We start from the raw sequence: 72,089 nt of genomic DNA, 5'->3' as shown, positions 1-72,089 counted from the left end.
AAGAAATTGTAGCTCACAGTTGCCAGGTGACTTGATGAAGGTGTTGGGCCATGCTCTCTTTGCTCAGGAGTGTTTTCTCCTCCATTTCTGTTCATTGCCTTAAATTATGCTGCATCTTAGCTAAGTCCATCAGCAGTCTTCACTTTGAAGACTTTCCAGCTTTGTAGGACCTACTGGAACTTGCATCCCATTAAAATTTTGATGATCCAGAGTCACTTCCATATTATAATGAAACATTAGAGTAGGACTTTAGTGGAGATTCTATGCAGAGTTGGCGTTTAATCAATGCTTGTCAAGTGGGATTGAGTTGAATTGAGCTAAAAAAAGAAAAGACACAGTAAGCAATTTGGTTTGGGTTGTGTGTTACTTATTAGAGATGCAATCTCACCCTGCTTTGGGGCCCAGGAGTCCCACTACTGTGGAACAGAGCCTGATGTTTAAAAGTTGAGGATGAAGCAGAGCCCAAGACTAAAATGAATGATTGTTATAGGCCATATAAATGGATTTGATCTCTTGTTAGCGGTCTGGATTCTCTTGGTAGAAGTTGTGAGGCCAACTTATTATCAATAAAAAAGAATAAAAACTTTATAGCAAGCTATTCTTTCTGTCACCAAACATTTTATACATCTGCCAATAATTGCAGCTGTTAAATATGACATATCCATGAATAGTATGGGATGAAAGGATTGGTTTTTTTCTCATTAGGATGAAAAGCTTTTATAGTGTTTTTTTATGAGTGGAAATAATCCAACCCACAAAACTCAGCCATCTATAATCTCAGACTGGGAGGCTTAAAAAAAAGACAGAGTGTTTAAAGGGGCTCTGTTAGCAAGCTAGTATTCAGTTCTCTAGGCCTTTCCTCTCAATGCTCCCAAGCTTTCACTACTATTATGGCTGCATGCAGGAGGGCTGGTCTATGGGCTCCAAGGACCATTCCAACAATCACTTTTGGTCTGGCTACCTCTGCTGTAACAATCCCAGCTCTGTACCAATTATCTGCTACACATGGGTTGCCAGACACTCTTGTTTCCTGTAATGAGTCTGTATTTACCTCAGTTAAGTTTAAGGAATTTGTGGACAGGAAGCTTATGTAAGCTGTCACCATCACACTTCATCACTCTCGAGCAAATGATCAGACCAAAAGGATGCTGTATGCTACTAAAGTTGCCATGAAATGGATTTTAGAGGACATTGGCCAACAAGATTTGCCAAGTTTCTCATTGCTCAACATGTTCCTACAACAGGAGTTTGTTCTGCTGAATTACCATCTTGAGATTTGCTTTTACTGTGTCCATCCAGATTTATTAAAGTACTTATAATGCACAAAACTATGTGTCACAGTGCTGGTTGCTATGCTGAGCTGGTAAGTAAGTAGAAAGGGTTATCAGCCACTTTGATTTGCCCCTTTTTTGTGGGCCAACCTACTGCTTCCCTTGGTGTGACTTTAACTTCTCTGGCTCTTCTCCTCTAGAATAATGGTTTTCCTTTCAAACCTATGAAACTGCTGATGTAGATTGAAGCCCAGCCAGTCATTGCATAGCCACCATTACTGACTCAATTTGCCTAGAGAAAGCCAGGTAAAAAAATATTCTGTTTGTCCTGAGAAGTTAAAAAAAAAGAATCAATAATTCTCTCTTAGATGCTAAATCTCGGATGGTACTCTGGTAAAATAACACTCTCTCCTCTTCTAGGTGCTCCCAATTGTCCCTCTTGGCGTTGCATTCAAATCAACTTGAGTGGTTGACATTTGGTGGGTGGGTTATGACATTTGCTGGCTTTCCTAACTAGCCGTGTTCATGACTTGCCCACACTCCCTTGGATCTAGAGTCAGGCTATTGGCTTCTCTTCCCAACAAATCCAAAGCTGAGAAGGTACAGGCCTGAATCACAATCAATTCTTTTTGCCAGGCTCAGGGTTAAGGCAAAACACATGGGGAAAGGGTTAGTTAAGAAGGATTATGGGAGAGGTCTGCCTGAAATCAGCCCAGACTTATCTCTATTGCTTTAATCTACTTGGTGATTCCTGGAGAAGGTGTGGCCATGACCATGTTAAATTTATATCCTACATATTCCCCTGTTCATATTTAGTTTTCTCATTCATTTACCCCCATAACAAATTTTTATATTCTTATAGCACTTTAGAGTTTATAAAATGTGTGTTTTATAATAATTCAGTGAAGTAGGTGTTATAGAAATTCCCATGTTACACAAGGAAAAGTGAGTTTAGAGAGTTTAAGTGACTTTCCCATAGTCACAAAGTTGATAAGTTGTAGAGTGAAATCTTGAACCAAGCATGAAAATATCCACAAGCTAAATTTGTTGAGTGGGTAGGAGGAGGGAACACTAGGAGCTGAAAGAACAGGAAACTTCATCATGTGGAAGGTACCGTTGGCATGGAGTTTTGAACAATTGAAAAAGAGGTAAATTAGGAATGTATTCAATTGGGTCAAAGTGGATTGCTGGCCTTACAATGAAGTCTCAGTGCCTGGGTCATAAAATATCCAGAATACAGATGGGCTGGTGTCACATTACCATGATAACCAACTTGGGAGAAGGCAAGACATTAATGGAACAGAATAGTCCAATCTGGTTGGAAGTTGCTGTGCCGGGTCTTGGGGTATAAAAAAAAAAGACAAAAGATAGCTCCTACCCTCTATGAGCTCATGTTCAAATAGTGTGCTCATGTGAGGAAGATGTGCTGGGAGTCCCTGTAGAGCTTCAAGCAGAGGTTGGATGACCCCTTGGTCACCTTTTAGATAATGGTCATATGTATTGGACTGCATGAGATTAAATGACCTCTGAACTCCCATTCAACTCTGAGAATCTCTGATTCTATGATAATAAGAGCTAGCATTTATATAGCATTTTTAAGGAGTTTTGCATATATTATCTCATTTGATGCTAACCATGACCATGTAAGGGTCAGCTAAGTGGTGCAATGAATAGAACACTGGATCTAAAGTCAGAAAGATCTGAGTTCAAATTTGGCCTCAGACACTAACTAGCTGTGTGACCCTGGGTAAGTCACTTAATGCCTGTAAAATGAGCTGGAGAAGGAAATGGCAAACTTTTACCAAGAAAACTCTGAATGGGGTCACAAAAGAGTGGGGCAGGACTGAAAAACAACAAAATGGCCTTGTAAAGTAGGTACTTTTATCCTTCTGGAAGCTAAGGCTGAGTTGTCAAAGGACTTGCCCAGGGTCCCAGAAATAGTCAGTGTCTGAAGCTGGATTTGACATCTGGTGTTCCTAATGCCAAGTCAAGCACTCTGTCCAATGCACCACTTAACTGCCAAGATTATCACAAGGTTACTAGGCTACTAGAGTAACCATCAGACAAGCTGAAGAGACTACAGGTAGGAAATAAGAAGATAAGTTAAGAGGCTGTTATAGCAGTTGAAGCAAGAAGGGATGAGAGTGAAATAAGGTGGCTGCAAAGGATGTGGAAACGAGTTAGAAGATGCAAGAGCTAAAGTAGAGGTACAATTAATAAGACTTAACAACTGGGTAGATGTGGGGATGAGGGAGAGGAAAGGATTAAATATGTCTATAAACTTCCAAGTTTGGACAACTAGGAGAGTGATAGTGTCATAAAAAGAAATATAGAGTTTAAGAGAGGGTACAGACTTTGGCAGAGAAGATGATGGGTGACATTTTAGACTTTGAATTTAAGGTGCCACTAGTAGGCAACTAGAACAACTTTTTCTTGGATGCCCACTGCAAGTGCTGGAGTCAAATATTCTCAGCCCTCACCAGTGTGGTGCAATCATGTTATTTCTGCCCTCACCAATGTAACTCGGATAATAGCCTTGGTTCTCTCATATTTAAGATGCTTTTTCTCACCTACCTCACTAGAATTCTGGGAAGAAAAGTGGAAAGGAATTAATGATAAATCAAGGAAGCAGAAATATTCTGACTAAACAGTGATCGTGTGTGAAATTATGTTTTATAGCATTCTTCAATTTGATGACCCATTTAATAATAAATTTAAATAACTTTTTTCCAAAATTCTGTAATTATAACTGAAGTGTGGTCGATGCTTTCAGCTCCAGGGGAGAGAAAAGTGATATAAATTCAAATGTGGTCATTATCAGATGCTTGGAGAGATTTGGGGTCTTATTGGATTCCTCAACCATTGCCAACTCAACTTCTCCCCATCCTCTCATCTTGTGTGATTCTTCTGTCCTTTTCTACATCCTCCATAGAGGATACACCTATAATTCTTCTCATTCTTTTACTATCAAATAAGTATTAATGTAGCACTCAGATGACTGATCTCTTGCTACAAGACCAGCCCACATGCTTTCTGGATCATCTATGCCTTGGATGATGTACTTTATTCCACTTCTCACATGACTCACCATCATGTCTCTCTGTTACTCTCTAGGTTATTTGAAATATATGGTTCGATTAGTACTGACATTTAGCTTGATAAGTAAATTCCTTTTTGGTTCAAAAATAAATATATACAGTAGTTAATCTTAGAATCAATAATAATAAGAGCTAGCATTCATATAGATTTGCAATGCATCTTACAAATGTCTCACTTTATTCCCACAAAGAAGATCTGGAGATAGATAGTACTCCTACCTCCCATTTTTAATATCGCTATTTTACAGATGAGGAAAGTGAGACCGAGAAAACTTAAGTGACTTGTCCAGGGTCACACAGTCAGTAAGCATCTGAGACTGATTTGGAACTCAGATATTCCTGACTCCATGTTCAGAACCCTATCTTCTTATTCCGAAGAAGGGGTCAACCTTCTTGATTTTACAAGGAAAATTTAGAGGACAGAGTTTTCATGGGAACCAGGAGGATTGAGAAACATTTAAATCAATGGCACACAGACCAAAAAACATTTTGGAGTCAGATCTTTTTTCATTCATTCATTCAACAAATATTTGTAGCATCTGGGAGCACATTTCCAAGTCATATAACAGGTCCCTCAGGCTATCCCAAGTTCAAGGTTCTTTCTGTGGAATCTCATCTCCTCAGAATCATAGCTCATAGTCATCCCCTGATGTCTTCACTTTTCCTAATCCACCAGAAGACATAGTTCAAAGCAAAGACATTTAATGAAATAACACAGTAAAAAAAAAATAGCAATAAAACATTTTCTCCACAAACTTGGAACACACACACAGTATTAGCAGGGAGAGTGGGAAGATGTAGGGAACAGTCCTGAAGAGGCATATGGAGCCAAGGCAGATACATACAGAGAACAAGCAGCTAGGTACACATTGGGAAGGGCAGTTCATGTAGCCGCTGGGGCTACAAGGCCTTTGATGTAAGTAAGCGGCTCTTGGTAGGCCTCCTCAGCCTTTTCCATGCAGCAAGTTTCATGCGGCAGGTAGTGTCTGTTGGACATAGATATTCCTCTGGCTGTGTAGACTCGGGTGGGCATGTTGGCAGAGTGAATGTCTCTGTAGTCATGATTCTGCTGGGGCGTGAGCTGGAATCCTGAGCTGCTCCCTCCTCCTCCTAAACAGAAGAGTGGACTCTGCCACTGCTGTTTTAGCTTAAAGCCTAGAGACTTTTTTCCTATAGATTTTTTTTTCTTTTTTAGAAAAGCAAAACCCTAATGCAATGACTTACAGGACTAGGGGGAAAACTTTTAGTGGCTTTTCTCCCATAATTAGAAGAGAGGGGATGTGTTTGTCTCTTTCACTAAGCTTTGACTAGAATGGGTGTTTCCTCTCTAGGAGAGTCCTTACTCTAGGCACCAAACATTTTGGAACTTAGACCTCCTGGAGCTATCTAGTGATGTCAGACTCAGGTTTACTTTTTAACATCAATTTCAATCCCAGGGCTTTACCAAGTGCAGCTTCTTTGTCAGAAGCCTCCCTCTGACTTAGAGTTAGAACTCTGAGCTAGCTCCTCGCTTAATTTCCCATCTGGACCTTGTACCCTCCAAAGCCATTTCAAGAGACTCTCCCAAAGAACGCTCACAGAACTGTGTGGATCTGATTCATAGCAGGGCTTCCCCCACCCCCCCTTCTTCTTAGGGGACCCATAATGCTTTGAGTCTGTTTTTCAAATGAATTTGAACAAGCACAAAAACCAAGCCCAGAGGGCAAGGTCATTGTCTTCCTCTTGCCTAGCCACATTCCAGACTTTAATATGCATATGTGGCTGGCATAAAGTCTGTCTTTAATATGTATATGTGGCTGGCTTGCTGCCCTACATATTTATTAAATGCCGAGTATGCATCTGCTGGACACTTAGGGAGAAACAAAGATGAATAAGACATGGTCAAAGAATGCACTGTCTAGTGGAAGGGGGGAGGGGAGGTTAGATATGTATGCAAGTAACTATAATAAAAAATAGAACATGTTAAATGTGGGACCAGAGTGCCCACACCCTGAATTAGACATAGCCTAGGGGTAGGGGAATGGTTCAGAGAAAGTATGTCTTCTCTGCTGGCAATCTCCCTGCCTTATATTCAATATCCCTCTGGGGTGTAAATGGCAACTCCCCTAAAGGTGTTCCTCGGGGGTGGGCAACCAGAAAACCACAGAGAATGCCACATTATCTGTGAGTGGGACGCATCTAGGGCCCAGGCCCATCTGGAAACTCATCTGGTTCTTGACCGGTCTCTTCATTCATTTTTCTGCTTGTTGATATCTATATCTGAATATATTTTCAGTTTCTGTCTTTATCCACACCTATACATATATGCACACATGCATATATATGTACACATGTCATGTTCATGTGTACATACACATACATACCCACATGTACGTAATATATATATATACCATTTTAGTCAATGCTTAGTGAAAGAGACAAACATATCCCCTCTCTCCTAGTTATGATAGAAAAGCCACTAAAGGTTTTCCCCCAGTCCTATAAGTGGCTGTATTAGGGTTTTGTTTTTCTAAAAGAGAAAACAAAATCTGTAGGAAAAAAGTCTCTGGCATGTATGTGCCAGATTGATCAATAATAGACCAGCTCCGCTCCCTTTCTCTGATTCCCCTAAATGTCTTAAATGTTCACCGAAAGGAAAGAGCTAATCCATCCATGGATACATCACCTCCATTGTGCCCGAAGCCTCAATAGGGCAGAAGCAGCTTGGAAGGACCTCCAGCTTCTGCTGGGCCCAATCCTTCCTGGGCTCTCCTCCACAACCGAGCCCAGCTGCTCTTGTTTCCAGCGTGACAGTTCCAAGTATATGAAGGACTGGCCAGTGAGGGCTAAGTCCTGGGCTTGCTTCTGAAATGGAAATGCCTGATGACATGGAACAGAATGGGTTGGCTCTTCATAGAAGAACGTGATCATTTCTTTTACATTTATTGTGTGATGAAGAAAGGACTTTGGGTTGACTTCTGAACTGGAACTAGGTATGAATAAAAAGACTCTCCAGAGGGAAAAATCAGCTTTCTACTCCAGTTGCATTTGAGTGAGGAGTAAAGCTGCTGTAACCTCAGAATGGGAGAGAGGCCAAGAGCCCTTGAATACCCAGAAACCAAGAAGCCAGGAGCCAAGCCCCTGTTGTTGCTTCTGTCCATGTTGTATATGTTTTATCCTATCTTAGGTGAAGGAATGTTGGAGATAGAAGAGATGAGCTTGAGATCTGGGGAGGTGTGAAGGGTCAGGAGAACCAACAGAGGCCCAGGAATTAGAGTCTATATGAAGATTTGTGGACAGTTAAGTCTGGTGAGGAAACCCTGGGTGATTTGCTTGCTACATGCAGCAGTGGACTGACTCCTGTGGCAACAAAGGAGTGACTTGTTCAATAGCTGTGTGGAACTTGGGAGCGAACTTGGTTGTTACCAGGGAATGCCAGGTAACAAAAGCTTTAAGTTGGAGCCCATTCTCCTTAGGGACCAAAGTGCCCTAGAGCAAGAGTGTGCCATTGATTTAGGGGTATGTTTTGAATTTCTATTCTTGCTATATCGTTTTAGTAGATATCCTTTTGCAAAAGCTAATTGATGTCAATTGCTTAAAGGACAGTGGAGGGCTAATAAGTGATATAAATGATAAGGCAGAGTAATAGTTAGCTACTGGACAGAATACATTGGAATGGGGACTTGTACCCCATTAGGGATATTAGAAAAATAGTCCCACCTCTTCAGAGATATCTCTAGAACCCTGAGGGGAAGAGTAGTCTTGCAGTCGGCACTCGGATTGCCAATGAGAATGAGAATTGGGTTTTGAACCCTCATAGCTTTTAGCTAACTGACCTCTGGAAACTTGACTTGCTACTGAGAATGGGAGTTAGGATAAGAACTCCCAATTGATCCGACAGACAAAAGGAAACAGGCTATGGAAATAATTCATTTGGTACATAAAGTGTGCAGAAGAAGGGCAATTTAAAGCCTTAAGGATTCTGATCAATGGAATGAAAAATCATGATTCCAGAGTATCAATGATGAAGAATGCAACCCACCTCCAGATAAAAATGTGCTGGACTCAAGGTATGGAATAAGACACAATGTGTCTTTCAGAAATGACCAAAGTGGAAATTATTTTACTTGACTATGCTTTTAAAAACAAAGCAAAACCAAAGGTTTTTCTTTTCTTTTCTCCTTTACTCTCCCCTCTCCTTTTCTCCTCTCCCCTCCCCTCCTTTCTTCTCCCCTTCCCTTCTTTCCTCTCCCCTCCTCTCCCCTCTCCTTCTTTCCTCTCCCTTCCCCTCCCCTCCCCTCCCCTCTCGTTCTTTCCCCTCCCCTCCCTTCCCCTCTCATTCTTTCCTCTCCCCTCCCCTCCCCTCTCCTTCTTTCCTCTCCCCTCCCCTCCCCTCCCCTTCTCTCCCCTTCCCTTCTCTCCCCTCCCCTCCCCTCCCCTCCCTTCCCCTCCCTTCCTCTCCTCTCCTATCCTTTTCCTTTCTCCTTTCCCAATGTGGAGAGAAAGGACAGGTTAGGAGAGAGAAAAATAACTGTTAGTTGCCAAAAAATTAAAAGGTAATGCGAGATATTGTTGAATATATAGAGACTGGAGCCAGCATGAATGGATCTTTTGCTGTCAGGCTAAAGGATTTACATTTTATTCATTAGGTAATGAGGACCATTCTATGTCTATCAGTAGAAAAGCAATGTAGTTAGAGTTACATATTAAAAGAATTAATTTGACAGGTATGTAGGATAGTTAGTAGACTACGAAATAGTTCCGAAATAGGAAGGATGAAAGCGGAATTTCAAAGGCTTTACCTACTTCATCATTTAGCCTAGCTATAGCTGTCTGTCCCCAGAAGTCCAAAGTATGATAACCTATAAAATCCATGTGGTCGGAATCACTGACATTGCTCTGACCTTCTGGCTGGAGCCAGTTTGAGTCTAGCTGGCATGGAAGCTAAAGTATCTGGGTGAAAGTGGAAAGTTAGAAAAGTTAGAAAAAAACTCTACTGCTTTGTATGTGTTCTTAAAGTGTTTGGTTCCGACTCCCCTTCTTGACCACAACATAATATGTCATTAACTTCAATTCAGGTTAATTCTTACCATTCTAATGCTTACTTTCTAGCTTCAGAGCTAGGTACTGAGTGGGATATGAAGATAAATGGAACATGATCCCTGCCTCCACAGGCTTACAGTCTAGTAAAGGAGTACAAATCAATAGACGAAGCAGGGTATTAAAAGGGTATTAAAGGCACAGAGGAGCTACAAAGGAAATTCAGAGGAGAAAAACAGCCATCACTCCTGACTGGAGAATCCTGAGGAAGTTTTACAGGTGAGTGGCATTTGAGTTAGGCCTGAAAAGATGAGTAGGATTTCAACAGTGGGGAGACAGTGGGAAGTAGTGGAAAGAACATTGGACTGGGAGTTATAAGACCTGAGTTTGAATCCCTGCTCTGTCACTCATTCCCAGTGTGATCATGGTCAAGTCACTTAGACCCTCTGGGATAACCTCTCAGTTTCCTCATTTATAAGAAGAGAGAAATTGGAATGGATGACAAACTTTAGATCTGTGATCCTATAGCCATACAAACATGGGACATTGCTGGACTGGAGAATGACGTACACAAAGGCACAAAAATAGTAGAGCATTTGACATATTTGGGGGTGGTGGTGTTCCTAGCTAAGGCATAGGGCATATAAAGGAGAATGAAGCAAAGGTGAGAGGGAAAGAGATTATGGAGGTCCTTGAATGCCATCATGTAGTGTTTGTAATTCACTTAATAGACAGTAGGGAGCCACAGAAAGTATTTGAACAGAGGAGTGACATGGTCAGAGAGATACTCTAGGAGAGAAGTATTAAACATACAGCCTTAGGGTTGCATGTAACCCAATACACTCCTGAGTCTGACCCAAACCTGATTAAGATATAGTTATTATCTGATTTTAATGTGCTTATATATTACTTATATATATATATAAACATATGTGATTTTCTAAGTCAGTATCCCCCCCCCCCACACACACACATGGATCCTTATGGATAATTTAGTGGTTCATGTTTCTATTTGAGTTTGGTAACACTGCTCTGGAAGACTGATCTGGTGATTTCAGAAAAAACATACATGAACTGATGCAAAGTGAAGTCAGCAGAACCAGAAGAACATTGTACATAGTAACAGCAGCATTGTGCGATGAAGAACTGTGAATGACTTGGCTATTCTCAACAGTACAAGTATCCAAGACAATTCCAAAGGACTCAGGATGAAAAATGCTATCTGCCTCCAGAAAAAGAACTGATCTTGTCTGAATACAGACTGAAGCACATGATTTCCTTCCTTCCTTCCTTCCTTCCTTCCTTCCTTCCTTCCTTCCTTCCTTCCTTCCTTCCTTCCTTCCTTCCTTCCTTCCTTCCTTCCTACCTATTTTTCTTGTTTTCTTGCACAAAATGATGAATATGGAAATGTTTTATGTGATTGTACATGTATACCCTATGTCAGATTGCTTCCCATCTCAAGAAGTGAAGAGGGAGAGATAGAATTTGGAACTCAAAACAAAAAAAAAAACAACCCACTAATGTTAAAAATTATTTTTATGTGTAATTAGGAGAAATTTTTTTTTTTTTTAAATATTAATCTCACAGCAAGGATGGATTGGAAGGGCAAGGAACTGATGACAAGGATATTGCTTAATGGTACGAGTGAGATGTAACGAGGATCTGAAGAAACAAGAGTGGTCACTAACTTACCTCCAGCCTCTATTGGTCAGTCTTTTAGGGACAAGGAAGTAGTATCAGAAGGTAGGATCGAATATGAGCCAATCTCCTAATCTGAGACATGGAATCATGGACTCACTAGTCCCTGGAGTGCCAGCATCCCCAGCTCTAGGATGTCAAAAGAGCATGATCACAGGTCAACAAAAAGCTCAAGGGACACAGACCCTATACACCCACCCTGACTGCTGTTTCCAGAGGACGAGATTCTCAATAGAAAACTCAGACATAGAGAGAACATGATGGGGAACCTGAGACACAGGAACCACATTGTTTATTTGTGCCAAGTGTCTTTTCTGGTTTGTGTTTTATACTTTTCTTTAAATCAAAGCTCTCTGAAGCAGCAGGTTGTGTGGTCAATTTTTGCAGAGCACGTCAGCAATGTTTGCATGATTTCCTTCCTTTAAATACCCTGCTACCAATGCAACCCAGGGTGGAAATGAGGGTGCAGTTATTAGATACCCCTCCCCAGCTGCTTTTGGCTCTTCTGTGGTCCTGCACATTTCATCACATACTTCCACGATGGCACAGTGGGTATGAAGACAAGGATGGATGAGAGAAAGCTCTTGAAGGTAGAAATGAGGGGAAGGGGCAATTATAATAGATGGTGGTGAAAGAGGAAGAGTACAGTCAGAAATGTCTCCAAAGTTTTAAACCTGAGGAGTCATCAGGATATGTCCTAATAGTGATGCTACTAATAGGAAAACGATTATAGAACTTAGAGCTAGAAGATATCTTAGAGAACATCTAGTCCAATTATCTAATTTTGGAAGCAGCTCCAAATAGGTGGTGTGACAGAGAGAGCATTGGTTCTTGAATCAGGAAAACCTGAATTCAAATGCAGCCCCAGACACTTACTAGCTGAGTGACCCTGGGTAAGTTGCTTAACTTCTGTCTGACTCAGTTTCCTCAACTATAAAATGGGGGCAAATAATGAGACTTATCTCCCAGGATCAAATGTAAAGCTGTTAGCATAGCATCTGGCATAGAGTAGATGCTTAATAAATGCTTATTCCCTTCTGGTCCCCTCATTTATAGATAATGAAACTGCAGCACAGATGCAAAGAAGTTTTGAAAAAAAAGGTGATGAGTTCAGTTTTGCACTGATAGGACAGAAACTGGTATGACGTCCAGTTTGAAATATCCAACAGGTGTTTGAAAATTAAGGCCTGGAACTTAAGAGGGACCTCTGTATGGACTGGGTGTAAACACTTGGGAGTTGTTGACCCAGATGCCATAGTTGAAGGCATGAGGGTGGCTAATAATGCCAAGAGAAAGGGTAGAGAGAAGATTGAGGATAGTGTCTTGAGGGTTGTCACATTAAAAGCTGTAGGGGAGGAAGAGGAAATAAACGAAGGAAACAGAAAAGGTGTCATTAGTGAAGGAAGAGGAGAGCTACGAGAGCAATGGCAGGGAATTTTGGCGTTATCTGTCACTGAGACTGATGAGAATGGACTGAAATGGAAGACTGTGAGTTGGATGTTGAGGTCATGAAGGAAGATGAGTGTCTTGGAGTTTGGTAGAAGATTGTTGCATGTACAGGGAGAGGATAGTATAACAATAGCAAGAATTTCAAAGAAGGAGGGGTTATTGAATGACAATAAGGAAGCAATGGTTAAGGAAGTGATAGTGAAGAGTAGGGAATAAATTAATCTTCCTCCTTCCTCTCCTCCTCTTCCTCTTCTCCCTAAACATTTAAAGAAGTAGGAGAAGCAATGGCTAGTAGAAGGCTTGTAACTGAAGAGGGAAAGTCATGGTTTAGTTTGACTCCAAGGGAAGGAATAGAAAGGAACCATAGGAAACGTCAAACAGGTAGGGGAGTTTATGTAGAATAGAAGAGAAATTCTATAAACTACAATGGAAGGTACTGGTTGTGGTGGGGACTTATGGGGAAGGAGAGCTGAACTATATAGGATTCACTGAGAACTGATAACAGAAGAATGAGGGAAACCGAAGGTAGAGAGATGAGGGATATGGTTGAGAGAGGATGGTAACATCCAACTGGAAATATACAATGGGCATTTGAAAATTAAGGTCTAGAGCTCAAGAGGGAGCTCTGTATGAGCTGGGCTTAAAAACTTGGTAGTGGTGAGGGTGTTATTTTGGTTACTGAGGAGAACATAGAACGAAATAGCCCCCAAAATTCTGTGAAGAATGATACTGTGACAGAAAGGGGATATTGTGTGTCTCTGCAAACCTGAGCCAGCTCTTGGAGCTGGTCGATTATAGGGCATAATGATAGTAAGGAGAGAAGATGGTGGTGGGTAAAACCTACAGCAGTAGCCATGTTTTCTAGGTCAGTCCTGATTAGAAGCAAAACAAAAATCTCTTTTTAATAAAGCTCTGCAAAAACCTTTCTCTAACCATATTTCCTGATTTTTATTTTGAAAAAATATGATATACAGTCCTGCCTCTGCAAATTTATAATCTGAGTGCTGATTTGGGTTGATTGCAGACTCTGGTTGTAGTTGGGGGTGGGATGGGGTTGGATAGCAGAGTTATGAGCTAAGTTTGCTCCGAAATATGTGAACCCTGGCCAGAGAACAGTTCCTCTGCTGCGATTAAATGACTGTTAGCCTGTTAGCCGTAGTACTTTCTGATCATTTGGGGAGAGTAGTGTTAATTATTCCATTTATTTTTAGGAAAGAAGAGTTAATTAAATATAGTTCACACCTCTTCTTCAGCTCTTACCAAGGCTTTGGATATTTTGGACTTTTGCTGCTGGTAAAGAGGAGTTACATAAAAAAAAATCTTTTTTCCTTTTCAAATTAGGAAGGAAGAAGGAAATAAAAGATTGTAGGATCATAATTTTAGGGATGGAGGGGAGCTGAGAAACCATACAACCCAATCCCCTCCTTTTGTAGATGAGGAAATTGAGGCAGAGAGAGGTTAAGTGACTTGCTCAAGGTCTCAAAGCTAGTATAAGAAGTAGGACTCAATTCCTAACCCAAAGTCCAAATCCCTATCCCCTGTGTTAGATATGTCCCTTTAGTGATGGGGGCACAGCTCAGTGAAACTGGAGAGCAAGAGGTCTCTTATTTACATCCAGCTACCCCTTTCATTTTTTTTTTTTGAGGTGAGTAAGTGACACAGTGGGCTTAAAGTCAAGAAGACCTGAGTTTAAATCCAGACTCAGAAGTCTATTAACAGTGTGACTTTGGGCGAATCACTTAACCTCTCTATGCCTCAGACTCTTAGCTTCAATAAATGAGGAAACTGAGGCCCAGAAAAGTTAAGTAACTTGCCCAACATCACACACGGTATGGTGGTAGAAGTAGTTAGGATTTAAACTCAGGTCTTCTGATTCCAAATCTAACACTCCCTAGTCTTAGTTAGTAACACAGAGAGAGCTACTAGTTACTATTCAGACAGGAACCTGACAACTTGTTGTTCAGTAGTGTCTGTGTGACTCCATTTGCGGTTTTCTTGGCAAAGATATTGGAATGATTTGCCATTTCCTTCTACAGCTCATTTTACCTATGAGGAAACTGGGCTAGATTTGAACTCAGGAAGATGAATCTTCCTGTCTCTAGGCTTGGTACTCCTTCCATTCTGTCACCTAGCTGCCCTTATATTCTAATAGTGGGAAACAAAACATAAAGGAGAATGAGGAAAGGGCACCTTTGGAGGGGCAGAGTTATTGATGAGGAAGTGGGGTATTCTAGAGAATGTGTTCGATTGGAGGTGAAGTGAAGATATCCATTCATAAAATGGTGATCCTCATCAAATATGAAAATAGGTGCTATGGACTGTAAAATGAAAGGATTGTACTAGATAACTTCTGAAGTCCCTTGTCTCTCAATCTATGATCCTGTCATATCATTGATCAAATTATTTAATTTTTGTGGCTCTCATTTTCTTCATCTGAAAAATGAGGGGTTTGGATTATAATCAAGTCCCAACCTGCTTGCAAGAGCCAATTTTTCCATTCTAAGGTGAGCATTTACACCTCAGAAATAGGTGTTAATTGTCCAAACTTGAAAAAGTGATGGGAAAAATGGTAATAATACATATTGAACTTAAAATTGTCTCCTGTGTAAATTTTCTTTTGGGGTAAGATCTGGTTGTTAAACATTTATCAGTATACTCCTGAAATAGAATATTTTTTCCCCTTTAAGCTCTAAAATATTATTATACAGGAATAAATATGATAATTAAATTTGTGTACCCCTGAATGGTGGTGTGGCATAGATCAAATGAAATGTATTTTTTAAATAAAGAATTTATAGTCTTATTATTATTGTTGCCTACTAGTGTCTCTCATTAAGAAACGTGAAAGCTCTTAAGTCAGGTCTTGATGTATACGTTGGACTGTATCTGCCCAGCTTAAACAGACACGAGGCATGGAGTTTCCATGTGTTTTCATACTGAATCCAAGTGCTTAAAATTTATCGTAACAGTGTCAGTTATGTTCTTAGTGGAATTTCTCATTGTCTATGGTTTATAGTGTGTGACATAATGGGGCTTCTTTCCTTTGTCCCAGTGAAAAGGTATGAATAAAGTATGCACTTTGAACATTATGTCATTCACTAATCTCTGTTTCAAAACTGGCATGTTTGTTGGGGATATGTAAAAGGTGTGTTGTGTTATTCACAGAGTTTTATCCAAGGGTAAAGGAGAGATGAAGACTCTCTGACTCTCTGACCCACTGACAAAGCTACCTAGAAAGGGAAGAGTAGGAGAGTAGAAATAACACTGGGCTTGGAGTTCATTAGCTGTGTGACCATGGGTGAATCTTGCCACCAATGGAAGAAAAAAGCTGCTCTTCTTTAGGGAAGAAGGAAGTGCCATCTAGTAAAGCCTAGATCTCCTCCTCCCACTGCTCCAAACCCAACTGGACCAGTTCTTTGGCCAAGCAGTTCTGTACATGATGGTGCTGGAGGAGCAAGAAGGATTCTGTGCTAGGAGCTGATCTTTTACAATCCTTGACAGCCAAAATTCACGATGGAGGTTGATTATAATGGCCCTGCAGATGGGTGGCTCCAGATCCCAAAGTTGAAGCTTCTACCACAGCCTATAAATTCACCAGGCATCTAGTGCCATCTGGTCAATCTGTTTACCACCAGACTTGCTGAAGAAGACAAATATAGCTTTGTTGTTACTGGTGCCAGGGACCACCCTGGAAGGTGCCAGGAAAGGATAAAATACTTGTCCACCTCACTGGAAAGAAAGACAGAACTGTTGCAAGATGTGAGGTTCCCCAAGAACCATTACTTCATGTAGTATTCTATATGGTCTGGGTAGGAGGAGTAGGTCAGAGGAGAAAACTGATACCCCTGGGGTTTGGTCATCACATCCCAGAAGAAGTATCCAACCAGCATGGTATTGACAGAGGTCATAACTGTGCCAGTTCAGCTGTGGAAAGACATCACTAGTGGCTTGGCTGGTGTAGGATTCTTCACAAAATTCTCTAGTCCCTTCATTACTAGTTGTTTTGCCAGATATTGCCTGGCCAATTGCTGGGCCAAATCACATTCTGGGAGGTGGAACAGGAAGCTGCACTCTCAGAACCGTAGCACAGCATGGTCAGGTCCCAGGTAACCTTGGCAAGCACCAGCTCCAGTAATCTGAGGAATGAGAGCAACGGAGTAGGCGAAGGGACTAGACTACTTTCCACTGTGATCATCAATGGCAAGCTATTCTGCCAGCCCTAGGCTACTTTGCCTGGACCTTAGCCAACAATGACCTACACTGTCCCATTATTCCATTAATGTCTCCACCCCTCATTTTCCTCATCATTAAAATAGAAATGATGATTCCTGAACACTCTGTTTCACATGACGGCTGTGAAAAAATCACTTTGACACACTTAAAGACTAAAGAAATGTGAGCACACCTCTAAGTTGGATACGGTCATAAAGGACTTTTATGTAAGTGTGTGTGTGTATATTATGTTGGGGGTAATATAAAACCTGAGTTCCCGAGCCTACACTAATGTGGGCTCATATTTCTTTTTATCTAACAGAGAGAAAAATTTACTTTGTTTGAAGCAAAGATGTGTAATTAAATACAACAAAATAAATGACATGGGAAACCTTTTTATAGGCTGATACATTCTCCCAGATTCTTCCACCGCTGGCGGAAATAGCTAATACGTGTGTAGCACTTTTAAGATTTACAAAGGACTTTCCAAATGTTATCTTATTTGGTTCTTACCACAATTCTGAGAGGTACTATTTTCATCTCCATCTTACAAATGAGGAAATTGAGGCAGAGAGAAGTTGTGACCCATTTAAGGACACACAACTAACACCTAAGGCAGGATTTGAACTCAGGTCTTCCTAATTCCAAGTGGAATACTCTATCTACTCTGCTACGTATCTTCCTTCAAAGGGAGCACATATGTACAAAATCCTTTTGACCAGGAAACATATGTGAAAGAAGGCACTGATACAAGGAATCCATAGTCAGAGCAACAAGCAATACTGTCCCCCAGCTGAAACCCTTCTCCTCTTTGATTGTCAATTGTTATTTCTTCCACAGATATGATGATGACATTAGTTCATCAGATTATTATATTGTTGACCTGTGGATTGCTATGCTTGGTTTTTGAATTTCTGTGCTAGGCTATTCTCTTGGTGGTGCTGCCAGCTTTTGGTCTTCTACAGTTGGGCTGCATTCTGCTACCATCTGCTGCTGCTGCTGTTGCTAATTCTGATGAATTTAGTGCTGCTATTTAAGGCTTATTCTATTGCTATAAGGTAGGAATTTCTACTTTTTTTAGTACATAACACCATTGCCTATTTATTTTGCTTTTTGCTTTTTTGTAGTTCAACTCTCATAGTCATAGCCAGGGAATCACCCAACCAACAGAAATCCTTAAATATTAAAACGATTTCCTCTAATTTCAAGTTTCCTTTAAGTCTGCCTAAGCTGTCTCTCCCTGAGATGCATCTGCTGTCTGAGTTGGGGGTCAAAAAGTTCCCATCAATTCTTCTTCATTTCCATCACCTTTGCATTCTACTCGGTAGGTAGCACAATAGTTTTGCCCATAGTAGGGATTCAATAAATGCTTGTTACCTTCAAATGAATGAAATCCAGTGTCATATTTTCTGGTCTTGATTTCTACACAGAAAGGAACAAATGAATATCTAATAAGAAACACATGCATGACAATGGCATTTTGGAGTCCTTAAATAAGAAGGGACCTCAAGAGGTCATCTAGTCTCTGGTTTCTAGGCAACTTTGCCCTAAAATCATCCAAGACAGATAACTGATTATCTTGATTTCAAAGTTCTCTTGAGCTGGAGAAGCTATATCCTCCTTTGGAAGCTTATTCCATCATTTAATCCCTCAGATGGTGCCATAAACAGTATGATTTTCATTTCTATCTGCTGGAAAAAATGACTAAGAATAAAATAAATGAAGCTGGCAGAAATGGAAGCCCCTGATGGTGTGCGGAATAGAGTGTATTTCAGCATCTGTCTCTAGCCACTTTGAGATCAACTTCTTATTGCCCAAAGATGTTGCTCTTGTTTATTCAATGACTACCTATGGCAACCCAGGTACTCAGAGTTCAGAGCAGTTTCATTATTCCAAGCTGTAAATGTTATACTCTGGACCACAATACATTATTATTCAAATGAGCCAGGCACAATGGAAGGGAAAATATGCAAACAGATTTCTCTCCCAGTCCTTTCTCTAACGTTTCATAATCACAGCAGGCAGGTGTCTAGGATAGTTGAACATGGATATGAGGAAGGTCATGGTATTCTCAACTAAGCAAAACACAAATGGTACATAAAGTCTAACATTCTTTAGGTAAGTAAGATTTTGCCCACCATTTACTAGGATAAAGATCCCTCCTGTTTATCAGTCAATCGTCCCTCCCACTGATGTTTCTCTTGGTTCCATGCTCAGGTCTGGGTAGATGTCTTATCTCCTTTTACTACTGGTTCATTTGAGGACCATTTGCTCTATAGCCTGTATGTCTTCTGCCCCTTTTTTACCTGTCTTCAGAGGGTGGGGCAGTAGAAACTGTTTCCTATCTAATGTTGAAGACTGTCATGAGGGTGAATGAGCAAATATGTCAGATTGCTGTCAGTTACTGTCTGAAACCTATGCATTTTTGGGTGACATTTCTTCTTATGGGGCACCTGCTTAATAAATCGCTCATTTCTAGGGGAAATCTTTTCCTCCTCAGAATTGGGGTGGGAAAGAAAATAGAAAAAAGAATGTGAGTAAATGCATGGGTAAATATAATTATTGAATTACTGGATAAATTCTTTATACTCAGGATAACTTTTTGCTGAGGATGCACTAAGGCCTTGATGTAACTCAATGCATAGAGTGCTAGCCTTGGAGTCAGGAAGACCCAAGTTCAAATCAAGTTCAAATAATAATGCCTTATTACTAGCTATATGAACCTAGATAAGTTGCTTAACATCTGCCAGTCAATTTCCTGATCTGTAAAATGACTATAATGATATCTACCTCTCAGGGTTGTTATGAGATTCAAATTAGAGAACATGCATAAAAACTTTACAAACCTGAAAGTATTATAAAAATGCTAGCTGATATTATCATTAATTGATCTCTAAAAATACCTAGATTTCTTAAAAGATAGAGACAAATCATTTGTACCCGACAGACATATATTAAACACTTGCTTCATGCCAGACTTATTTCTACCTATTAAGACCGCATATAAATCCATAATTTGAGTCTTCTCTCCTCCACTCACTTTATCTTTTTCCAATGGTATGAATGGTTTACTTCCAAGTATTTTAAATTAATGGCCAGTTCACGAGATGCTGATCCTCCCTTCTTATACCTGAATCCAGGAAACATGCAGAAGAATAATATATAGCTAATGTGGAGAAGTTGGCATTCTGTTCAACTGGGTTATTGTACCATGCTGGGCACATAGTAGGCACTCATTACGTACTTGTTGGTTGAATGACGGATTGATGGTACTTCATTGCATGTCTGAAGCGGTGTTTATGTTAGGGCTGTATCTATACAATAAGAAAGTAGCAATTTGGGAGCTGCCCAGATAATTTCAGGGACATGATACTCAGCAACCCACTTGATCGAATTTTGGCCTGAGCTAACTGAATGTCTTGACATGATGAGGCTGCCATCCAAATTGATGCGGTGCTCCCTCAGTCCCTAGAAAGGGCAGCCTGCAGAGGCTACTAGAGTATGCTCACAAGATATTTTCAGGCAAAGCTCCCCCAAGTCAGCTTAACAGTGTTTGTTGTCTCTCATGAAACAAAACCAGAGCTCTTAAGATTCAATTTCAAGGACAAAAAGAAGTCCAGGTGCAAGGCAGAAATTTTGTAAAACACATTTCCCAGGAAACACCTGAACATAAAGGTAATGGAAAATAGTCTGAACAGGGATGGCATTAGAGGAGTAGGGTGTCAAAATGTAAAGTCAAGCTGGAGAAGAAATTAAATGGATTTGCTGTGTTTCAGTGTGGCCTACCATATCTTTGAACTTTTAGCACAACCTTGCAGATAAGGATGAAACATATGCTAACTTCTTGTCTCCTGGGGCAACAGTCTGAAATATTTTGATAGGGACATCAAATTCATACATATATAAATATAATGGAATAGGGGTTGAGAATAATAGGAGCATAGATTTAGAGTTAGAAGGGACCTCAGAGCCATCGATTTCAACCCTGCAATTTTACAGATGAGGAAACTGAGGCACAGAAGGGGGGAATAGCATATTCATGGGAAAATATAAACAGGCAAAAGAATATATTCATGCTTGATGTATTTGCATGTGTTCAGATGGACAAACATACATGTATGACCTATGGCCAGCATGTAGCATGTTATCCCAATAATTAGCACAGTGCCTGGCACATAGTAGGCATTTGGTAAATGTATATTGTTTGATTGAGAGGGCCACTGATTCGCCATCCAATTCTCCTTCCACCCTATTGGCCTGCCTTCCCTAATCTCAATTCGAGAAGCGTACAAGAAAGGGGTGGTACTTCGTAAAGCAAGCTAGATTACAAGGTGAAACAGTCCTAGATGGACACACTCATATACACATAATCCGTATGTATACACATATGTGTATATAAATATATGTTCTCTTTTCTGTCTCTCTTTCTTTCCGTCTATGTACATATATACATATTTACATACATACACACACATGTCTATTGTGTATCAAAATATGGAAATGGGAAGTGCAGTCATTAAAGAAATGACCTCAGAAAGACCTGAGTGCAAGCCTAGCCTATAACATATGCTGGCTTGGTGACCCTGAGCAATTCTCTTATCTTCTCAGTGTCCCAGGGAACTTAGACTATAACTTGCACACTAGGTACAGTTCTGTCTCAGTAGAGGGAGTTTCTTCATGGGTAATTCTTTATACCTGATGATAAAACAGTAACTACAAAACATTCTCGTCGTAAAACTGGGGCACCACACTCTCCCACAGATACACAGAATCCATGGAAGAGTGGATACAAAATTTAAAATACCCTGATAGTGAAGCAGAAGTTAAAGGAATTAATTTTGCTCATATGCATTTGTGAAGCATTTACTCTGTAGCAAAAAAGGGCAAAAATATAGTCCCTGACCTTAAGGAGCTCACATTCTAATGGGGGGACAACATTGAAAAAACTATGTATAAGTAAGACAATGTAAATGAAAGGTCATCTCAGAGGGAAGGGATGAGCAGTGGGGGTGGGACAAAGGGGTGAGAAAGGCCTCTCATCCAAGGTGGAATTTAACCTGATACTCAAAGAGAGTCAGGAAAGCTGGGATTCAGATTGGGGAAGGAGGGCATTGTAGGCACTGGGGGACAATCAATGCAAAGGTATGGAGTTGAGAGATGGGGTTCCATAGCAAGTAGGCCAGAGTGTATGGAAGGAAAAAATATATCTGAAGACCAGAAAGGGGCCAACTTATAGAGGTCTTTTTTTCTTTTTTCTTTTTCCATTCGATAGTATTTGTTTTTTCCAGTTACATGTAAAGCTAGTTTTTGACTAGAAGAGCTAAGTCTATCAAAGTTGGTCATCACACCATGTTGCTGTTTTTGTTTCCCCTGCTTCTGCTCACTTCTCTCAGTATCAGTTCATGTAAGTCTTGCTAGGTTTTTTATAAAGGTCTTTAAACGTCAGGAGAAAGTTCTATATTTGACCTGGAGAACAAAGGAGAGCCATTCAAGGTTAGTGAGTAGGTGACATGGTCAGATCTGTGCTTTAGGAAAATCACTTTGGCGGAGGGGAGGATGGATTGAATGGGCTGGAAGACCAATACAAAGGCTATTGCAGTAGTCCCGGAAGAGATGATGAAAGTCTGGACTATAGCAGTAGCTGTGGGAGTGGAGAGGAAATGCATATGAGAAAACTTGTGAAGGTAAACAGACAACACAAATCAAAAGATTACCGAGAGCTAGGTGGCATTATGGATAGAGTGCTGGACCTGGAGTCAGGAAGACTCATCTTCCTGTGTTCAAATCTGGCCTCAGACACTTACAAGCTGTGTGACCCTGGAGACGTTACTGAACTCTGTTTGCCTCAGTTTCCTTATCTATAAAATGAGCTGGAGAAGGAAATGGCAAACCACTCCATTATTTTTGCCAAGAAAACCCCAAGTAAGGTCTTGAAGAGCTGGACATGATGGAAAAATGACTGAACAACAAGAGGTCAAAAGATTGAACATGTGGGGTGAAGAGTCCAGGATAACACCATGGTTCCAAGCCTGAGTAATTAAGAGTATGAGAGTATCTTTGAGAGTAATAGGGATGTTGGAAAGAGAAAGGATTGGAGGGGGGTATGCGGATAATGAGTTCTATTTAAGAACTGGAGCTCAGATGAAAGATTATGACTGGCTATGTAGATCTGACAATTATCTACGTAGATATGGTCATTGAATTTATGGAAATTGATGAGATCACCTAGCAATAGAATAAAGAGAGAGAAGAGGGTCTAGGAAAGACCATTGGGAGACATCTACAGTCAGTGGGCATGACCTCAATGAAGATCTCATAAAGGAGACAGGAATAGAGAGGTCAGACAAACCACAGTAGAACAAGGAGAAAGCTATGTCACAAAAACCTGGAGAAGAGACAATCCAGGAGAAGAGTTATCAGCAGTTTCAAAGGCTGCAAAGAGTTTAAAGATGAGGATTGAGAAAAGGCCTTTAGATTTGGCAATTAAGAAATTACGACTTTGGAAAGGGCAATTTCAATTGAATGATAAGGTTGGAAACCACATTACAGAACAACAACTTAGAAAATGAAAGAGAAAAGGAAGTAGAACAACTAACAGCTAATATTGAACAGTCTGGAAGTGCAGACTCAGTCAGGCATGCTCTCTGCAATCCAGTTCTTTGCTATGGATAGCTCTCTGGAGTCTACAGTCAACTCTCTTCTCTGCTGCCAGGGCGCCTCTTCCTCAAAGTGGCTTCCTCTCTCAAATGAATGACTTTTTATATCTGTGTCATTCTGGAGTGTATGTTTCAGCTCCATTAATTGGGTCTCAGACTCTCTAGTATTTCTCTCTGAGCAAATTACTGATATGCTGCATTTAGCAGAGGGGAAGAGAGAGTAGTCTCCTCCTCCATTCTCTCCCTCTCCAAAACTTTCCCTCAGTGCTAAACTCTCTCCCTAAGTCTTAAGTATTTAGATTCCAACTTGTCTTAAGAGGTTGTTCCTTTTAATTGTCAGAGAAAGGTATTCACATATTGCAAAGGACTATGGGAATAGATACCTCTTTGCAGTTAGTTTAACACTTTGTTACTGTCAGTGACTACGTCAACTGAAGTGGGGGAACCCTCCCACACAAGTATACATACATATTCACACACATTAACATGCATATATATATATATTTCTGTGTATTATCACTGGTCCATTATGAATAGTTATTCCCAAGCCCAGTCCATTTTGTTGAGTTTGTTTTGTCGATATAGGATGTGGTATCACGGCTAGAAAAAGATTCCTCAGGGCAGGTGTATTCTGAACTTTCACCTTGTCTAGAAGCATTAACCTGGGACCACTGACAACCACACCAGCTAGAAGAACTTGTCAATCAACCTCTCATCTCTCTTAACTGCTAGTGCTACATTTAAGAGCTCAAGCCATTTTTCAGTTATCTATCAACCTGGCCTGCTCCCTACAGAGCCATAAATGGGACATGAAGTGCCATGAGAGTTGAGAGCCCAACCCTGGAAATACTGGTCTGCAGAGAAACTTGGCGGCTCCTTCCCTAGCTTATTGTCCTGTTAGTGTAATAGATAGAGACAGGGCCTGTTGTCAGCACAGATTTCAGCTCAAATCTGGTCTTAGATTTTTACTTGCTGTGTGACCCTGGACAAATCACTTAAACTCTGTCTGCCTCAGTTTTGTTGTTTGTGAATAATAATAGCACCTACCTCCCAAGGTTGTTAATAAAATAATATTTATCAAGCTCTTTCAAACCTTAAAGAACTACATAAATTCTAGTTTATTGTTGTTTTTATTATTAACCATAACCACCACAACAATAAAATATGATAAAGAGCTATGAATTGAGGAAGAGTAGAGTGCATAGAACCTAAAGAACAATTTCTACAATAACAGCAACCGTGTAACGAAAGGGAACTCTGAAGTCTTAAGAACTCTGATCAACAAAGCAAGCAACTTGGATTCCAGAGGATCCATGATGAAAAAGTCTACCTATATCCTGACAGGGGGATGATGAACTCAGGGTGCACAGACTGAGGCCTACATTTTTGGGCACTAGTCAATGAGGAAACTTTTTTGTTTGACGAAGTATATTTATTACTAGAGATTTGTTTTAATTTCATTAAAAGGTGGTTGGGGGAGAGAGAATGTGTGTGTGTTCATTCTTCGTTGCTGAAGAAGGCCATGCCATCAGAGAAATAATAACATGATATAGACTTGACTTTGTTTTGAGTGAGGGAGGGCTGTGCAAGGTCATCAGTCTCAATTCTCTTCCAGAGCTATCTGAATCCAGTAACCAGATATTCATCAGGATGACTGGAGATGACCCAGGATGAGGCAAGTGGGGTTAAGTGACTTGCCCAAGGTCACACAGCTAGTCAAGTGTCTGAGGTGAGATTTGAACTCAGGTCCTCCTGACTCCTGCACTGGTACTGTTATCCACTGTACCAGCTAGCTGCCCTAAGGGAGAAAGAATAAATGCTTATTGAAAAATAAAATAAAATTTAACTTGAAAGGAGTTACATCCTTCACCCGTCAATTATCAGGAGTTTTCCAACAGAGCATATTCTTTCTGATTCTTCATGTTCTGACCACCAAGGGGTTAGTTCAATAATTATATAGGTGGTAGCTCTTTAAAAAACATTCGACTGTCCATCCTTTCTCACAAATATGAGCGCTTGCTCAAGTAGTTCACTTCGGTCTAGAGGACAATTCGACTCCAATCCAACCAAAACTGGTTTTCTAAAGGCTTGCACCAACATTAAAACTCAACGTTTTTTAGAAGGAAAAGAAAAAATCCCTGTGTACTATGAATTTGGTGGGATGCTGAAACAACTGAGGATGCCCTAAAAAAATTGCTTCATCATTAATGAATAGTGATGATAATGACATTCTTGTCTGCTGCTTATTAAACCACAATGCAGATGGATGCCTGAAGAATCATCTATGATGGTGAGAAGAGCACTTTGCATTTTTATAGCACTCTGGAGTTTACAAAGCACATTCCTCATAAGAATACTGCAAGGTCGGTAATAAAAGCATGATTATTTCAATTTTATAATTTCAAAACAATTCAGCTTTAAAAAGAAAAACAACATTGATTAAATACGTGCATTGTCCCAGGCTTTGAAGTAGGTGTCAGGGATACACGGACAAAAATGAAAATAGTCCCTGGCTTTGAGGATTTTACATTCTCCTGAAAGGAAACAAAATGTAAATAGATTAGTAATAAAAGATGTCCAATGTAAATAGAAAATAAGATGAGATGGGGAATGTTAGCTAGTATCGATTTATTGCTAAGCTAATACTTTTTCCCTACATGTTAATGTCCCTAGAACTAAAGCCCCGTCTCATGATTATCTTACCAGGACTGGAAACTCTCTCTTACCACATGAGTAGACATATCTCTTTCTCTCTCCTTTCTGAGTAAGTTCCTTAGCCTTCCTGCCTTGTAGGAGTTGAGGAGAAAAAGGAGTATGGGTGTTTGGAGTCCCATAGGGGTGACTGTCCAGTGATAAGGAAACCATCTATGGCCATGACCTGGGCATTGGCTCCTCTGCACATAGACTCTCTTGCCAAGAGGACCCTGAGATTCCATCTCTGATTTCAGTTATAGCCTAGGGCCAGGGTTGGGGAGCCTGCAATCTTGAGGTCACATGTGGCCTTCTAGGTCCCTGGGTGTGGTTTTTTGACTGAGTGCAAGTTTTACAGAACAAATCCATTTGTTAAGGGGATGTGTTCTGTGAAGTTTGGATTCAGTCAAAGGGATGCACTTGAAGACTTAGAGGGCCACCTGTGGACCTCAAGGCCACAGGTTCCCTAGCCCTGGTAGTCTCTAGTCTATGCACCATGAGATGTTGTAGCTGCTTGCATTCTAGCCACTGTTGTTATGCCCCTGTTATTGAGAAAATAACACAACTTCCTCCAAACTCCTTCTATGACTAGATCTCCTGGCCTCCACAAAAGTGTCCTCTCCAATAATGCACATCACTCAGCCTCCAACATGTTGGTCTATGCCATCTTTCGCAGGTGTCAAAGCATTAAGAAAGAAAGAGAACTTGAGCCTCTTCTATCCCCCGTAAGTCCACATGGGGCATACCAATAAGGCTTTGCATGATTGAGGAAGATTTTTCTTATAAGTAGAATTGGCTTTAGTGTAAAAGACATCATTAAGGATATGTGACCAGAAAAGAGACAGTCATGTGGTGAGAATTATGGGTGGCACAAAGGCAGCTGGAGTGATATATTGATATCCATCAAATATTTAAAGAAAGAGCTACTGTATTTTGGGTAGATTTTCTGTGGAGAACTTATGAAAAAACATGGATGTCCATTTTAAGATATAAGAAGGCATGGACAGATTGCAGTCTGCACTAATGGAGCAAATATCCTTATCAATGACGTGACACGTGCCCTGATATGTCAAGGAATACTTTATCCTAACTGAGCAGTCTTTCAGGAGTAGTCAGTGAGGTATTATAATGGTACAAGTGTAGCAAACCTTCTCTGCTGGCTTTCCCAAGTATTAGTCATAAAGGCAGGCTGGGAACCCAGAGCGTGGCTGACTGAGGGTTTCTAGTACTGTCACTCATGAGTCTCCATTTGGTATGCTCCACCACTGTTTATCAGCTAGCCATACTTAATTGTATTTAGAAATGGATATTTAGTAAGATGATATGGTTAGAACAGTTGGTATAAAACATCCCCCACAAAGTCTAGGATATACTCTTCCATGAATATAGAATATGAGAAAACTGGGCTCAAGCTTAGGGAATGCATTTGGTTGCTGTTGTTTGTCCTTCATTCTCAAAGAGGACCATGACATCAGGAAGGTGATGCCATGACTTGCAGGTGAATTGGACTGAAGTGATGGAGGACTGTACCTCTGGTTGGATCTTGGTCCTTTTTTTTTCTTCCTGAAATCCTCATGAGGTTCCTCTGAGGTGTATGCAGCTCTCTGCTGGGCCCTGAGGGTCAAGATCTTTGTAGAGTTCTTCAGCTACTTCTCTTCACTCCAAGGGGTCACACTTCCTTTTCTCAGCCTCTCTCGTTTGTCTTCCCTCTGCTACCATCTGTATGTACTGTTTTTACTGATCCAGTTTCTCCAATGACATGGTCATTGGGAGGCAAGTAGAGTGTTTATAATAGTTCCTCTGGCTCATTATCCTTCCTGTCCCCTCCCACCCTATCTCCAGAGGGTCTGGCTTCTAAAAGCATTCCCAAAACTTAATCCTTAAAGCAATTGTTGGAGTAATCCCCCTGGAATCTCCCTCTCCCTTAGACTCAGAGATTTGTCTAATTTGTCATCTGATTTTATCTAGTATCTCAAAGTACTCCTTCCCAACTTGATTAACTAGGTTTTTGTACCTAGTTTATGCCTTTGAATGATCAATGATCCAACAGATGTATCTAATATATACACATCTAATTTATGGCTTTGATTGATTTATTCTATAACTCGAAGAAGGATCATCAGCTGATAAAGATGTCAAGTCATAGAGCATCTTGTTAGTTGCATTAATTGGGGTGTGAGATACCCCTCTTACAGAAGTATCTCTCTTCCCACTTCCATCCCTAGATATTCATTGTTAGTCTAACTTCTAAGGACTAAGTGTTGTGGCCCTGGTCTTGATGTACCTCATCATCAAAAGAGCTTTAGTCGATAAAACTTAGCACCAAAGGGCGTTGAGAACAGGGGCTCTAAAGGGACTTAGCTTTGACCTACATACACATAGAAAACCAAAGATTTTAATTTCATACACATTCAGTCCAACCTTTATTTGGCCTCGATGTGATAAGCTAAGGACCTGTATTTTTAGCCTTTAAAAATGAGCATTCTCTGTGCTTAGGAATTAAAAGTTTCCCAGGGGTATGTTGGCTCCAATGCTATAGTAGTTCAGAGGACATTCAATTCGGACAAGGGCTTCATGGGATCCAATTTCTCCTTTGGTTTCCTTGTCTCATGCTTGTCAGCTACCTTACCAGTTCCTTCTCTGCCAGGCTTGGAAGCTGGAAAAGAATATTGCTCATTCAAATACCAGCCAGGCCAACCAGCCTGGGATACTTCAGACCCTCCAGCCTTTGAATGTGTTCTGTCACAGCCTACTTGGCTCCTTAACCATTCATACGTCCCACTTCCTGACTCTCAAACCTTGCTAGCTGGGCCAACTGAACCTTCACCTATAGGCAGTATTGCCATTAAAACTTAACTTCTCTTTCTTCAGAGGCCTCCAGACTTTAACCCCCTCTCCTCTTTGGAGGACAGCAGCGACAGCTTCACAGAACCTCAACAACTTTTTCTGCAAAGGATAGCACCATATAGCAGCAAGTGGGGTGGGATTTGTTTATTTGGAGTTGTTTTCCAGGCTCAGGCTAGATTGTGAGCACCTGAGGATTCAGTCTCCTGTGAACCCTGATGATTTAAAACTGTACTGAGTCATGTGGGTTTCATGTCTGCTGACTCTGAGCCAATCAAGAGCCGAATCTTTGTTATGTATACTGGGAGGTTAGTATTTTACCTTTGGGGTCCTTATTAGAAGGATCTTGTGATTACCTGGTGGAGACTCTGAGTGGCCATATGTTCAGACTCCCCTCCCCAACTGCTCAGATGTAAAGGTTCTCTGGATCCAGGGATGTGTGTAAATTGTGTGGCACTATTGCTTTGATTCAGGCAGTAAGAGTCCTGTCTGTTGGTCTTTCTCTCTCTGCTTATATTTTTCTGTATGTTGAATGTAATTAAAGTGATAGTTGACCACTCAAAAGTTGCCTTTCCTTTTAAAAATGCAGATTTAAGAACCTGTGATAGTAGAACCCCCTGTGTATGTCAAGGTGTTTCCTGATACACACCACTAAACCTGGATTTTAGAATTGACTATACCCTTGACCTTAGCCTAGAACCTGGTGCCTTTGGTGCCTATCTGGCATCTGACAGGTAAAGACCTTAGGCATCCTGTCTGTCTTCCAGCTTTTAGGCTGGCCCCTGGGATTGGTTGAAGTAGCTACCTCCAGGTTTCTTGCTAGCTTCTTACATCTTTGCTGGGCTCTGGAGAAGCTTTTAATGGGGTCAAGGGAGGGGTTCTTTTTCCGTACCTGGCCTACTCCCTGATGAAATTTGGGGGCAAAAGGGGTATGTGTTTGAGGGGCATGCACCCTCTCCGCCACTCATCCACTGTCATAGACCCCTACACCTTGCCTGAGTCCCTTACAACTCTCATGTTTACATGCTTACGCTAATCCTGGGATCCATATACTGCAACTGGGAGCCCTGCCCCCCTACAGCAGAAGATCTAAGACCAAATAGCAGCCTCTCCTACAACCTCCTACTTGACTGAGACTGAAGAAGTAGTTGAAATCCCTACTTCCTTCCCTCTGCTGCCTGGGCACTACAAAGAATCTTCCGTGCACTGAAGGACAAGAAACGAGTAGGTAAGGGACCTTTTCTCCACCTATTATTCTAAATCGTCAGCTATAAGTCAGTTTACCTCACATGGTCCATGAATCTTCTAAGACTGAGCATTTAAAAAAATCAATGTGTATTGATAGGAATACATTCTGCTAAAAAATACAAGTTTGGGGACTACACATCCTTAGAATGACCTGGTCTGTCAATTCAGCCATACTAGAGCCTCTAGAATAATTCTGTCTTTAAATCAGAGTTTTCCAAACTGTGGAGTGGGTTAGATCTTCTCTGCAGTGGCAATGGGGGGTGTCAAATGATAACCAAAATTGTGAGATATTTTTGAGCATAATCCTGTATAATTACACCCATTTTTTCATTGAAAACAGTTTAAATCAAAGTCAATGGAAGCAAGGCTAACATGGTGACTGTTTCAGCTAATAATAAATGTTCTAGAGGAGTTACTTACTATGATATGCACAAAGGAGGGTAAATTTGAGTCAGTCTATTTTGAATTGTTGCCATGAGCCTGGTTAATAGCTCAGGTAAATTGTGTTACTGTGCTGCTTTCTTCTTCTGAATAAACAAATATCTGTACGTGTTACGTTGTTTATATTTTGTGTTTAAAATTTGGGTATTGTGGAAATTGTAATTTTATTTGAATATAATAGGAGGTCATGTGATATAGTAGATAACGAGCTGACTTCAGGTTCCACATCTCTATTTTTATTTGTTTTGAAGGTAATTGGGGTTAAGTGACTTGCCCAGGATCACATAGCTAGAGATCCCCCCTCTAGTAATCGTCTGAGGCCAAATTTGAACTCAGGTCCTGAGTCAAGGGTTGGTGTTCTCTTCACAGCACCACCTAACTGGCCCACCAAGTGTGGCTCTCTATAATCCAGAGAAAGATGTTTAGCCTCTTAACGCTTCTCAAGGTTGCCTCAGGCTAGAAACTGGAAAGAAGAATGACCTGCATTAGTGGAGTTCCTGTTGAGACCTTTTACACTGAAACATGCACAACTCTGGTAAAAAATAAAAATAATAAGAGAAATTAATAATTTGGGTAGATTTTTTTAAAATAAAAAGTGTGTGTGTGGAGGAGGGGTTGTGATCTTTGGGAGGTGGGGCCAAAAAGGGCGACAGCTAGGGAGATAATGCCAGCCGCAGAATCAGGAGGACTTGCGCTCAGATTGAACCCCAGATACTGGCTGTGTGACCCTGTGCAAATCACTTAATCTTATTTTCCTCAGTTTCCTCAACTGTAAAATGAGCTGGAGAAGGAAATGGCAAACCACTCCAGTATCTTTGCCAAGGAAACCCCAAATGGGGTCAGGAAGAGCCAGACACAATTGAACAACAAAAAGAAAGGGGGATGTTGCTATGTAAAGTTTGGAATGTTAGACCCAAGTATTAGGAGTTCTAGATCATGACCTCAAGAACTAAGCACTAAGTCGAATTTCCTATTTGTTTTGCTTTTGTTTCATTCAGCATGATAGGATTTAGAGCTGAAAGGTAATTTTGAAGTGATTAGTCCACACTCCTTCTTTTATGGAAAGAACTGGACCCAAGCAGGGTGTATGGCTTGCCAGAGTCATACCTTGTAGAGATGGGACTTGAAGGCAGGTTTTCTTTTCTTTTTCTTTTTCGAGGGGTCCTTAAATCTTTTACTAAATCATAAGAACTTAAGGCAAAAGGCACTTCATTTTTGTAGCTTTTAAAAGACTTTTATCACATTCATTTTCATAACTCAATAGGGAATTGGCCTGACACCATTTTGCAATATCTTAGTAAAATTTTGCATGAGTATTTTTAAAAGCATATTCTTTCAATTAAAAGGGGATTCACATTTCCAATATCATTCTTCCCAAATTCCACAATACAAGAAAACTAAAATTCTGAAGAATATCATGTTTGTTTTTAAACATAACTCCAAACTTCAGAAATCAAATTTCTTCTATTCAATTAGATAAAAATCTTAATTTATCCTTCTTAAAAATTATTCATGCTATTATCTTAGATATGTTATTTAAAAATCCAACAATAGTCAACATCTGTACAATGCTCACTATGTTAAGCACTTTAGAATTATTTAATTCCTCCAACAATTGGAGGGATGCCGGGGCTATTGTTATCATCATCTCCTTGTACATTCAAAGATTGATCAAATTCTCTAATACACTAGAATTACAACATAACTTCTAAACAAAATTTTCCCATGAATCAATGTTTGGATTGTAATCACAGGTGGCAATAACTCAACTTAATTTTTCACGAGGGTCCATTGTTTTAGTTGACTTATAATCAAGAAAATTCATGAACCCAGGTTTTCCAACACCAAATTCTACTCCTCCATACTACCTCAGTACTTCTTGACTTCACAGATTTATGGTCTATTTCCCTAGAACCATGTTTCTGGTTTATATTCTGTACTCTGGTAGCTATGCCTGGTATCTTAATTGTTCAGTGTTGGAGCTTTCTGCCTGGTTTCCTATCCACTCCCTCTCCACCTTCCCAATATTTGGGCATATTTTCTAACATCCCAATCTCTAGGATCTAGGTTTTTGTTTCATGCCATCTGCTGTTAAACATCTGCTATTAGACTTCCTTCTTTGTTGCAGGCCTCCTGCCTGCTTAGATCTTGCCTTGCCGTGTATATCTTCACCAATTTTTCCCTTTATTTGGACAGATTCCCTGAACTTTAGCTTTTGTTTAGACCTTGATTGCTGTATTGTTGTCTTGTTTCAAGTCTCCTTTTTGGTGGCTCATTGCTAAATTCTTATTGCCATATGGTCAGAGATGATTGGCTAGTGGCTAGTGATTAGGGCTGTGATACTCTGGCAGGGGTGGAAGGATGATTTAAATGATAGTGGGATCTTCAGAGACTCCATACTGAGTGTTTTGCCCTGAAGGGAAAAAGTGGGGAACATAGAGTGAGTAAGCAATAGAGTCTGACAAGGCAAGAGAGAATTTGAAGGAGAGAATTGGGAATTCACTGCCAAGAAGATACAGAATTGTGAAAGAAAATTGCAGTAGAAATAAAGGAATCAGGTCATGGAGGCAATGAAGGAATCCAGAAATTGGGAAATTAAGAATCAAGAGAAAAATGTCAAATAAAGGAGAATCATTCACTCCAGAGTTTAGAAGGGTGTACCCATTTCAGGGTTTAGGATGTTGGTTTTGTTTTGTTTTTGGCATCTGTTGATGGAACTTAAAGGAGTTTCCTGGAAGAATTAGATGAGTCAGGCAATGCTGAAATCAATGATTCTTTTATTTGGTTTATTTATAGGGCCATATGGCTTAAATGAAAATGCCCAAGGTAGAAGAGAGAAAGAGGGAAGGGAAACAAGGAAAGGGTCCTTGGGCAACATTGCCTCCCTGAAAAATGGAAGTTCCTGGGATCTCCAAAACTAAACCAACATGCTGACTCTTCCCACCCCCCACCCCCAGCTAGGGCCAAGATTAACCTCCAAAGGAGGGTGTTAAAGGCTAATTGATGTGCCCAACATTTTGTTGTTATTCTTATAAATGTTCCTTTGCTTCCAAAATGGACTGCACCCCTAGCTGCTAAGGGACTGAATGTTGAGTAGGGGTTCTTGTGGGAAGCCACTGTTTGATGGATTGGAAGGAAAAGAGAAATACCCAAATCAAGAGAGAAGACATAGGTGGTAACCAATCATGAATGGGGTTGAAATTTACAAAATATTGAGAACAACACCCTTAAACAAATGGAATAAGCAATGGAAGAATGAGAACAGAAGACAGTTGGGGGTCAGCAATGTTGAGTAAGTCCCATTAGACTATGGGATCGTTGGATCCTGGATCTGGAGGTGAAAGGAACATCAGAGGCTATCCAGTCCACTCTATTATCTTTATGGTTGAGTCAAATGAGGCCCAGAGAAGTTGTGACCTTCAGTGTCACACACACAGGTACTATAAGGGTATGGTTTCTACTTTCACTTCAATAATGTTATCACAGAAGGTCCAGACAGGTGACCTGAATGCATCAACTGAGCAAAAATATAAATTACTTATGAACAAGCCCTTAATCATTTTGAGAGTAAAAAAGTGCTTTGATCGTTGGATAAAGACAGATGATAGCAAATGGAATATCTGGTGACTGGTTGAATCAGACACAACTCTGAAGCTATAGATGATACTGCAAGTCAGTTCTGAATCATATTCCAACAGCAGACCAGTATAATGACAGAGAAGCTCCAGCCACATCCCTGAGAGTTTCTCTTTCTCTCTTCACTACCTCCCTCCTTCCCACACCATGCAACGGTGTGTGTTCAGGGAAATTATGAGGGCCATCAGAAGGCCTATTGATGACCAGAGGTAGTAGTAAAGTCCATGAATGCCAGTGGTAGTTGCTGATAGGTGGTAGGGATCAATGACTGAGGAAGTGAATGCATAAAGATATGTAAAGACAGTCATGTAAAAATGGCAGCAGTTTCAGGAATCATTATCTTTTGTGATTGAGAGAAATGCTATGAAATCTTCAGAGGGTATTGAGTTTAGAACTGCACTTAAGGGAAACTTCATGAAGACTCGATAAAGAAATGAAAGGATGTCTAATAAGGAGCTATGTCTTACCCTTTGGCCACACTTGTTCTTTAAACATGAACCTTGCTATCCTTGTACTTTAAGTTTGAACCCACCCTGCCCAGAGCCCTTATGTGTGCACATGGAGCACAATGCCAATTTGGGGAGTTCTTTTGTACCAACTATACTTTCTCAGTAAAGACACTTCTAAAAGTGTTTGAGGCAGGTAATAAATGGAGGCTTGTGTGTAACAGTACTAGAAATAAATCCTAGTGTTTCAGGGTTACCCCTAGAACCTTGATGGAAATAATACAGTTATCCCTTCCATACTGCAGGGATTAGGGAGACATCCCCACACACTGGAAAATCCTTGTAAAATTTTTGGCCCTCCCTTCATACCAGAGAAGTCTGATTTTTTTTCTTTTTCTTTAATGGGTTGTTTACAATACCTTATTGTGAAATTTGGGTGAAGTATTTGGTTGTAGGTTCTGTGTCCACTGCAGGCCTTTGCATGTCATCTATTACTTCTGCAAAACTTCCCCAAGATTTCCATTTAATTTCTTATGCCAACCCATGATATATTGAAATCACCATGGGGAATATCTCAATGTAGTTGAACCTCTGTGGACCCAACATGGAAATATGAGTAGAAACCGGGGAAATGAGCTCAGAGGATGTGATACAGTAGTAATTGTCAGCATCTCCAACATCTTTTGTATCTATCCCCCATCTGTTCCCACTGTCATCGTTCTAGCTTTGATATCCATTACCAACCATGGAGGCAATTCTATAGTGTCCTAATAAGTTTTCCCTCCTCCATTTTCTTCCTATCACAGATTTATTCCACACACTGCCAGCAGAATAACATTTTAAAACAATATCGATCTGGTCATGTTGATTTTCTGTTCAAAATTTTCAGTGACTATGCTTACTAGGTGAGCTTCAGACTCCTTTGGTTTGCATCCAAAGCCTTCTAACATCTCATTCCATCCTACCTTTTCAACCTTATTTCATAAGTCAGTCTTATGTCCTTTCCATAATCTATATACCTGTCAAAGTGGTGTATTCTTGGCTCCCTCAACAAGCTATGAGTTCTGCTGTGCTTGTGCCTTTATGCATGCTCTTCCCTATCCCTGGGGTATCTCCATCTTTGTTCAACTCTTATTCAGCCTTCAAAGACAACATATAACCTTTCCCAACCATACCCAAATTGGAAAAATCTTTCCCCTCAAATCTCATGTAAAACTTTGCTCTGCAGTACCCTAACGCATTTATCTCTGTGTTATTGTTGTATGTTTGTGCCTTATTCTTTTAAGCTCTATTCAAGATCTACGAGGTTGGGCAGGAGCTGTGTCTTATCTAAACTGTGTTTACTCTACAAATAATAGATACTTTAATTCATGCTTATTGAATGAATGAAGAAAAGAGAACTGAGGCATAACAGCCATGTTTACCTTTGTATCATAAGGGAGGCAAAATGCCCAAACTCAGAAGCCAGACTTTCGTGCTAACATGTGTCCAATTCTGATTGTTTTTCATGTTTATCACTCCAGCCTTCACCTGGTCCTGTTATGCCTGTCTACATATTTGAAATCAAGAAGATGGGTTGAAATTTCACTACAGATAGTCAGCAACCAACAGGGACTTATTAAATACGTACTGTATTCTAGGCAGTGGGTCAGACATTGGTGGTACAAACCCAAAAGAAACAGTCCTTGCCTTTAAGGAGATTGCATTCTGTTCTATCAAGGTGATAAGTGTGGGTGTCAATATGTGTGTATTAAATTATATATTATGAGAGGTTATGAGAGCGGAACCAGGGTAATGAACACACGAGTAGAGAGAAAGGAAGATATTCGAATGATGTAGAGGCAATAAAGTTTGGCAACTGATTGGATATATGGAGTAAGGGAGAGAGAGAAGAATTGATGATAATGTCAAGATATGAAGACTGGTAATTAGAAGTTTGGCAGTCCCCTTGACAGGGAAATTTAGAAGAAAAGTAAATTAGGAGGGAAAGAGTGTTCTGTTTTGGGCATGCTGCTTTTGAGATGTCAAAACTAAATTCATTTTGAAATATCTAATAAATTTTTGGTAATACAGACCTTCATCTCAGGAGAGAAACAAGTCCTGGATATATGTCTGGCAGACATCTGCATAGAAATAGAAGCAGAAGAGATAACCAAGTGAGAGAGTGTAAAGAGAGAAGAGGATCCAGGACAAAGTACTGGGGCTACGTTCACATTTAGGGGGGATGAGTATGGATGATGAACCAACAACGGAGACTGAAAAGAAGCAGTCAAACATGTAGGAGAAGAGCCAAGGGGATTGGGGTTGGTGGGGAACAATATCACAAAATCTCCAGGAAGGAGAGAGCAATCAATGGTGTCAAATGCTGCAGAGAGGTCAAGAAGGATGAGGATTGAGAAAACGGCATTAGATCTGTCAAGATCATTGAGTCAATTTTAGTTGAATGATGTCAGAAACCAGATTACAGGACTGAGGAGTGAGAGGAGAGGAAGTAAAAGCAGTAAATGTAACCAGCTTTTTCTAGGAGTTTGGCTAAGAGAAGGAGAGATATAGGATTGGGTAAAGGGGTGGTAGTGTCTAGTGAGAGCTTAGGTTTTTTTGGGGGGGATGTTTTTGGATGGGGGAATTGGGTCTATTTATAGGCAGCAGGGACAGATCCAGTAGGCCGTAGGAGAGTGATGGTGGAGAAGATGGGAAGGGATGGGGATCAAGGGAGACATATGAAGGAGCTGTCCTTGGTGATAAGAAGTGCTACCTTTTCAACAGAGACTGGAGTAAAGGAAGACACTTGTGTGATCCTGGACAATTTACTTAACACCCATCAGTCTCAGTATGCTCATGTATAAAATGGAGAGAATATTAATATTAGGCTGTTTATAAGCATCAGAAGAGATAACAGGTATGTAGAGTATATGTGTGCATTTTGCCCATGTAAGTTATGTGTATGTTCACATGGGTTTGTTTAAATATAACTCCCAGAGAGGCATGAATGGATATCTCTCTAGTCTCCACCCCTCTTCCAGAGAGACTTTGATTTGAAGGGAAGCAAGAAATTGAGCTACAAGCTAACTATTCAGATCTCCTTAGAGATGGGATACCAGACTAGAATTAAATCTCTCTGCCTATCCTCCCCGCCCTCCCCAAAAGAAGTATTGTTAGTCTAGGATAGAGCCTTGCATCTAAAATGAAGAAGACCTGAGTTCAAATCCAGCCTCAGATACTAGTTGAGTGACCCTGGACAAGTTACTTAACCTTTATCTTCCTCAGCTTCCTCAACTATAAAATAGATATAATAAATAACACCTACTCCTCAAGGTTGTTATGGAAGATCAAGTCAGATAATATTTGTAAATTTTGCACAATAAAATTGTGCACAGCACTTAGCACATAGTAGATATTAATGAATGTTTATTCACTTCTCTCCTTCATGCCAGTTACACAAAGACTATCACTGTAGTGAACAGCCAAAAAACCCATTTATCTAAGCTTGATGGTAAAGGGGAATCAGAGAAGTTACATAGATTAGAATATACTGGAAAATACACAGAGTGAATGGGAATTCCCACTGAGAATGAGATATCTCAGCTCAATCAAAAGAGAGAGCCCAATCTCACCCAAGTCTCTAGTGTGATAAGTTGGAAGTCAGTGACATGTTGGCTTCTTCCCAAAGTCTTTTTCTCCCACTGTGGGTGTTTCCCTGAAGAGATCTTGGAACCATGTATGTCCTCTCTCAAAGTCAGAGCCAGAAAACTCTCTTCTCTTCAAGCTCTCATCAACTCTACCCTTCCCCCAGGCAAGTAATCATTCTCTCCATCAAGAAAGCTAGTTTTATTCAAATGCCCAAGTTTGAACTCCATGTGACACATATGAAGCACTTTGTAAACTTTAAATTTCTATGCAAATATTGGCTATTGTTATTATTAATAATAATTATTATTAGAGATATTAAACCAGCCCATAAGGCAGTTCTAGTAATAGCAAACAAGAGAAAATCTCATTATGTTTGAGGAGTATCTGTCAGAAAGCATATTATCACCTGTGTGCATTTGTCTGTATGTACATTCATGAGTTTCTATATACATTTATGAGGATCTGTGCACGTATATAAACATGTATACATATGTACTTGCTTGATCATATGATCAAGTTTATAGATTTTAGAGATCATCTAATCCCCTCCTGAGGATAGCTAAGTAGTAGAGTGGATAGAGTGCTGGGTCTGGAGTCAGGAAAACCTGAGTTCAAATCTGGCCTCAAACACTTACTAGTTGTGTGACCCTGGGCAAGTCACTTAACCCTGTTTGCCTCAGTTTCCTCATCTGTAAAATAAGCTGGAGAAGGAAATGGCAAATCACTCCTATATCTGCCAACAAAACCCCCAAATAATGAAATTTCACTAGAATTATTTTTAAAAAATCAGCCTTATCAACCAAATGAATAAACTACAATTCCTACCAAAAAAAGTTGCGAAGATTCAGATATGACTGAATGATAAAATAGTCACTTCTGGGACCTCTCATTTTATAGATGAGAAAACTGAAGCTTGGAAAGAAGTGACCTGTTTAAGTGACACAGTAAATAGCAGAGCTTCAATTTAAATCCAAAGCTTCTGATTACAAATCCAGTGTGTGTGTTGGGAGCATGCCGCTCTTGCTGGGGAAAAACTTGCTGTATCTTGCAGAGATTTTCTGGCCAATTTCTGTTGCTCCTTTTAAAAATGAAATTGCTTTCCAGATGCTTCTTTGAGTAGTTTTTTACTCCCCTTGATCGTGTTGCCTGAATGTCCTATTCAGAGGCTCCTAATAGAGGAGAGTATCATTTCACATTCCCTTGTTTATATCTTCCTTTTCTTTAACTCTAAACCCCAGTCTGGCACCGTGACAGATTATTGGGAGTCAAAAGCAGAGGTAGAGATTTTGACGGGAAAACTGTTCCACACAGAGCTCTCCCTATCCCACAATTGCAAGGTAAGTTCCATACTATTACCCACTACTGAATGAATGGACATGGGATTGTAAATCATTGGTCATTGCACTGGACGGCTCTCATGCGTTGTAATGATAGTAATAATGTCTCCCCATAATGGCCCAGCCCCAGCAGCTGCCATGAGTCTGGAAAGATAAGTACCAAATTGTTGTGCTCTGTATAGTTATGATTATCACAGTGGAAATAAAGAAAACATGCCCAGATCCTCAGAGATGTGGCAACCAGTAGATTTTACCATATTGCTCAAGATCAATGCCTTTGGTGAATGGCTTACTGGGATGCTCCCATGCTCATTGATGTATATGAGAGGGACCAGGGTTGCATCCCACCAAGGCACGTGCTCCATACAACCTTTAGCTCAGCCAGCAGGATTTCAGATCTCATCCCCTTTTCTGAGAGGTGGGTCTGCTAAGAATCTGGGCCATTATATTAATTATTGATCTATAGAAGGGGGCAGAGGACAGTACCCAGCAGTACCCAGCACAGTGCTCAGCAGTCACAAGCTAGCTTGGGAGGTGGTTGATTGACGAATAAAGTTTTACTTGGACTGGAGTCCTAAAGTTGTGGCTACTCTGAATGATGTGACAATCCTCTCCTGACAGCCATAGGGTCAATGCCTAGTTCTATAAATGTGACAGTGTGAGTACTTCTTTGCCCACTGGAGTTAGTACACTTAGCCGTGAATGTAGTGATTTCTTGTTCCTCCCTCTATAAGTCTCACCTCCCCCACCTCAACCCTTCCTGCTTCAGCCTTTGGAGCTAAGGTAACCTCAGGAGGCAGTGTAGTGGAAAGCGTACTGAGCTGGGTTAGAAAACCTGGCTTTGAATTTTAGCTCTGATAATTACCAGCTGTGTGACTACCTATACCACTTATTTCTATTGCTGCAGTTTCTTCATCTGTAGAATGGGAATTATATCATGCCCCCACCTCATCAAGATGTTCTAAGAAAAACATTTGAGAAGCCTTAAAGCACTACAGAATATTATTTTTTATTATTAATATTATCATCATGCAGGATTTGCCCAGGATTGTGGCTGTACCAAGGAGTGTCCATGGAACCGGAGGCTGGCTTCCCAGTGGAGACTAGATTTCAGAAGTTGGCTCAAAGTAGGAGGCAGAGCTCAGGAATCTAGTCCTGCCGTGGGCTCCAGATGACCAAGGCAGGCCCTGGCTCTGAGCTGAAGGTCTGGACAGATGCCTTGGCTATAAACTTGCTAGGAGGCTCTGGACAAGGCCCCTCTCTGTGCTTCCCTTTCCACATCTATTTGGGGGAACAACGTCCTGCCAAATCCTATTTGTCCGGATGACCTCAGCTTCCCATAGAACTAAGTACAAATCATTATCTGGCCCACCTTCCCTGAAGAGGAACACTGGTAGCAAAGGGAATGAGACCAGCATTCTTTTCTGTTCCCCCAGGATAAATTGTTCCTTGCCCTCGCCAGCAGCTCCTTGCCAAAAGGCCATTTGCTAGCCTGAACTAGTGACGGCCAAGAACGCTGGGTATGGAGAATGCCACACGAGTTGTATTTGTAATTTGTCTTAGGCTTCCTTTGAGGAAGATGCCATGAGAGACTCTGTTCTGGGATTTAGGAGAATGTTGGAATTGGAAGGGATCTTTCAGAGCATTTGGTCCAACTAACAAGCACCACCACAATAATAATATCAATTAATAATAATAAATCTATAGCAAGTTTTGCAAAGCACTTCACGTTTGCTATCTCATTTAATACAATGGCTTAGATTTAATTGATGATCGAGCAATGAGACCTGGTCAGGTGAAGGGAGACCGCGTAAGAGCAGTGACCTAGAATGGAATGATGCCATCTAGTGTAACGCCTTTATTTTACAGATGAGAAAACTGAGGTACGAGGAGGTGAAGTGAGTTGCCTTATGTAGCCAGCAAGAGTTGAGAGGCAGGCTTTGAACACACTGGCCTCTGTGCTTCCTCCCATGGCTTGCCTAAAGTCATACCATGAATTAGTCAGCTTGAACAAGGCCCCAGCTCTCCCAGCTGCCATCCCAGGGCACTTTTCACTAGACTAAACTGGATTTATTGGGAATTTCAGTACATATCAGTGAGACTAGCATTGCTCTTTGCAACGCCTAAGGACCTGCCTATAATTTTTCTCACTGTTTACTAGGTAAGTCTTTAAAGCGAAGTTTCTTTCATCCACGAAGTGAAATGACCTCAAGCCTTGTTTTCATAAAACATCTCTGACATCAGCTGCGCTGGGCTCTGCCCCTGAAGGCACTGTGCTGCTTTTGTGCTCCCTTGGATTTGACCCTTATTTTGAAACTCCTCTTAGGATGAGCACAGCAGCAGAGCGTGGGGACTCATGCATGGAGTGGTGGCATGTAAAATATCCTAGAGGAGTGGGGACGCTGCTGGCAGGGGTGGCAAAGGCAGGGTCTTTGCATCCTTTTCTAGTGGTTTCAGAGGTACCCGAAGCAGCTTTGTCTGAAAAGGATGTAAGCCTGGCTCCAGCCAAGTCTCAGGCACAAAGAGCAGAGTGTGTTTCTTTTCTAGCCTGGAGGGGCCCAGAGCCCGCTGCTAGGCTGGGGATGGCATCCAGGCCTCTGGATGGCCTGCCAACTTTAGAGCTGTGGATTCCATGACTTTGGAGCCTCTGCTCAGGGGCCCCCGGCTCTGGAGAGAAAAGTGGGGCATTCTTCCCGGAGAGGACCCATGCCTTTCTTTTCTCTGAGATCAGCAGGGCTACTGTTGTGAGGGACAATCGAGGCTGTTGTCCCCAGCCTGGGGCTCAGGGGCATGCACTGCCAGATGCAGAGCTTGCTCTAGGTCCCTCCCCTCCCCAATGCACCTGCCCTTCTTGTTTTGTAGGCCAGCCCCAGGCCCTCCTGGGCAAACTTCACACAGCAGCATCTGTGCCTTCCCGATCCTCATTCCTGGCAGCTATATCCTGACCTGGGAGAGTTGGACTCCCTGTCAGAAGACAGCAATGGTCATGGAAGAGCATCGGGTCTCCCTTCTCTAAGGCCCACTTTGTGCAGGATGTGAGGCCCCAAGGGGTTGGAATGAGAGTTGGTGGTAGGGTTATTTCACCAAGTGGTTGTTGCCCGTGGTTGCTGCCTTTTTCCAAATGGCTCATTGCCAGAGTACTGGATTTAAAATCAAAGAATCTGGGGCTCAAACCTTGGTTCTTCCACTTAACCTCTACAAAAGGAGGTGTAAGTTCCTCCTAACTCCAAATCTATGACCCCATGATCATTGTTTCCCCTGGTCCCCCCAGAAAAGAGTTCTCTCTTTTTTTACTCTGTTCTCAGGATAATTGGGGATTGAATAAAACGTCCCTTTCCCAGTCTGGAACACTTCCCTTTTTTGCCCTTTATCCCCTTCTTAGTCTACTGTTTCTTCTTCTGACTCTATACCCAAACAGACACAGACGAGACTCTGATGTCATGTTGTCCAGAGTGGCATCCTATTGGAACCAGACCTTCTTTCTCCTTCCTTCTGCAGATGTGTCCTCCACTGTATCAAAATGACCATTTTCTCAGTGCCCAGATCAATCTTGGATAGCCACTAAGCTTAGCAATGGAGTGATGCAATAGATAGAGTACTGCATCTGGAGTCAGGAAAGTCATCTTCCTGAGTTCAAATCCGGCCTCAGACACTAGCTGTGTGACCCTGGGCAAGTCATTTAACCCTGTTTGCCTCAGTTTTTTCATCTGTGAAATGAACTGGAGAAGGAAATGACAAACCGCTCCAGCATTTTTGCCAGAAAACCCCAAATGGGGTCACAAAGAGTCAAACATGATTGAACAACAAAAAGTTTAGCTTAGTTAAGAGAGGGAAAAAGTGGTCTGAAATGTCAAGGTATTAGTGATCACAGCTAAGAGTTTAGACTTAAAATTGCAACAATACTTTGCAGGGGCTTTATATTTAACAAAGGGAAGAGGAAGGGGAGGCTCCAAGAGGTCGCTTTTCTGACAAGAGATCAGTGTTCTGAGTCTCAGTAACTGAGTCAATTCAGTCATTTAGCAACAGACCCAGGACTCAAGCCTAGGTTTCCTAATGAGATCTGGGGCAGCTGACATTTCAGGTCACTGGCTGGGGGGAGGAGTGATCAAAGGATCATCAACTTAAGGCAGGAAAGGACCTTAGAGACCATTGAGTTCAACCTTGCATTTTAAATGAGGAACCTGAGACACAGAGGTTAAGTCACTTGCCCAGCATCCCATGGGTAGGAAGAAACAGGTGCAAAAGTAGACTTTGGAGCCCAGTCTATCCATTTCTCCAGACTGCTTTCAAATTTGAGGGCAAAGGGTGGGGCCTTCTTAGAATCCTCCAACCACTACATATAGGTCACTGGGATAATAGTAATAATGGGAAATAATAGCCAATGGGGAGACACAAAATATTATTGCACAGGTGAATGACATCCTGGAGCCATAGATTTAAAATTGTAAGGGATCTTAAGAATCACTTGCCGTCGGGCAGTGAGGTGGTGCAGTGGATAGAGCACTGACCCTGGAGTCAGGAAGACCTGAGTTCATAATTCAATCTCATATACTTACTAGCTGTGTGACCCTGGGCAAGTCACTTAATCCCAATTGTCTCCAAAAAGAATCACTATGGTCGTTCAAAGAATTTGAATTTTAAAAACATAATATTAGATTCTCCCCCCACTTACATGTAAAAAGTTTTTAACATTCAGTTTTTTTAAAAATTAGTTCCAAATTCTGTTCCTCCTACAATCTCCTGCCCCCTCTGTCAGATGGTAAGCAATATGATATGGGTTATACATGTGTAGTCATGTAAAACATGTTTCTGTATTAGTCATTTCAATAAACATCTTCTATGCATCAGATAGTGTGGAAAGTTTTAGGGAATGCAAGTCCCTGTCCTCAAGGGACTTACATCCTAGCTGAGGGAGACAACAGGAGCTATTTTGTTTTACAAAGACAAAATATGTACAACATAGATACAAATGAACATTCCCTCCAATAGCAACATTACTGGGCTACCCTAGCCTAGTAACAATAATATTAATCAGAATAAATACCAAATCAGTGTTGCTTTAAGGCTTATCAAAAGCTTTTCTCACAATATGTATGTGAGATAGCTGGCCTGGTATTATCCCCATTACTACAGAAAAAGAAACTAAAGCTCAGAGATATTAGGTGATACAGGTAACCACATAACTAGAAATGATCAGATCCAGAATTCAAAACCAGGTCTTTTGACTTCAAGTCAAAATAAGTGTAATGAAGATGAAAAAGTAGGTTGGGGACATATTTTGGAAGGCTTCAAATACTCAGGTTATTTTGAGGAGAGGATGACGGGGGAGGAGGCATCAGGGAAGGCCTTGTGGAGAAGGAGAGGCTTAATGTGAACATGGAAGGGAGCTAAGAATTCTGACCTGGGAGACAGCCAAGCAAAGGCAGGGAGGCTGAAGGCTGGTTAGAGTGCTGACTATAAGAATGGAAACGAAGGCCAATTTGGCCTAACTAATTGCAGTTTGTGTGTGAGAGAGTAAACTGTAATAAGGATAGAAAGTAGATTGAAGTCAGGTTATAAAGGACTGTTGTTCAGCCATTTAGTCATGTCTGACTCTTTGTGACCTCACCGACTGTACTGTCCATGGGGTTTTCTTGGCAAAGATCCTGCCCTCATTTGCCATTTCCTTCTCCAGTGAAGGCCTATAGAATAGAAGAGTATTTTTTTTTATGCTGGAAGTTACAGGGAGCCAATGGTATTTATCGAGCAGAGGGATGACATGGTCAGATTTGTACTTTAGGGAAATCAGTTTGGATCAAGTTAGATTAGAGAGGGGAGGAGCTTGAGACAATTAGGAGATTATGACAATGATTCTGGTGAGAAGTAATGAGGGTCCAACCTAGGGTTTTGAATGGAGAATTATTAGGAAGCATCATGGTGCATTTATGAACACTAGCTTTGGAATGAAAAGACATTAAGTTCAAATTCCATTTGATTCTTACTATCGGTGTGAACCTGGGCAAGTCAGTTAAACTCTCTGGAGTTTCTTCAAATGTGAAATGAAGGGTTTGAACTAGATGGTCTCTGAGGTCCCTTCTGGGATCTGTAAATCCTGAAATGATCCTATAGGCAAAATGGCAAGAAGGGATGTGTAGGGTGATTGAAAGTGAGGAATTGAGAGTTCAAAAGCTGTAAAACTTGGGGAACTTGGGGGATGGGAGCTCTGGCAACAGAAACAGGGAACTTTGGAAGGGGGAGGATCGAGGAGAAAGTAAGTTCAGTTTTGTAAATGGGATCATAGATTTAGAATTTGAAGGGATTTTAGTTTAGTCCAATCCTTTTATTTTCTAGTTAAGGAAACAGAAGCCCAGAGACGTTAAGTAACTTGCCTAAGGTCTTCACAGATTGCAAATAGTTGAGTCAGGAATTGAGCTCAGGTGCCTGTGACTAAATTTTGTACTTTGCCCACTGTACTATCAGAACTCCTTGAAGTAATTTTTCCTGACTTTGTATATTCAGGGTTTAGCTGTAATCCCACATTTTGAGTTTGAGCTGGCTATGGGATATGCAGTTTGAAATGTCCAGTAGGCAGTGGATGATGTAAGACTGTAGAGATCAAAGCCATAAATATAGTTCTGGGAGTCATCTGTGTAGAGCTGATGGTTAAACCTGTGGATAAGTTCACTAAAAGAGAGACTGGAGAGAGAGGGAGAGGGAGAATAAAAGAGAGAGGAGAGAAAAAAGGAAAGGGAGAATAAAAAAGAGAGTGGAAAGAGAAGGAGAGGGAGAGAAAAAGGAAGACAGAATAAAAGAGAGAATGGAGAGAGAGGAAAAGGAAGAAAAAATGAGAAGAAAAAAGTGAGCAGAGAAGGAGAATAAAAAAAGAGGAGAGAGAGAGAAGAAGGGAGAAGGAGAATAAAACAGTGGAGAGAAGAGAGGGAGAGGAAGAAAAAAGGGAGCCGGAGGAAAGGGAGGATAAAAGAGAATGGAAAGAGCAAGACGAAGAAAAATGGAAGGGGCAGAAAAAAGTGGAGAAGGAGAATAAAAAGGACAAGAAGAGGGAGAGAAAAGGGAGAGGGAGAGAGAACAGGATAGGGAAGAAGAAGGAGAGGGAAAGAGACAGTGGAAGAGGGACAAATAAGGGGGAGAAGGAAGAGGAGAGAGGAGAGAGGCCAGGACAGAGCTCAGCCCAGGACATGTTTTGTGATGAGCCAGCAAAGGAGACTAAGAAGCAGCATTTGAACTGGGAGGTGGAGAACCAAGAGAGATCAGTGCTACCTACCTAGTGTGCTACTTATTCTTACATGTTCTGTGTCATCCTCAAGTTCAATAAGCATGTGTACATCCCTCCATCTAAGTCACTGATAGAAATATTTTATAATGAAGATCCACTTTCCCATCACTCTTTTATCCCTTCTTTCCCCCCTCTTCCTCCTATGTCCAGTCTTTTTGGACATTGCTTATAGACAGTAGGCTCATAGGGTTGGAGCTGGAAGGAAATGTAGGGTTCTTCTAGGTCAACCCCTTCTTTTTCAGATGAGGAAACAGAAGTTAGGTTTAACGACTTGCCCAAGCTCCTACACTTAGCGAATGAAAGAGCCAGGATTTGAATTCAGTTCCTCGAACCTGATTTCTCACCCTACCTTAGACCTACTAGGCAGCTGAAGCTACCAGAATAAATTCATTTATACAATTATAAAAGATGTGTCGTTGCATAGTTGGCTAGAGGCATCAGGAAGAGTTAGATTCAAGAACTGCCTTTGACACTTGCTGAGAATATCACCCTTGATAAATCGCTTAACCTCTCTGAAATTCGGTTTTCTCGCCAACAGGATGAGGATGTAATACCTATGGTACCAGCCTGATGGGGTCGTAGTAAAAATTCATATCGAAATAATAATTGGCATTTATATGGTGCTTAACATTTTGCAAGGTGCTTTGTATATAATATAAAGAAAATATAAAGTACTTTGTTAAAAGTTCAAATGCTACATAAATGTACGCTATTATTGTTGGCGTTATTACACTTATACTTTCTAGGTAATGTGTGTGTATTTTAGGCAAAGACTTCAATTCCTCATCCGAAAGAAGGTAAGAAATGATAGAATTTCAGGCCCAGTGACAGGCTTGAAGAGTAGTTATTTTGAGGCAGGCAAACCATTTCAGTACTCTTCAGATCATAATAAAACAAGCTTTGCATGTGACACCAGATGTGTGTGTGTGTGTGTGCGTGTGTGTGTGTGAGTGTGTGTGAGAGAGACAGAGACAGAGACAGACAGAAAGCGGGAGATTATACATTCATGGCAGGCAGCTTGAGAGTGGTGGCTTCCTTTTTGACATCCATTGGAAGTCATGATGTTCGCTAAGGTACAGATACATTTCTAGGGGAAAGGTGTCTGTGACCTGGAGAAGGACATACTAATTTTTGATTAAACAGGGTCCAACAACAATGCTACTTTAGTTAAAAACTGTGCTACTAATAGTCCACTTTCATGCCGTTCACGCTCCTTGAGGTGCCTCATTCCCCTGCAGGGGCTCAAAGTCTTTTCTTTCCCCTTCCTCTCATTTCAGCCTATTCACATAATCAGAGCTAAAATCAGTTATTCTTATCTTTTTCTATAATCTGAGTCCCCGTGTTACCTCTTTCACCCTTATTAATAATTGTAGAATAAAAGATTTTATATCTGCTAAAAGAGTTTCAGTTATCATTATGCAATGATACAGGAACTTATTTAGGAAATAGTGGACGACGAGAGAGGAATGGGTTTTATATCATTACGGGGCATGCTTTGACTATGGATAATAGTGAAAAAAAATTCCACAAGTATTGTATTCCTTCTTTATCTAAACTAAATACCCAAATATTTTATCATATATGAACTACTCTTTTCCCTTATGGCTTGGCTATTTACTTGCTGTGTGACCTTGGGTAAGTCACTTTCCCTGTATTTTCTGCATCTATAAAATAATTGGGTTGGATTAGGTGACTTCTCAGGTCCCTCCCAACTCTAACATTCTAGGACGTGGTGACCCTAAAAGGCAGAACTAGACTTCCTTGAGGAGGTGTGTCTGGTTCAAGGTAGAGAAATCAGCACATGAACAATTTGTTCTACTGCAAATCATGCTCCCAACCTTCCATTGCTGTTGGAGACAGAGTGACTATCAAGTTAGTTAGTGAAGTACCGTCACACCCAGAATGGTTGGCAAACTCATTCGCATTCTTACTACTTTACTGTTCTTTGGTCTTTAGGCCAAAGTTCTTTGAACTTCAAATGTAGGGACTTGATTCCATAGCCCTGAAACATTTTCCAGGACCCAGTGTCATAGAGAGAACAAGTCCTTAATCAGAAAGCAACATGGCAAAAACTGTTGTTGCTTCAATGGGAGTCTTTTAGACCTTCTTATCCTGTATGATTCCTCTCATAGAGGATTGCCATAATGCACTAGAAGCCATCCCTTAGGTTTTTTAATATTTCATAGATACCAGGGTAAGAGTCAATGAGTCAACATTTACTATATTCCAACACTGTGCTAGGTGCTGTGCTAACTCATACCTCATTTTTAATACCTCATTCTAGCTACAGGGCAGGCCCATGTCCTTTTCTGGTCATATGTAGCCCATTTTTTGTGGGGGGAAGAAGCAATGAGGGTTAAGTGACTTGCCCAGAGTCACACAGCCAGTAAGTGTCTGAGGTTGAATTTGAACTCAGGTCCTTCAGGGTCAGTGCTCTATCCACCGTGGTCATATGTATCCTGGATAATATCTTGCATGCTGCTACTTAAATGTCAATTAGTGTTGGTAACATGCTGTGGTCTCCTTAGGCTCATCACACATCTCTTCATTACCCTTTGGGTCCCCTGTAATTATGATTCATCAGAGACAATTGAGATTCTTTGATTTGTTGCTATCTCGAAAGTGTGGGAGAATATTGGAGTTGAAAGGATGGCCTTTGACTTCAGGGAGCTGCTTGGGATTGTTGAACGAGCTGCATTCCAGCCCACTTTTCTCGTTCTATTCAAGTCTTGGCCAAGCTCACAGTCCCTCTTCAGTGCTGATTCAAGACACGGGTACCGATGCACTAACACAATGGGCGGCCCATCCAGCAGACCTAAATGTTTGTCTCTGTGGGTTACCCAGGACCTTTGCTCCTTCCTGTTGCCCATCTTTTGGTCATTATCTGCCTATTCATTCCTGCATATGAGAAGAATCTTCAGGAGTTATTCAGACCAACTCCTTTTTGCTATTTACTCTGCTGGAGCAAATAGATGAAATTAGATTTGTTTTTTTAAAAAAATTATCTTAAGGATTTCAATTCATTCAGTATACAAAACAAATATTTACTAAGTTCTTACTAAGTGTAAAGTGCTGTTTTAGGTGCTAAGACCAAAATAAATAAAATATGGATTTGCTTTTAGGGAGTTAATAATATGGGGTGGAGGGGAAGAGATAAGTATGCAGATAAAGATAGTAAAAAGAAGAAAATGATAAAAGGAGACTGCTATGATATGGTAAATAACACTGGCATTGAATCCTAGCTCTCATACTACCTGGGTTACCATGGAAGAATCTTTAACTGTGATGGGGTTCAGTTTTGTATTCTGTAAAATAAGGGAGAATCTTTAGTGCTAAGTCCTATAATTTAAAAGGAAGGATGGTATACTTTGTGAATTTTGAGGATGAACTGGGTATCAGGTTGATAATTGTAAGAAAATGCTTTATGAACTCTTTTTCCTCTCTTCCCTTTGAGTGAGTAGGAATATCAGTAACACCAAAAGACCACAAGAAGTCAGACAGCTTCCTGATTTGCAAAAAGTGAGTTTGGGATTGTAAACAGACAGAAGAGTTTGATTCAGAGTTCCCAGATAGGAAAATCCCAAATCAATTACGTGGTGGTCAAGTGCAGGTTTTCGTATGAAAGACACCATTCTCGTAGGGGGTCAGAGGGAAGCAATACTGGAATGTAGGCTCCAGGCCTGGAAAATCATGGGCCAACTGGAAAACTTTAGCAAGAGAACTATTTGGTGCAACTCATATGGTACAATTGGAACAATCTCTCCTGACTCATGCTTTACTAAGGCAAATAGTCTAGCTCTAAAAATAATCAAACAATCCTGGATGACCTGTTCTGTGCTATGATGACTATTTGCCATGCTAGGGCAAATAAGTCTGACTACTCTCTGCCAGCACAATAATCCTGAAAGATCCCAAGTGCAACTCATGACTGGGCACCCCATGCTTTGCTGACATAGAGGCTTGGAGGCAGCCTCAACAAATCTTTCTTTGGTTCATTTTGTCCTTACCCAGAGTTCTCACATGGGAAATTCCCAAATATACTTTGAATATAGCTTTTGTCTGGATCTCCATAGATAAAAGTAAAAAAGATCCCCAGGTCAAATTAAAGTACTTAAGGTAACACATAGTACATATTGGGTACAAGATAGTGTTTATTTTGGTCTGCAGAAAATGAAAACTCAAAAGACTCAGGATAGCCTATAGACAATTGATACAATACTCATCTCTTTTTGATGAGTCTCCCTTTCTTGACAGACCTGTACAGTTCTCTGGAATCATAAAACCCCTCTAAGAACTCATACTCTCCTAAGAATGGGAACCAACTTGGTTTTTGCTAAAGATGAACCCTTTGAAATTCTAGTGAATCCCATTCACTTTCACCCGAGACATCCATACCTAGCTCTATGATGCTTGTCAATTGATTTATCCCCAGGCCGTGAGCATTGCTCAGAAACTCTTCCTCTCATCCTCAGTACTTCAGTGAGTATTGCTTTTACACAGTACCCATACAGGCATTCATCCTCATTGTAAGTACCTGTTGTTGAATCACACTGCTTGAGTATTTGCACTATCTTTGGGAGGAAAACAAACTTGGAGGGGACAGAGAAGCAAATCCTTTTCCACTAGACCTGCCTGTTAATCATGTGAATAGTTTATGGTAATCATCGAGGGCAAAACTCAGATTTTTGCTCCCCCATATTGTAGCTTAGTCCCTTGCTGCTCTTCTAGCTCTGGAACCTCTTCTCCTAAAGGCGCTCACTTTACTCAGGAATTCCTTTTCTCTTTTGGGGTTCCAGAACTCTCAAACTTGGGATTGCTAGAAAGGCAAAACCTCTGGTGTTGTACAAGAAATTTACCCTCTCCTCTATAAGCAAAGCTCCAAACATCCCAGAAGCTAAATGTACTTTTTTCTCTTTGGTCTATCCCCTCTCTAGGGGGCAAAAAGGTGGATACTGCAAATGACATTTGTTTTTTGTTAATATGGCAGCACAAAGGGATGGCTTTAACCTGCAGAAGTTCAAATCAATCAATTCATTCTTCTTCAATGAGAAATAATCGAAGTTCCAGATAAAGCTTATAAGCTAGTCAAGTTGTTCAGAAGACCCTATCTACTTCCTTCATTAATAATTTGTTTACTTGAGAAGCAACATGCTGTAGTAGGAAGCACAATGTTCTTCAGCTAGGTGGCTCAATGGGTAGAGACCTGGGTCTGAAATCAAGTAGACCTGAATTCAAATTTGGCCTCAGACATTTACTAGCTGTGTGACTTTGTGTAAGTCATTTTACCTCTATTTGCCTCAGTTTCCTCATCTGTAAAATGGGGATTAAAAAAAAAGTACCTACCTCCCAGGATTATCATAAGGATTGAATGAGATAATAACTGTAAAATGCTTAGTCCAGTGCTTGGCATGTAAGAATCATTATATAAGCGTAAGCTATTTTATTATTATTATTCAAATTTGGCCTCAGACACTTACTGGATGTGTGACCTTGGGCAACTCATTTAACTGTTTGCCTCAGTTTCCTCATCTTTAAAATGAGCTGGAGAAGAAAATGGCAAACCACTCTAGTATCTTTACCAAGAAGAACTCAAATGAGATCATGAAGAATAAGTCATGACTAAAATGACTGAACAACAACATTGTTATGATTCTTCAAGGCAAACGTCCTGAGCGTGTCTCTAACACCTACTATCCATAGGATTTTAGGTAAGTCACTTAAATTTTTTATGACTCTATTTCTTCATCCATAATATATGTATAATAAGACACCATTTGTCTTATAAAGACATGAGGAGAACACTTCATAAACCTTAAAGATCTATACAGTCGAGTTTTTTTAATACTCAGTTCATAATAGGTAGTCTATATTCTTAGAATTTCTGAGTATATTCTTTCCTCTTATGAAAAAAAGACTAGAAAATACACTTTGCTGTTTAGAATGTATGACAGCAGAGAGGAAGGGAAAAAGAAAGTGGACTTCAAAAGTTGGCCCTAAGTTATGGTAGTATTGGTAAAAGGTAATCTCAGGTAAGTAACAGATTTCCCAGGGAAGCAATAAAGATTAGGAGATCCAGTGGCTCAAGGTGGGGCTCAGAGGGCATAGGTCCAAATCATAGATTTAAAGCTAGAAGGGACCATTAGAGACTATTTTATATATATTTTATAGATGAGAAAACTGAGGCTCAGAGAAGTTAAATGACTTGCCCAAGGTCACACAAGTAGTAAACAGCAGACGACAAGTGAAGGTTACAAAATTATAGAAAACAAAGCCCTAAGCTAAAGATTAACGTCTCTGGGACCATTTCTGAGGAGGATCTGAGCTGCTACTAAGCACCATGATGAGACAGTGTAATATAACTGTGAATAATGAATCTCAAGTCAATGCTATCAGAGATTTCATAAGTGAGAGATTCTGTAGGTGGCTCCTACCTGAGCCTTGAAGATTGAGAAGGCTTTCAGTTAGTCTATGGAGGAGGAGGCAGAAGTACAGGAGAAAGTGCCAGGAGTTCCAAGATGGGCAAACAGCTCAATCTGAGTGGAATGTCAAGAATATGAAAGAGGATAATGACTGGACTGCTAGGTTGGGTTGAGTTTGGATTTTATTTAGGGTTGGATGGTAAGTTCCTTGAGGGCAAGAACAGTCTTTTGCCTTGGTATATAACCCAGCGCTTAGCATAGTGCCTGGCACACAGTAGGTGCTTAATAAATATTTATTGATTGAACTATTGTTCAGTTGTTTTCAGTCACATCCAAATCTTCATGACTCCATTTGGGGTTTTATTGGCAAAGAGACTGGAGCAGTTTATCATTCCCTTCTCTAGTTTGTTTTACAGGTGAGGAAACGGAGGCAAACAGGGTTAAGTGACTTGCCCAGGGTCATATAGCTGTCTGAGGCCAAATTTGAACTCAGGAAAATGAGTTTTCCTGACTCCACACCTTGCTCTCTTTGCACTGTGCCACCTACCATGTGTTGACTATATTTTGTTGTTGGGAGGCTGAATGAATCAAAGGATCATTGGTTTAGATCCTGAGACTCTTGGTCAACCTAGCCCAGTCCTTTCTTTTTACAGATGAGGAAACAGAGGCTTAGTGATTTGCTCAAAGTCACAAAGGTGGTAAGCAGCTGGAATGACATTTCAATTTAGATCTTCTGATTTGAGGCCAAATACTCATTCCCTTGTATTGTTCTGTCTCTTGGTATGGCAAGGGATATGTTTTGATCTTCACCAAACAGTCCTTACTGTTTTTATGTATACACATGTTTTAGTACAATCCTATGGAAAAAACGGGAAAAGAGTCAGGAGACCTATATTCTGTGAAATCTCTGCCACATACACCTGGTGTGATCTTGGCCAGGTCTTTTATGATCTCTCACTCTTCCCCAGGTTTTCCATTTGTGACATTTGGATAGTGCTATTGGGCCTTCCCTCCCTCACGGGGCTGTTGTGAATATAAAAGAAGGTAGCAGATGTTAAAACTGTTTGAAAGAAGTGCAACACAGTCACATAGTAACCCACCGATGTATTAGCCTGGCTTAGAAAAGAAGATGCTGTATTTATATTGCTGCATTATGCTCGTGTCCTTATGTGAGACGTGCAGATTTCTCTTGTAATCCATTCAGTGACATGCTAGCAGTAGTACTAATGGCCAACATTTATATAGTGTCTTAAGGTTTGTGAAGTACTTTGATAAATATCTCATTTTATCCTCATAGGAGTACCATTATCATCATTTTAGAATTGAGGAAACTGAGACAGAGGCTAAGGATCTTGCCCCAGTTTGCACAGCTGGCAAGGATGTGAGGACAGATTTAAACTTAGGGCTCTCTGACTCTAGGTCCAACATTCTATGCACCTTGCTGCCTCAGCAAAGAAAGGACTTGATGCATTCCACAGGTGTAGACAGAACAGAAGCCAGACTGCTATTGGGGTGTTTGACATCACATGATTTTAGGACTTTGAAATCCTCATCAGCTTAATGCTTGGATGTTGAACATGCTATTTTCAATGGACACCAAAGAGAAATGCAGGTAGCCTGAGCTCAGAGGGAATTCATTATTCAAGGCACAAAATTTCATACTCTGGACTGCAATACATTATAATTCAAATGAGCCAAACACAATGGGAGGAAAATATGCGAGCAGATTTCTTTCTGTCGTTTTCCTCTGAAGCCCTGTAATTACCACGGGCAGGTGTTTGGGATAACTGAGCATCTGGGATAGGGGGAAGTCCACTGTATTTTATCTTCTTCCGAGCTCGACTGAGTACCAAATCAATAACATTTTGAAAAAAAAAATAGGCTTCTTGTAAAAATCTGAGTCCCACAAAAGAGCTTGAGACCCAACAACTAGTTTTCCTGCTGCGCTCAAGCTTCTGCCATTCAAAGCTCTGCCTCGGCAGCTGCTATTGCTGTCCCATTTTTTTCTTCCCATAAAGTTTTTACTTTCCTAATTCTCACTGGCCTTCCGTGACCCCTGACATTTGGGTTTCTACTGCAAACCCAGCAGGCTCCCTATTTTCTGTGTCATTACCTCTTATTCCTCCCTAATTGTCACTGGGATACACTTTCCTCCTGGTATTCTCAGTGGCATGTGGTATGGCCTGGTCCACCTCCCATCCCCTGGCCAACTGTCAGCCAAATGGGCTCAGGTATGTGTGATTGGGTGAGAGGAGCCTGCATCTGTGTTGTTAATTATTGACCACGGCATTTTGTGCTGATGGAAATCTAATCTATTCTATTAAAAACAATTATTGTGAAATAGAGCAGTGGAGATTAATACCCGAATTCTGGACAAAGACTCCTGAACAATTCAGCCTTCTCTCTCCTGATCTCATTACCAGATTTCTTTTGTTATGTGTCCTGTTCATTCAAGTATACTGGGATACAGCAGGCCCTGAGAAAGTCAGGTCTCAGTGTGTATGCAGGGACATCAAGCCTGGTGATAAGCAGAGACAGGCCCCCAAATAATTCTGGTTCGCGCCTAATAACTTCACCAAATCCCTTTGATTGACATTAAGGAGGGGAGGTAAGTGGCAAAAAATCAGACCAAACTGATTTTGCCTTTTTGGATCCCTGGAGTTATGTAACTTCCTCCCATACATCTGTTCTGACTGTTGTGAAGGATGACACACGCTCTACCCCTAGCTAAAGGAAGAGGCATTGGGACCACAGAGGATGGGGCTGGGAGCTGGTCAGGAAGCCAGTTTCTCAGCTCACAGATGGAGGGCGAGGTCGGACAGATCAGAAACATGTGGCAAGAAATGCCAAGCCAAGGATGTCTGATATTTTGGCTGAACAACTACAAGGATGTCTGTCCCCACTCCCCACCTCCCAACCCCCTACCTCCACTCCTCCATACAAGAGACTGTCATTCATTCTCTGGAGATGAATAATTAAACAGGCTCACTGGCCTAGCCTTTGTTTTGCCTCACCCCACCCAGTGCCCTGGCCTTCTGCCAGTTCAGGTTCTGGCTTCTGCCTCCTTAGATGCCTGCTGCTCTTTCCCCAGGCCTGCAGTCCTTGCTGCTAACTCACCTGCCTTAGTGGTTGGTGTGGCCCATTCCAGGGCCAGCCCCATGGGGGAGTGTTAGTGGGTCAAGTGTTTCCTGATCCCATGTTTATGACTCATGGTCCTGCTGGAGAAAAATGGGGTGAAAGGAAGTTCCTTGCCCCTCCCCCTAAGTTTGGGAGGGAGCCCAAGGTCCCTCCAGTGTGTGAATCATTAACTCTATGCAAATGAGTTCTAAGTAACACAGGCAGGGTTTCTTCCCAGGGTAAATGATTTTCCTCTCCCAGTCCTGACAGATTGGGCAGATGATGAGGAGGATCTGGAAAGAACATCCATTTCTTAGCTTCTACCCACGCTCTAACCCAGGGTACTTTTGCTGAATTTGCATATATGCTCTCAGAGTCTCCTGGGAGGAAGATGAAGATCAGTTGGAGTGGCCCGGTGCCCCTGGAGAGCTGGGGTGTGGCCCCAATCCAGGAGGGGTACTTAATCTTGTTCTAGGGCTGCTGGAGAGACACCAGAGCTAAGGAGAGGCATTGGGCAGGGTAGACCAGGGACAATGACCCTCCTCCCTGCTTCCTTTCCACTCCTTCTCCACAGCTGCTGTGACTTGGAGACTAGAAGGAAAATGGGCATGGTGTCTTTTGAAGTAACAATACAACCAGGCCACATGCACTTCCTAGGGATAAAGGGCTGTAATATCAAAGGGTACTTTCAAAGGAGAAAACCATGGGATTCTGCATCTAGAGCTGGAAGGTATCTTAGAAGTCACCTATTCCAACCTCCCAATTTTCCAGACTCTGAGGCCCTGGGTGGTTACATGACTTGCCAAAAGTCACATAGGTAGTAATAAGTTGCAGAAACAAGAGTTGAAACCCAGATCCTCTGACTCCCAGAGCCAACGCTCTTTCCACTGTACCATGAAAACTGGAAAATGGGATAGGAGGAGTGGATGAAGCCTGAGATCCCTTCAGGCCTGAAACTGTTATTGGGCAAATGGAGACTTGGCTCAGGATGCTTGCTTGGGGGTGGGGGGAGGGAGGGAGTGGTATTAACTCCTCTTCAAGAGGGTGCATTTTCTTCATATGATGACAATCTAAGCCTTAACTTATGATCTTTTACCAGCCTATACCACAGTAACCTCCACTGTGTATCTCTCCCCTACCACCTAACCCCTATCCCAACTTCCATAGGGTTTAAGGCCCAGTCACCTCCATCCTGGCAAGATTGATCTGTGCACAGAATATTTTCCTCCCCATTCCTCCCCATCCTCCCCCAAACTTCTTGTCTGAGGTGAAAAATGTCTAATAATGATTTAGGTGCCTTTAGCTCCTAAAAAGCAGTGGCCAATTTTCCCCATATGATGCCTTTCTATCATTCTATTTTGAACCTATCAGTTTCAAGTTAGGACTTGAAAGTCACCATTAGATGGGGGAAGACCACCACAGAGTAGGTGAAGCCATTGAGGAAAGTCGGTGTGATCATTTAGAGAAATTCTTCACCACAGAGAACTTTGGTAGAAAGACTTGACTAAGTAATAGCTCTACTCAGGGAGGAGCGTAGGCCCTAGGCAGACATCTAATGACCTGAGTGACTTTGGGTGAACTGTACTGCAGAATTCGATGTCTCCTTACAAGCAGATGGTGCAGTGGAAAGAATGTGAATCTGTGGCTTAAAATCCTGGCTCTGCCACTCATGGCCTATGTGACCTTGGTCAAATCACTTTTCTGTTTCTCCTGAATTAAAAAAGGAGGGACTTGGAGGACTTGACCTGTGAAGTCCCTTCCAGCTCTCCATCTGTGATTCTAAACATTTGCACTTGAGGTCCCTTGGGGATTTAACTTTCTATGAACCTATGAGCCTAAATCCAGTAGGATTATTAGTCTAGAAGATAAAGGGTCAAGGCTTGCTCTGTCAAAATATATGGAGTGTAAAGGGCAAATTACACCTTTCGTTCTGCTAAGGTTCCAACCAGGATATCAATTCTGTGAAATATTGGGGGATAGGGGTAGATTAAGTGCACTGAAGTTCTGACTAACATTTAATAAACATTAACATTATATGTTCATCAACATTATACAACTCAGTCAATCACTAATAAAAACCTCTTTTTGTGGTGGAGGGGGCACTGTCGCCATTCTTACTGTTGTCTTGGGACAGCTAGATGCAAAAGAGGATAGGATTACAGAATCTCAGAGTTGTAAAGGATCTGAGGTCAGCTTCTCCAACCTGTGCTCCAAACCTGAGTTCCCTCTACAACATCCTGGACAAGTAGTCTTGGAGGTTCCTTCTGTTTTTCTCCAGACACTGGGGACTCGTTACCTCCAGAGGCAGCCCATTCTGTTAATTGGTGGGATGTTTTTCCTTTTATGGAATAGAAATCTGCCTTTCATAACTTCTACCCATTGCTCCTAGTTCCATCCCCTAGGGCCAAGAGAGCAATTCTAATCCATCATCCACATTGGCTTTCCTCCAGTGAATGGCTCCATAGAGTCATTCTCTCTGGAGTAACCCATGAACTGATTATCTAGTTCACATGCTTCCAATGCCCCCACCAGCTAAGGCAGGTGCCATTGGCAGGAAGGTGACTTAGGCAATTACGATCACACTTTGTTCACTTTAGGTGAGCAGTGGTATACTCATCATTAAGGTGTGGTAGCACGAAAGGGGTTGGAACAGGAAAAAATCCAGCTCAGGTTAGCTGAGCTATTTGTTGGAGCACTCTGATCCTCTGATGCCATGTTTATGGGGCAAAAGTTACCAGTTTCCCCCAGTGAATCTGTTTTATAAGTAGACACTAAAATATATCCCTAAGTGCTTAAAAAATTGTTCTCCAAAGGAAGCTGTTAAGAGCCACTCTAGGACTGCTAGGTAGCCAGATGGTGTAACACCACACAATAACACATTTCATTTCATTTCTGTTATCCATGGAGGTAAGTAGGGTAACACTCTTGGCTTTCACACTTCTGGAGACATCCCAGAGTGTTGTAGTGCAGAGACCATCACTGCCTCCCGAAAGGATCCTGATTCTGTTATCTAGGGAAATTGGGAATAACCTCAAATTTTTTCCAGTGTTATCTATGAAAATTGAGCCCCAGGAAATCCCAGAATTTCAATGTGGAAATGCAAATAAAGCTTGAGTAACAATATCTGGATGAAAGAGCTTGTGATTTAAAGCCCTCCAAGCCCACAGTTGCATTGCTTTCAGCTGAGAAGGAAAAGGCATAAGGAGGAGACAGTGCAGCTACTTGTTTGTTTCTTTGCAGGAAGCAAACTGTCATTAATCAAAGCCCCACAATTGTCTTTACTAGTTGGTCTCTTGACCCTGCTTTGTGAGGATTCTTCCTTAGTTTGGGATCTGTAGCTCGTGAACTCAGATCATATTTTTCCAGGAACTATTACCAAGTGAATCTTTGGTTTTAATCCTTTCTCTCTCTCTCTCAATCTCTCTCTCTCTCTCTCTCTCTCTCTCTCTCTCTCTCTCTCTGTTTCTCTCTGTCTCTCAATCTCTCTCCCCCCCTGTCTGTTTCTCTCCACTCTTAAATATCTGGTACATGCTATTGCCCATAGGAAATGAACTGGAACTATCAACCAAATTGGACTATTTGTCATGTGTTTTCCCACTTCTACCCTTTTGCATTTTTCTTCTCTCCCCATCCCTTCTTTTTCCCAACTTGGTAATGATCACATAGCAAATGAAAACTGGAATTTGGAACTGGGAAGCCAACCTAGAATCTCTTATCCTAAGACAGGGATTGTAAGATGACTGTGGCACATACATTAAATCCTATGACCAGAAAGACCAAGGTGGGGGGGTGGGAAGGGTGGGGGAGGGGGAAGGAGATGCCTAAATCCTTTCTATGAAAATACATAAGCCATTGTCTGTGATTTGGAAACTTCTCCCTCAACTATTTGAAGATTTTTTTAAAAGTAGAATTTAATTTTACCTCTACCTCTAGATATCGTGATCAAACGCTGATCTAGGAGGACAGGGAAGCTGAGGAGATAGGGAACTGTGACTGTTGATGCACCACCAAATCAGGTGGAAAATAAAACCTTCTGTCGAATCAATTAGTTATTTTGTCTCAATCATGCCAAGCAATCAATCTGACTTGATGTTTCCAACAAAACTGAATTTTTCACTGAGTTGCCTGATTATTTAGGTGCATGTACACACAGACCTACAGTATGTCCTGGAATGAAAGTCCAAAATAAAGTTGGCAATGCCTGTTTTGCAGAAGTCATGGTGTGCTAATATAACTGGGCTCTCCCTTACCCAGGTACTATCTATTCCAGGCCTTTGATTTCCCCTCCTTTTTCCCCAATACTCCACATTATTATTGCTCCTGGCATTTCTGGCTCATTCACTGCTCATTAGTATTATCTTGGACACAAATTCAATGGGCTTTATTTTCCTTATTTCTAAAATGAAGAAGTTGGACTAGATGGGAGGGTGCTCTTTCATCTTTTTTATGTGTCAGAGACCCCTTTGGCAATCTGGGGAAGCTTATAGAAATCCTTCTCACAATCATGTGTTGTTTTTTTTTTTAAATGCACAAAATAGGATTATAAAAAGAACAGATTATATTGAAATGCAGTTTATCTGTTATCTATCTCACTACTTATCTATTTTTCTATCTATAGATCATCTATCTATCTCTACTATTTCATCACCTATCATCTATCTCACTCATTATCTATCAATAATCATTCGTCTCACGATTATCTATCTATATCTATTTCACCACCTTTCTATCATCTGTCTCTATATCATCTGTCTGTCTCACTATCTCATTACTGACCTATCATCTAGCTATCTATTCATCTATCAATCATCTATCTCCCATTATCTATCTGTATATCATCTATCTCACTATCATCTGTCCATATATCATCTATCTCTAATTCATCTATCAATCAATCATCTACCTACCTATCATCTATCTATCTATCTATCTATCTATCTATCTATCTATCTATCTATCTATCTATCTATCTATCTATCTATCTATCTATCTATCTATCTATCTGTCTACCTGTCTGTCTGTCTGTCTGTCTGTCCGTCCGTCCGTCTGTCTTAAAGAAAATGAACTTCACAAGCGAGCACAATCAAGAGAACACTGTTCACAGTAACATCAACGTTGTGCAATAACTAAGTTTGATAGACTTAGCTCTTCTTAGCAATGCAAGAATCTAAGACAAGGCCAAAAGACTCATGGAAAATGTTGTCCACATCCAGAAAAAGAACTATGGAGTCTCAATGCAGATCAAAGCATATTATTTGCCCTCTCTCTCTCTTTCTCTCTCTCTTTCTTTCTCTCTCTCTTCCTTTCTCTGTCTCTTCTGTTTCTTCTTTTATATGGTTCTTCCCATTGGTTCTAATTCCTTGCCACATGACTAATGTGAAAATATGTTTAATATGAACGTATATGCACAGTGTATATCAGATTGCATGCTGTCTTGGGGTGAGGGAAGGGGAGGTAGGGGGAGAAAATTTGGAACCCAAAATCTTGTAGAAGTAAATATTGAAAAAACAAATTAATATTAAAAACAAATGAAAACTCAGCTTCACAGACCCCAGGCTAAGAATCTCTGGGCTAGATAATTGCTAAGGTATCTTTTAGCTCCCCTTTCTTGGTGGAGGGAATTGATTTCATCAGGTTAGGGAACTTCTAGTGTGAAAACTCCTTGCACTGATGCAAAGAAGTAATGATTCCATAACTTCACGCCTTAGAGAATTGCTGCGGGCATTGAATGGCTAAGTGACTTGCCTATGGATGCAAAGGCAGTATGTTTCAGAAGTGGGGCTTAAGCTGAAGTCTTTGGAGCTGCAAGAACAGCTCTCTACCCAGTGTAACATGCTTATTGCTATGATTTGAGAATTATCCTTGATTACCCATGATTGATTCCATCAGAGGGCAGACAAGGGATGATATGGGAAAGAAAGCTCCAACACGACCGTTTGCGACAGTACATTACTTGTTATTAGTTCAGGGTAAAGGTTTGGTGGAGGAAGAAGTTGAAAGTAATGATTATCCTGAGGTTTTAAATTCTGTGTGGATTTTACTTTTCCCTACTGTTTTTGATGACGTTTGCACAGATAATTTAGAGGTGCCTGTATAAGCTTAACATAACACATTGCCTAAGGTATTAAAATTCTCAGCAACTCTCAGTGGAGAGAATTGGAATTTGGAATACTATTTTAAATTCCTATTTTTTAACATGAAAACTTTTTTTTTTTTTCAGGGCAGCAGAGGGGACAGACTTTATAATTGGAAGTTAAGAACACCTGAATTTGAATTCTTTTTCAGGCACTAATTGTGTGACTCCAGTTAAATCACTTATCATCCTAAACCTCAGTTTTTTATCTGCAAAATGGGGACATTAGTATCTCTCTCATGGGATTGTTATGAGGATCAAATGAGATAATGTAAGAAAAGAACTTTGCAAACTTTAAAGTACTAAACTGGTATTTAGTTATTATTAATTTTTGGTGGCAGGTGTCATTGAGGGTGATATTTAGCAAAAAACTTGAAAAAAAATATAGGCAGCCTGACTCTATGTTTAGGGAATTTTTTTTCTTTTTCTTTCAGTGAGCAGACATGCATAATAGAACAAAATATTTTCTATTCCCATGACTTGGCAGAGTAAATATCTCAGTGAAACTTCTTACAAAGTTTGATTACTCAGTCAAAACCTAAGCACCCTGTTGGGAAAAGAGTGAACATTTTAGTTATACTGTTCTGTGTTTTGGGTGAGTTGAATATTTCCTAATTCCCAAAAGAAGAACATCACAGGTAATTGGAACTGAGAAAACATACTGAGGCCCTCTAAAAGACTAATGAGAAGCATAAAAACTCCCATCAAACATCAGACTCTGTTTTCTCTTCTTGCAACAGCAATTGTAGAAAATAACAGTGATTTGGGGTGGTGCTCTTTCCTAATTCTGCTATTATGATATGAGAAGTGGATGGTAGCGTATAATATGATATGATATAATGTTATATAGCATAATATACAAACTAATACAATATGACTGATACAGTATAAAGATCGCAGAGGTGGAAGTAACTTTAGAAGTCATCAACTCCAATTCCCAATTTTGCAGAGGAGGAAACTGAGGCACAATTGTGATATATCATATTATATTATGTATCATATCATATGTGATATGTTTTAACCACTGAAATCTAAATAACCACTCTCTACCTTAGCAGTAGTTCAGTGGCCTGAGGAAGGGTACGATTGGAGTGTGGCTTGTGTGTGTTACTGTATCTCTGCTAATAAGCTCAGGGCAAGAGGACCAGAGGCAGGAAAGCTGACAGGAGGATGCTAAGGGGGGCTTCTACTTTGGGGAAGAAAATTAATTTAGTTGGACTTGGATTCCTGTGCTGGAAGGAGGATAAGGAATTGATAAAGGGAAGGATCCTGGCAGTTAGATCTTATGGTCACCTGGCAGATATATATCTACTGTACACTCATAGAGGCAAGTCGGATGCCAATTGAAAACCAAATGAGAATTTAAAAATACCACTTTTAACAAAAGCAAGATGGTCCAGAGTCCTATTTCTCCTCCCCTGGTGGTAGGGCTTCCAGATGAGTTTGCTCTATCCTCCCTGTGGGTTAAGGTCCCAGACTGGAGTCTCTCCCCCATGGAGCCTTATATCATAAAACGTAAAGACTCTCTTCAGCGTGTCCCTGCCCCACCTCGTCTGAGTTAGTCTTGAGAACATCTTTCCTGTTGCTTGCCCCGGGACATATTTTGAACTAATTATTGTGTGCTTTAAAATGACTGATTATGCTTCTACCTTCCAGTGACCCATTCTCCTTTCTACAGTTATCCCTTCCATATTGACTTTCCTCATCACAGTTTTGATACATCAAGGGTCAGCATAAAAAATTAATCTTGGGGGAGTTTCATGGAAACTGAAGACAATACCATGAAGGCCAGTAGACAACACAGAAAAAGTTTAGAAACTTAGAAATGTACCAAATATGTATATAGCACTGGACGATATCAATGTAGTTTATCTTTTAATACCATAATAATTCAGACTCCTTCTCTGTATGAAGGGAGGGCCAAAAATTTTACATGGATTTTCCAGATTGTGGGGGCTACATGCCTCTAAACCCCACAATATGGAGGAGATAACTATTTACTATATTTTCTGGGAGCAGCAGTGGAAGAAAAAGTTTGCTTTCTTCTCTGATAAAGAACAAAAGTCTGTTTTAGAGAGAGGAAATGGTGACACCTAGAAGCCAGGAGGGGTAACTAAGTGTTTGAGCTGTTGACAGGAAGGAGTGAGAAGTGGTAGTGACCAGCAAAGGACTGGTATGGTTGCAGTGGTTCCTCCTAAGCCTTGCCGTGCAGTACCACATGTGTAAATATGCTGACAAAGTTGAAAACAACTCACCAAATGTCAGTGTAAGCCAGTCACTCCATGTAGCCCATTTGAATGTACCCCTTGTAACACAACTGTTCTTTCTCATTTTCTCTGCACCTTCTGAGAGCCTTGGTTTGTTGGTTCCAACCCATGTAACTTGCATTAATATCAACAATCAGAGCTATAACTAGCAATTTTGGTGCCAGGGGTCGGTAACACAAGATGTACCCTCAAACTAATTTTGTAATTTGTGGGGTGAAAATAGTGCAAGAGGTAATTAATACCATTTCAGTTGAGGAAAAGACTGCAGCATTGGAGACTTTGGGGCACAGTACCATGGAAGATAGACACCCTTGTGACAACAGGAGACTACTATGGAAGCCAATGCTCAAGAGGACGTTGAGTGGATTCCTCTGGGGAGGAGTTCACCTGATGTGAGGGAATGACGTTGCAAGGAGAAGAATGGAGGCCATCTGTTATCATCCCATTTCAGCTTATTTTTCTTGCTAACTAGGTGCTAAGCTCAAGTTATTCCTGCAATGCTAAGAAGTGAAAGTGCCATCAAAATATAAATGTAACAGATTTTTAAAAATGTTCAATCTTTTAAAATTACTATTTTAAATGTTTTTATTCTCTAAATTTCAATGCCTTGGGACAAAGCCCTAGTTACCCTGCCGTAGTTATGGTTCTGCCAACACATATTCTCTTTTTCAGATCAACAACCATAATAATCTAATAACTTACAGGTCAACTACATTGGGGGTCGTTTGTTGAGAGCTAAAGAAACCAAATGGATTGCCATAATGGGGGATCCAGCACTATTATGCTCACGGTCTCAGAGTCTAATGAATGCTCTAGATTAGGAAAGCTTTGTCAGGCAGTCAACAAGAATTTATTGTCCATGTGGTTACATAATATTGAATGCTAGAATTCAAATCCAGATTTCTTTTGTTAGAAGGCTCTGAATCAAACCAAGTACCTACTATTACACATCACTGCTTTTTTCAAAATGACAACAGAGATCTTATTCTGAGGTCAAATGGAGAAAACACTGCTGCGGGAGTGAAGAGTTGGTGCTGTAGCTGCTAGCTTTGTGATCTTGGGCAAAATGATGAACATTTCCAGTCATCATCTGTAGGGAGAAGGGTTTGGAATAGGAGGACCCTTGGGCTCCTTCTAGGTCTACAATTCTACAATTGTATGAAGAGCTAAGTGGGGAAGGAAGGAATGTCTCTAGCATGCCCTCACTATCTCTTCTTTAAATGCGTCTTCTGTATTCCTGCCTTTATGGCTTTATGGGTGCAACCTTGCACTCCTAGCATACCCTTTTCCTCCCTTCCACTTATCCGAATTCTGCCCATTCTTCACAGTTTAGGCTATGTCTTCTTTGCTGAGCATTTCAACAGGATTTTATTGTGTATTATTTATTTAGTGTATTCTTGTAAGCAAGACACAATTGGAAAAGTGATGCTACCCTACACACACATTGTTGCTGTTGTTGAATTGTGTCTGACTCTTCATAACTCCATTTGGGAGAGATAGGTGAGTGGTTTGCTATTTCTTCTCTAGTTCACTTTCCAGATGAAGAAACTGAGGCAAACAGGGTGAAGTGACTTGCCCAGAGTCACACAGCTAATAAGTGTTTGAGGCCAGATTTGAACTGAGGAAGATGAGTCTTGTTGACTCCAGACCCAGCACTCTTATCAACTGTGCTACCTAGCTGGCTCCCCATCCCATCCATACATATGCTAAGTTCCAAAGCAATTATAATTTTGGTGGGGTTTACTTTGTTCCATTAGTGCAGATAATCCATGGCTGACTATATTATCTGGAAGGACCATAGATGGGATTGAGAATCAGAGACCTTGAGTTCAAATTCTAGCTTGGCTACTTCCTATTTGTGCGTTCTTGGATGACACATTTAGCTCTTATGGGCTTTTGCTTCATCAGCTGTAAAATGAGACTTGAATTAAAAGGTTTCTTGAAGTCCTAGCTCCAGGGCCTGTGATCCCATGACCCTATGTTGTAAGTTTCCAGATGTTGACCTGGTGTGATGAGTGAAACAAATCAGAATGAGAAGTCAAGAGATATAGATTTCAATTCTAGTACTGCCATTAACTTGTTGATGACAAAGGGGATGTCTTTTGCCTCTCTAAACTTCAAGTTCCTTATGGGTAAAATGAACAGAAGGACAGCTAAGTGGAACAGTGGATAGAGGTCTGGGCCTGAAGTCAAGAAGACGCCTCTTCCTGAATTCTAATTCGGCCTCAGACACTTACTAGCTGTGTGACCCTGGGCAAGTCACTTAGCCCTGCCTCAGTTTCCTCAACTGTCAAATGAGCTAGAGAAGGAAATGGCTCTAATTTCTTTGCCAAGAACATCTCAAATGGGGTCACAAAGAGTTGGATACGACTGAACAACAAAAATGAACAGGCTAGGCTTCCTGGTCCCTAGCTTCCTTTTTGCTTCAACTCTATTGATTTGTGAACTTCTAAAATGATCTTTGACACTCTGGTGCAGATGAGAAGCAGTATGTCATGGGGGGGAAAAGCACTGAATCTGGAACCAGAGGACCTGTATTCAGATCCTGGCTAGGCTACTTAACTACCTGTGTGATTTCAGTAAGTCATTTAACCTCTTTGGGTTTCAGGTTCTTCATCTGGTAAATTAGGGGATTGGACTAGATAATATCCATTCTGTTCCCACATTTATGATCCTCCATGATGCTTTTCCTGAGCTCTCAAATGTTCATGGAAGTCTTTCCCTCCTCTGAAATCCTAGTACTTCTTGTCTGTGCTAACCATTTGGCAATTGATCATGTAGTGCTTTATGGCATATCTTCTCTTTCTATTTAACTTTTCATGTGTTCCTGGTCTTTCTAATTGGATTGTAAGCTCCTCAAGGGAAGGGACTATGTCTTATGCTTTCCTTTTTATCTTTTCCAGCTGCTGGTCATGTTAGTGGCTTAGAGGTGTGAAAGCTGCTTGCTATCTCCAGGAGAGAAGCCCTTGGGCTAAGACATGGCAGGTTATAAACAACTTCCCTCTCTTCACAGCTGTGACGAGATGCCCACAGATTAGTCACTGTCTCCATTTGGGAGCCATAAGGCTGAAGCTGTATAAACCAGCACTAGGGGTTTCCTGGTGCTGGGGATTTTTGTCACGCACTTCCCAGATATGGCAGGAGTTATGGCACAGGATTTTCTTAGTATATGGCTGAGAAAGGAATTTGCATAGGGTCTGATGCTCCCACAGTCCTGCAGGGTCCAGTGGCTGGCTGTCCCTATGGGTGAATGATTTATCTCTGGGTCAGTACCAGTTTCTTGGGATTTTAGTCATTGATGAGGATGGACCCTAAAACAGTCTCTGTTTGGTTCTTAAAGTCCTTCATAACCTAAACCCTTTCTATCTTTGTAGTTTTCTTATTCCTTACTCTTTTCTCTCCCTTCCCCCTCCCCTCAGTGTTTCCTCATACCCCAGTCTTGTAGTATTCAATGACTTGAGACTCCTTGTTTTGCCTTGCACTTAAAACTCCACATTCTGACTGTAGTCATTTTCTTTTTTTTTGTCTTTTATGTAATTAATTAATTTGTTTTCAGTTTTCAACAATCACTTCCATAAGTTTTAAATTTTCTCCCTCTCCCTCCTCTCTTCCCTGAGACAGCAGGCATCTAGTCAATTTCACTGTCTATCCCCCCACATCTGGACTTCTTTCCTCCTTCATTTCCATCTTCTAATTTCCCTAGCTTCCTTAAAGTCTCAGCTAAAATCCCACCTTCTGAAATACCCCTTAACAATCTCCCTTAATGCTAGTGTGTTAGTTCTGAGACTGTCCCTAATTTTTCCTGTATAATCTTGTTTGCACACAGATGTTTGAATGTTGTCTTCCTTCCCTGCCTTAATAGATTGTGACTTCCTTGAGAGCAGGAGCTGGTTTAGCCTTTCTTTGCATTCCTGGTACTTAGATGGTAGATATTGCAGGTCTGACTTATTACACTTTTATCTCACCATGGTTCTGATGACCCACCAACTGGTCTCCAACAGCTAGGGAGATACAGCACCCTCATAGGCACCATGCTAGCCACATAATAGGAAATCAATACATACTCCTTGGTTGATTGATTACAATGCTTATTGTCCACAAATTTACTCATTGATTAACTATTTGTGGATACCCTTGGGGGGAGGGAGGGGAAGCACCTAATTTAACACTAGAATCTTGTGAATTCCCCAAATTTAATCTGGATATCTTTCTTTTAATTATCGTAAACAGAACTATTATGAGAAGACAGAAATTAGTCTCCAATAGACCTTGGGAAAGATAATCTAGCCATCTCTGGCTTTCCTGTTTTGAAGAGGAAAGAAGGAGAAACACCTTTGTGTACTGCTGAGTAGTCTCTTCTCCAGATGAAAAAATCTCTAAGGTCCAGGCTACTCAGATCCCATAGCCTTGGTTTTACTGTCTACTGAGCACACAGTGGCTTCTCACATGGGGCACAGGGAGAGAGGAAGGAATTTTTTTAAAACCAATTCCAGTCCCCTGAAAGCTATAAACTGCCCTCAGGGCAAAGGAGCTAACAGAATAATTGGGAGAAGGATGGCAGGGACGAGCAAAGTTGAAGCTGATTTCGTGTGTGTGTGTGTGTGTGTGTGTGTGTGTGTGAAAGAGAGAGAGAGACAGAGAGAGAGAGAGAGAGAGAGAGAGACAGAGACAGAGAGAGAGAGAGAGAGAGAGAGAGAGAGAGAGAGAGAGAGAATGTGTGTGTGCCATACAACTTTTTAAACATTCAACTTCACAAAAACTTGAAAGCACAGATTTAGACCTCAGCTCCCTTCATCATGTTAGTAAGTAGAAAGCACCAGAACCCTTTCTATAAAACAATGATGCACTTTTACTTTGAACATTCATGGTGTAATTCAGACCAAAGGTGGAAAGAGCATAATGATTTTGAAGTCAGAAGACCTGGGTTCAAATGCTATTTCTGTCACATTATATCTGCATGACCTTAGCCAAGTCACTTAATCTTGTCCCATCTCCTTCCTTCACCAGTAAAATGAGGGAGCTGGACTAGCCAGCCTCCAAGGTCACTCCCAACTTTAAATCTATGATTCTATGAGCTTAAGATACCATGAAACATGAAAATGTCCTTAGAGAAACAACTGAAATGATCAGAGGGATGGCGATGGAACTTTTCAGCCTAGAAAGGGAAAGATTCTGAGAGGGTTGGACTAATAGCCTCTCACTGGATGTCAGAAGACCAGCTTTGTGACTTGCTACTTGTGTAACCTTGAGAATATTACTTCAGGTCTCTGGGTCTCAGTTTCCTCACATGTAAAAACTAGAATGTATTGATTAGATGAACTCAAGATTCCCTTTGCAGCCCTACTCTTTTCTGAATTATCATTTCTTTTGGTCCCTGTTGGTTTTTTTCATCCACTGGTGAACTCCCTGTAGTGACACAGATAAACAATTTGCCTCTAATTTATTGTCTGAGAGAGTCATCTGAGGGGACTTGTCCAGGGTTAGACAGCCAGTATGAGACAGGACTTGAATCCAGATCTTCCTGATGCCTAGTCCAGTTCTCTCTTCCTATGCCTGTCCATTCTGACTTTGTGATAGAAATCTGTAAAATTCAGAAGGTTATGGAGGAGAGCCAAAGTGGGTGTCGGTTTATCGACCAAATCCTGAAAGACATGTAGGTAAATAATAGGGTAAAAGATATATTTGAAACTTGAGTAAATTAAATTTAGGATAAACAAAAGCCAATATACAGCAGGTAATAAACTTATGGAATCCAGGTCTCTAACAGGTAGTACCTTCAGGAAATATAAATGGATTTAAAAAGATGTTTGCATAAATTTATGAATGACAAAGCCATAAGATGCTACTGAGAGAAATTAGGATATACTCAGCTATTAAAGAATGCAGCTGTTTCCTCCCTCTATCCCCCTTCCCATCCCCACACCTCAAAACAACTGGAGTTGTTGTAGGTAGAGTGGATAGTGTGTTGGAAGATCTGAGTTCAAATCTGACCTCATTTAACTAGCTGTATGACTCGCACAAGCCACTCTAGGCTCCAGTTTCTTGGATTGTAAAATGGGGATAATATTGGCATCTACCTCCAAGAGTTATTGTGAAGATAAAATGAGGTAATATTTATAAAACTCTTCTTTTAGTTCCTGGCACATAGCAGGTGCTTATAAAAGTCTTCCTTCTTTTCCTTCCTTCACCTCCATGCCTTTTTTGTGAGGGGGAGGGTTTTCTGACTGCAACAGAACATTGGTCTAGAGAGAACATGGGACTGACAATGGATAGCAACTTCTGTGTTTCTATATAGGGTTTCATAGATCTAGAGCTAGAAGATCTAGTCTAATGCTTTTATTTTAGAGACCAGGAATCAAGAGTTGAAGTGATTTACCCAAGGTCACATGGTGCCAGGATCAAATCCAAGGCCTCTTGACTCCAGGTTTCTTAGGTCATGGCACCACACTGTACATGCTCAGACCATCCCTGATAAGGGTATTCAGACCTCATCAGCTCACTCACTGCAGGGCACCCCACACTTTTCTGAAGATACTGAGGAGAATAAAAGTAAGGATCCTCAGAATTCCGTTTTCATCTTCAATCTCCCACTTTAGGCTGTAGCTGAGCCTCTGGGGAATCAGACTGAACTGCTCTCTGAGGGAAGTAGGAGCCATCTTTCAGCCAAAGCAAAGTAGAATGTCTGCCCACTGGCAAAGGTGAGAGCGAGGATAACAGATCCTTACAAGATGAGAGGATCCTTAATCAGCACAGTAGCATCTGGGACAGGAAGAATGGTAACTGTTCTCATGAGGGACATTGAATTTGGTTACCTGTTCACATACCAGAACACCTGGTTCCTCTCCTGATGGGATTCATGCACATAAATACTCATAGCCCTAGGTCTGTAAACAGAGCTTTGACCAGTAGCACCAGATCAAATCCCATCACTTTTGAGGCGTTCTTAAGCTTTCTTAGATAACTGCCTCTTTTCACCAGCTTATGAATTCTTGGGAGAGAAATGTAAGTGAATGGCATAACCCTCAGGTGTAGGGGAAGGGGCTCTGGACTGTGAGTCTAGAGAGGCTGGTGCCAGGGCTCTATCTAGAACTATCCATGTGACCTTGGGCGGTCACTTCATCTCTTTGGGTGTCAATTTTCTCACTTATCAAATGAAAGAATTAGATTAGTCAATCTCTCAAGTTCCTCTCATCTCTAATATTGT

The 72,089-nt window shown here is 41.0% G+C and overlaps 1 pseudogene; it reads right to left on the bottom strand.

The window, feature by feature from the left end:
* Positions 1 to 15,815: 15,815 nt before the first annotated feature.
* Positions 15,816 to 56,528, bottom strand: LOC140502653 (torsin-2A pseudogene; annotated as a pseudogene).
* Positions 56,529 to 72,089: the final 15,561 nt, after the last annotated feature.

This window comes from Notamacropus eugenii, chromosome 4 (assembly GCF_028372415.1).
Source record: "Notamacropus eugenii isolate mMacEug1 chromosome 4, mMacEug1.pri_v2, whole genome shotgun sequence".
NCBI classification, from domain to species: Eukaryota; Metazoa; Chordata; class Mammalia; order Diprotodontia; family Macropodidae; genus Notamacropus; species Notamacropus eugenii.
Note: the sequence above shows the minus strand (reverse complement) of the source record. Positions and strands in the feature narration are given on the sequence as shown.